The 54844-nt window shown below is 42.8% G+C and overlaps 3 protein-coding genes across 3 annotated transcripts; all 3 read left to right on the forward strand.

Annotated features, from left to right (window-relative positions):
* Positions 1 to 6036: 6036 nt before the first annotated feature.
* Positions 6037 to 15916, forward strand: LOC120052705 (myc-associated zinc finger protein-like). Its single transcript, XM_038999771.1, has 7 exons — positions 6037 to 6814; positions 7281 to 7431; positions 11148 to 11512; positions 11675 to 11937; positions 13582 to 13645; positions 14291 to 14462; positions 14659 to 15916. Exons 1-7 carry the CDS (start codon positions 6782 to 6784, stop codon positions 14982 to 14984), a joined length of 1374 nt encoding a protein of 457 aa, XP_038855699.1. The 5' UTR covers positions 6037 to 6781; the 3' UTR covers positions 14985 to 15916.
* Positions 15917 to 16171: 255 nt separating this feature from the next.
* Positions 16172 to 36986, forward strand: LOC120052706 (serine/threonine-protein kinase NLK2-like). The gene is made up of 11 exons (XM_038999772.1): positions 16172 to 17694; positions 17877 to 18006; positions 18522 to 18577; positions 18893 to 18999; positions 19249 to 19334; positions 20599 to 20808; positions 27270 to 27371; positions 33478 to 33564; positions 33747 to 33945; positions 34064 to 34157; positions 34275 to 36986. Exons 1-11 carry the CDS (start codon positions 17384 to 17386, stop codon positions 34321 to 34323), a joined length of 1431 nt encoding a protein of 476 aa, XP_038855700.1. The 5' UTR covers positions 16172 to 17383; the 3' UTR covers positions 34324 to 36986.
* A 1294-nt stretch (positions 36987 to 38280) lies between these two features.
* Positions 38281 to 51766, forward strand: LOC120052142 (ceramide synthase-like). The gene is made up of 7 exons (XM_038998981.1): positions 38281 to 38460; positions 40175 to 40763; positions 41005 to 41088; positions 46069 to 46294; positions 46684 to 46779; positions 47142 to 47251; positions 51493 to 51766. Exons 2-7 carry the CDS (start codon positions 40639 to 40641, stop codon positions 51764 to 51766), a joined length of 915 nt encoding a protein of 304 aa, XP_038854909.1. The 5' UTR covers positions 38281 to 38460; positions 40175 to 40638.
* The last annotated feature ends 3078 nt before the right edge of the window (positions 51767 to 54844 follow it).

Below are 54844 nucleotides of genomic sequence, written 5' to 3' on the forward strand. Positions count from 1 at the left end.
TGATTCCTGCTTACAAGCAAAAATTAAAGCAGGAAGCACCAGTGACTTGGTCAATAAAAAAGTGATCAGATGAAGTAAATGCTAAACTACAGGACTGTTTTGCTAGCACAGACTGGAATATGTTCCAGTATTCTTTGGATGGCATTGAGGAGTATACCACATCAGTCACTGGCTTCATCAATAAGTGCATAGATGTCGTCGTCCCCACAGTGACTGTAAGTACATACCCCAACCAGAAGCCATGGATTACAGGCAACATCCGCACTGAGCTAAAGGGTAGAGCTGCCGCTTTCAAGGAGGGGGACTCTAACCCGGAAGCTTATAAGAAATCCTGCTATGCCCTCCGACAAACCATCAAACAAGCAAAGAGTCAATACAGGCATAAGATCAAATCGTACCACACCGGCTCCGACGCTCGTTGGATGTGGTAGGGCTTGCAAACTATTATAGACTACAAAGGGAAGCACAGCCGAGAGCTGCCCAGTGACACGAGCCTACCAGACGAGCTAAATAACTTCTATGCTCACTTTGAGGCAAGTAACACTGAAACATGCATGAGAGCATCAGCTGTTCCAGACAACTGTGTGATCACGCTCACTGCAGCCGATGTGAGCAAGACCTTTAAACAGGGCAACATTCACAAGGCCTCAGAGCCAGACGGATTACCAGGTCGGGTACTGTGAGCATGTGCTGACCAACTGGCAAGTGTCTTCACTGACATTTTCAACCTCTCCCTGTCCGAGTCTGTAATACCAACATGTTTCAAGCAGACCACCATAGTCCCTGTGCCCAAGAAAGCGAAGGTAACCTGCCTAAATGACTACCGACCCGTAGCACTCACATCTGTAGCCATGAAGTGCTTTGAAAGGCTGGTCATGGCTCACATCAACACCATTATCCCAGTAACCCTAGACCCACTCCAATTTGCATACCACCCCAACAGATTCACAGATGATGCAATCTCTATTGCACTCCACACCTGGACAAAGGGAACACCTATGTGAGAATGCTAGTCATTGACTACAGCTTAGCGTTCAACACCATAGTGCCCTCAAAGCTCATCACTAAGCTAAGGACCCTGGACCTAAACACCTCCCTCTGCAACTGGATCCTGGACTTCTTGACGGGCTCGCCCCCTTGTTCACTCATGACTGCACGGCCAGGCACGACTCCAACATCATCATTGTTTGCCGATGACACAACAATGGTAGGCCTGATCAACGACAAGACAGCCTATAGGGAGGAGGTCAGAGATCTGACCGTGTGGTGCAAGGACAACAACCTCTCCCTCAACGTGACAAAGGAGATGATTGTGGACTACAGGAAAAGGAGAACCGAGCATGCCCCCATTCTCATCAACGGGCTGTAGTGGAGCAGGTTGAAAGCTTCAAGCTCCTTGGTGTCCACATCACCAACAAACTAACATAGTCCAAGCACACCAACACAGTCGTGAAGAGGGCATGACACAACCTATTCCTCCTCAGGAGACTGGAAAGATTTGGCATGGGTCCTCAGATCCTCAAAAGGTTCTACAGCTGCACCATCGAGAGCATCCTGACGGGTTGCATCACTGCCTGGTATGGCAAATGCTCGGCCTCCGACCGCAAGGCACTACAGAAGGTAGTGCGTACGGCCCAGTACATCACCGGGGCCAAGCTTCCTGCCATCCAGGACCTTTATACCAGGCAGTGTCAGAGGAAGGCCCTAAACATTGGCAAAGACTCCAGCCATCATAGTCATAGACTGTTCTCTCTGCTACCGCGTGGCAAGCGGTACCGGAGCGCCAAGTCTAGGTCCAAGATGCTTCTAAATAGCTTCTACCCCCAAGCCATAAGACTCCTGAACATCCAATCAAATGACTACCCAGACTATTTGCATTGCCCCCCCCCCCCCTTCTACGCTGCTGCTACTCTCTGTTATTATCTATACATAGTCACTTTAATAATTCTACCTACATGTACATATTTCCTCGGCTAACCGGTGCCCCTGCACATTGACTCTGTACCGGTACCCCCTGTATATTGCCTCGCAATTGTTATTTTCTTACTTTCTTTTAGGTATTTTCTTAACTGCATTGTTGGTTAAGGGCTTGTAAGTAAGCATACACCTGTTTTGGGGAAATGTAATAAATAAAATTTGATAGCAGATGGCGTGCAGGTCTTAACTGCTCTCGTGTGCTCCATTGAGAGAAGCCAGGCTAACTACATTTATAAAAGAGAACAAGAAAAGTGCAGAGAGGTAGACTAGAGTGTGTATCGAAGACCTGAAGCAGGAAATCACTGAGCTACAGAGGAGACGCGCTGAACTGTAACAGTTCACACTGGGGACCACCTCCCACAGAACGTGCCATCCCTGCGCCCCCCCCACACTCACCCAGGTCCAGGACTGGTCTGAGATCACATGGCAGGTGTGGAATATCAAGAAGCTGGTTAAACAGCAAGATCATTACACAGGTGCACCAGATGTCTCAAATTTTGAGGGAGCGTGCAATTGGCATGCCAACTGCAGGAATGTCCACCTGAGCTGTTGCCAGAGAAATGCAATGTTAATTTCTCTCTCCAATGTTGTTTTAGAGAATTTGGCAGTACGTCCAACTGGCCTCATAACCGCAGAACACATGTATGGCGTTGTGTACAGAGTGCCCCATAGTGGCGGCGGGGTTATGGTATGGAGACGTTTAAACTATGGAAAAAGAACACAATTACAATTTAACTGCACAGAGATACCGTGACGAGATCCTGAGATCCATTGTCATGCCATTCATCCACCGCCATCAGTTCATGTTTCAGCATGATAATGCACGGCCCCATGTCGCAAGGATCTGTACACAATTCCTGGAATCTGAAATCGTCTCAGTGCTTTCACGGCCCGCATACTCACCAGACATGTTACCAATTGAGCATGTTTGGGATGCTCTGGGTCGACGTGCACGACAGCATGTTCCAGTTCCCGCCAATATCCAGCAAATTCGCACAGCAGAACAGCCTCAATTCGTCGGGGCATGGACTCTACAAAGTGACGAAAGCGTTCCACAGGGCTGCTGGTCCATGTTGACTCCAATGCTTCCCACTGTTGTGTCAAGTTGGCTGGATGTCCTTCAGATGGTGGACCCTTTATTCACACGGGAAACTGTTGAGTGTGAAAAACCTAGCAGAGTTGCAGGTTTTGACACAAACCGGTGCACCTGGCACCTACTACCATACCCTGTTCAAAGGAACTTAAATATTTTCTCTTGCCCATTATTCACCCTCTGAATGGCACACATACACAATCCATGTCTCAATTGTCTCAAGGCTTAAAAATCCTTATATAACCTCTCCTGCCCTTCCTCTACACTGATTGAACTGGATTTAACAAGTGACATTTATAAGGTATCATAGCTTTCACCTGGTCAGTCTATGTCATGGAAAGAACAGTGTTCATATTGTTTTGTACACTCAGTGTACTTATCACAGAACCACCAAGAAATGAAGAGCGACACCAAGGCTGTCTTTTGGGGCTTTTATGTAGCTCTGCAATGATATGAAAAGACAGGACAGGAGCACATCAGTCTCCAATGCACAAGTTGTTCTTTCTCGCTCAGTGTTTTCAGGGACTGAGAAGAAGGGGGCTACGAAATACATTCAATGAAATAAAAACAGAAGATGGTATCTTCCAGCTACTGTAGCAGCCTCCTAAACATCAATAAGCAGTACTAGTAGCGCAACAAATGAAAATATAAACCGAAAGTTAAGTTCCTGGAGATCATAGGGATCTGATTCCACCTTCTGTCTGAACTGGGCTTGGGCCACTGACCATTAACCTGGATGTGTTCTGTTCTGCCTTGTGTACTGTTCCAGTAATTTAAAGTTTAATGGAATAACCATTGTAACTCTCCTACAATAGTCAAATTCGCAGCAGCATTCTTTTACAGACAGAGATGCAGATAGATTTTACTCCTATCTCTGGAGCATTAGCCAGCCTCAATGTGGTGCATTCTAGCCTTAACAATCTATTGAAAACAAAAACATTTTTGTTATTTTGATGTACAGTTGAAGTTGGAAGTTTACATACACTTAGGTTGGAGTCATTAACTCGTTTTTCAACCACTCCACAAATTTCTTGTTAACAAACTATAGTTTTGGCAAGTCGGTTAGGACATCTACTTTGTGCATGACAAGTAATTTTTCCAAAAATAGTTTACAGACAGATAATTTCACTTATAATTCACTGTATCACAATTCCAGTGGGTCAGAAGTTTACATACACTAAGTTGACTGTGCCTTTAAACAGCTTAGAAAATTCCAGAAAATTATGTAATGGCTTTAGAAGCTTCTGATACGCTAATCATTTGAGTCAATTGGAGGTGTACCTGTGGATGTATTTCAAGGCCTACCTTCAAACTCAGTGCCTCTTAGCTTGACATCATGGGAAAATCAAATGAAATCAGCCAAGACCTCAGAAAAAGAATTGTAGACCTCCACAAGTCTGGTTCATCCTTGGGAGCAATTTCCAAACGCCTGAAGGTACCACGTTCATCTGTACAAAAAATAGTATGCAAGTATAAACACCATGGGATCACGTAGCCGTCATACCGCTCAGGAAGGAGACGCGTTCTGTCTCCTAGAGATTAATGTACTTTGGTGTGAAAAGTGCAAATCAATCCCAGAACAACAGCAAAGGACCTTGTGAAGATGCTGGAGGAAACGTGTACAAAATTATCTATATCCACAGTAAAACGAGTCCTATATCGACATAACCTGGAAGGCCGCTCAGCAAGGAAGAAGCCACTGCTCCAAAACCACCATAAAAAAGCCAGACTACGGTTTGCAGCTGCACATGGGGACAAAGATCGTACTTTTTGGAGAAATGTCCTCTAGTCTGATGAAACAAAAATAGAACTGTTTGGCCATCATGACCATCGTTATGTTTGGAGGAAAAAGGGGAAGGCTTGCAAGCCGAAGAACACCATCCCAACCATGAAGCACGGGGGTGGCAGCATCATGTTGTGGGGGTGCTTTGCTGCAGGAGGGACTGGTGCACTTCACAAAATAGATGGCATGAGGTAGGAAAATTATGTGGATATATTGAAGCAACATCTCAAGACATCAGTCAGGAAGTTAAAGCTTGGTCGCGAATGGGTCTTCCAAATTGACAATGACCCCAAGTATACTTCCAACGTTGTGGCAAAATGGCTTAAGGACAACAAAGTCAAGGTATTGGAGTGGCCATCACAAAGCCCTGACCTTAATCCTATAGAAAATGTATGGGCAGAACTGAAAAAGTGTGTGTGAGCATGGAGGCCTACAAACCTGACTTAGTTACACCAGCTCTATCAGGAGGAATGGACCAAAATTCACCCAATTTAATGTGGGACGCTTGTGGAAGGCTAACTTTTGAAACGTTTGACTCAAGTTAAACAATTTAAAGACAATGCTACCAAATACTAATTGAGTGTATGTAAACTTCTGACCCACTGGGAATGTGATGAAAGAAAGAAAGAAAAGTTGAAATAAATCATTCTCTCTACTATTATTCTGACATTTCACATTCTTAAAATACAGTGGTGATCCTAACTGACCTAAGACGGGGACTTTTTACTGGGATTAAATGTCAGGAATTGTGAAACTGAGTTTAAATGTATTTGGCTAAGGTGTATGTAAACTTATGACTTCAAATGTATATATTCCTATTGCTATGAAGCTGTTGCACCTGCAGCGTGTATATTTACCTTTAAGATGCGTGTGATCTTGTTTTATTGCTCTCATACGTTTCTCTTGATGTCAGGTAGTTGCGTATTCTCAATATTATCTCACTATAAGGATGTTGTGATATGTAAGTTTGGAGTTGGGCAATTCTATTGCATTACTAGCTGTTGATAAAATAGTTATTTCTGTCGGCCGAACTGACGGAGGCAAGAAGGCGGATGCATGGGTCTATTGAAAACAGCGCACGCCACGGAGAGACGAGAACCGAGAGGAGGGTGCATAGGCTACACAAAATACTTCCCCTTTAAACAGGGGACGCGGCGGCGGGGGATAGATAGAGAGGGGAGAGGGAAGAGATTTAAAAAAATAAATAAAAGGAAGACAGACAGCGAGGGTGGGAGGGAGAGAGAAATAGAAAAAAAGAAAGATGTCATCCTCTCGTTTGAAAAGCCGAGGCGAAGCTTGGATTGCGGCCGATCAGGGACTCTCTAGCTAGGGACACGATTTTACGCAACACCGAGGCTTTGGAATCCACCACCGCTTTGGCCTCTCGGAGCTATCGAAATAAATGACTCTTCCTCCACGCATTTACAAACAACTGCGGACTTATTATTACTTTTGATATATTTTTCCTTATTTTCAATAACCAAATTTATGCATCGATTTGAGAATATAATTTTTCCTTGGGCTATAATATAAATATACAATGTAAATGCATAATTAAAAGCATGCATCAACCATTTTGTCGCATTTTAGTCATGTTGCATCCTTTCGTCCCACACCATATAACAACATTTTAGTCTAACATCATTACTGTCATATAATATTGTCATATAGCTGACAGCCTTTCAAAATTGATCATTCATCTTCAATAATTTATTTTATTGAATGCACCGCGATTTAAACTTTCACACAGAAATATTCACCTTTTGATATTTGAAACTGCAGAGAGGAACTAGGTAGGCTATTACAGCAGGTGGAGTGATTCATCAGTTGGCCCCAGCCTATGGTTGGTTGGCCCCAAGTCTCAGGGGGATATATAGTTCTAGTTTTGACACCTGGAATAAAAGTATCTGACATCATAGTGCTTCAAAATGGATTCTTCTTGGAGTAATTTTCTGTTTCAGGTAAGTTTGAGTGTGTGTGTCAGAGAAATAAAGATACACATTCTGTTTAGTGTCTCACTCATCAGAGTGCTATGGCTGCAGAGGTGAATGCACTTGGGATCCTGGGATCATACACATGCTTATTATGTTTGTGATGTCAAATAAGTCTTAAACTGACAGCTTGTGAACTGTACCCCTTACAGATTTGTTGTAGTACTGCTTATGAGGGCAAGAGTAAGAGCTTGTGTGTGTGGTGACTGGTCAAAGGGGGCATGATCCCCCATTGATGTGTATTTCAGGTAGCCTAGTGGTTAGCGCATTGGGCCAGTAACCGAGGCACTGTTCCCCGGGCGTGGAAGATGTGGATGTTGATTCAGAGGGGTTAAATGCAGAAGACACATTTCAGTTGAATGCATTCAGTTGTACAACTGACTAGGTATCCCACTTTCAAGTCCTCAGCAGCTAATTATTGCTCTCATTTCCCCAGACTCCTCTCTCACAGACCCAGTCTGAGACAGCCCTCCAATCAGAGCTGCTTCCGGACATGACTGGCTCTGCCCAGAGCCCCCCTACAGAGCACATAGCCCCTCCCCCATCCACAGTGGACACAGCCGCCCTGAATGAAGAGCCTTTACCTGGTGAGAATGCAGGTTTTGTGTCCCAAAAGGCACCCTATTCCTTATATAGTACACTACCAAAGTGGTACACTGTGTATGGAATAGGGTGGGGGGTGCCATTTGAGACACAGGCAGGATCAGGTACAATTTACTCAATTGATCAATTCTACACAGTCTACAATAATATTAGAATAATAATATATGCCATTTATGAGACACTTTTAACCAAAGCGACACACATACAATTTTGTATGCGTGGTCCCAGCGGAAATCAAATCCTGGCATTGCAAGCTACATGCTCTACTGCCTGAGCCACAGAGGACCACTATGTTTATTCAATATTATTCCAATTCAATAAACACATATGGAATCCCCAATAAACAACTAGATAGGAGGGGGGTGGAGGGGCATTGAGAGGTTTTCTTGTTGTCAAGAGTCACATCTGCTGCAGACTCAGCGGATGCACCTTGATGTCCTCTCTTTACATATCAAAGCTGAAAACACACACACACAATCTGATATATCTCTTCAGCCCCACCCTGAACCATGGGATTTCTTACCTCAGGAAACAATGTCCTTTTCACACTCCCTGTGTCTGTTGCATATGTTTGACAGACAGAGAGGGAGAGAGGGGTGGAGAAAGAGAGGGAGCGAGAAGGACTAAAGAGAGAGGTTGTGAGAGAGATAAAAAGATAAAGAAATAATGAGTGGATTGTCTACATCTGTGATGGTGAGAGCAGTGCAACAATGCTAGATTATAGTTTCTGCCCAGCACGCACATAATGTTCTGAGAACCATATATTTTTTGTCCTGTGGTTGTTTTGCATGTAACCTTCCTACAGCTTTCTGGGAATGGTGCAGGATAGTTGCTTGGCTTTGGAACATTCTCAGCACTTTAAGGAACCTGAAAATTTTCTTGGTATTTCATTACTTTAACCAGGGGCACAACTTTGGTTTTAGAAGTGTGTGGGGGGGGGCATAACCTGGTGGGTGGTCTGGGGGTCCTCCCTCATATTTTTCGGGGGCATCTAAAGTTAATTTCCTGCATTTCTACACAATCCAATATGACCCATTTATTATTGGTTTTGGGTGTGTTATGCCAAGGCCAGAGTGACAACCCAATGGACGGTCGACCCCCAGGGCCAGGACTGAGCTGTCCAGCAGCAAAAAATTGCCCAAATAGGTATCTCCCCTGACGTGGGCATGTTTTCAATACAGTCTCATTTTGTCATACTGTATTCCATATACGGCATGCAGACCTTATGAAAGTTGCCCGGTATACCATTAATATTGGAATAAATCTAGTGATACATAACTTGACATTTCTGCCATGCATTGTGACATCGTGGATAACCAACCTTCCAATGAATAGCAATGACATGCAGGTGTTTGTACACATGCATATGAACACACTCTCATTCAAATGCACACATGGACACACACACATGTAAATAGATTATTTAATAAATAGTGCCATACATGCACTCAAACATATTTAGTTGGCTTTGCTGTTATGATTTTTGTGGTCCTTGATTTCTTTTGTTTCTTGCATTGTTATTTTCTGTTTTCCTTTGTCTTTCTCTTTTGTTCATTTTGTTGGTTGTAAGTGCAAGGGGGACTTGGGGGTGGGGAGTGTTATAATATTTTCTCGGGGGACTGTTGGGGGGGTCTCGGATGGTTGAGGGGCAGCTCTTGGGGAACTGAGGGGGGGGATCTTGGAGGGCTGGTGGCCTGGCGGTTGGGAGCTTTGGCCGGTTGCAGATGGATCACTGGTTCGGGTTCCCGTTTTTGACCTTGTGGGAGATCTGTCGACGTGCCCTTGAGCAGGGTGTTGACCCTGGTTGCTTCTGTGTGTCGCTCTGGATGGGAGTCTGTTAGATGACTAATGTGATGTAGTTGTTGAGCGGCTTCACTGCATGTTTTAAGTATTCAATAAAGAAAAAATGTAATTTTTATTAATGGCAATGCATTTCTTAGATGCTTAGTTACAGTTTAATTTGATAACAGTCTCCAGTATCAACATTTACAAGCAAACAAAAACTGATAGAAGGGAGAATCTGTAGACATGCTGAGATAAAATACATACTCTGCCAGAATTCAGCCAGCCTTCACAAGACCATAACATATGCAAATATGTCCCCTTTTGTGTTTTACACATCCAGCAGAGGAATGACATTTCTGAGTGCATGTTATTCAGTTACACTGGCATCTAGTGTTCTATGGATGGTCTTAAACTGCAATAATTTATGTCTAAGATTATATGAACATGACTGGGCATTCAAACATATCTGTATCCATTCATCATCATCAATATCTTCTACCGGGTCTTCCTCACATTTTTGTTTTACATTCTTTGTGTCATCAGGAAAAGCCTCAGTTTGACAAACCTCCAAAGTTGATTTCCAGATTGCCTTAAAATAGTTTCAATCTTTGAAGTATCTGGCTTGTCCAGTGTTTGCTGCACAGAGAGAATAAAGTGTTGTATCTGCTCAAATTCACCTCAGCTCCGTCACAGACTGGTCTTCCCTGGCTGCCTGACCCTGCTGAGACCCGTCACCATCTGATCCTCCTAAGATGAGGCATGACAAAGAATTACCTTGGTGTACATTTATACATTGATTCTCTTCTTGGATAATATAATGGTTCAATAATTGAAATGACCATTATTCCCAGATCCCAGACTGTAACCTTAATCTTAAACTGCTGTCCTGTAGCTACTGTAGGTCTACCCATCAACTCAAGATGGAACTTTGTATCATTCACTGATGTTAATATATTGCAAAATTCACCTGAGCTCTGGAGACTGGTCTTTCCTGGCAGTCTGACCCTACTGGGACAGCTATCACCATCTGATCCTGCTATGACATGATGATCATAGTGTTGTGTACTGACGGTGCACCATGACAGTGAAGCCTGTAGAGCTGTTTATTACTGTGTCCGTTTTAAAAGTAGGGAATTAGCTAGGGAAACTGACAAATCAATAACATTACATTGCTATACTGACTCTAATAAAAACTCCCGTTCCACAAAGAAAACAGAATTATCAGTCTTCAATCATTTGGCCGCTGGTTTCATAGTTTGACTCGGGTCTAATGTGAATGAGGCAAAAATAATACCTATTTTTGGCCACCTCTCTCTCTGATGGTACAGCAACTGGCGAAAGCTAGCTAAGTTCATTTAATTCTGTTGAAATGGGACAAAAAGGCTACAAAACATTTCAAATCAAATTTTATTTGTCACATGCGCCGAATACAGTGAAATGCTTACTTACAAGCCCTTAACCAACAATGCAGTTTTAAGTAAAATACCTAAAAAAAGAAATAAAAGTAACAAATATTTAAAGAGCAGCAGTAAAATAACAATAGCGAGGCTATATACAGGGGGTACCGGTACAGAGTTAATGTGCGGGGGCACCGCGTCAGTCGAGGTAATTGAGGTAATATGTACATGTAGGTAGAGTTATTAAAGTGACTATGCATAGATAATAAAAGGGGGGCAATGCAAATAGTCTGGGTAGCCATTAGATGTTCAGGAGTCTTATGGCTTGGGGGTAGAAGTTGTTTAGAAGCCTCTTGGACCTAGCTTACTTATTCAGTATGTGGGGCCCATGTAGGAATCCAACCCACAAACTCTACCCTTAGTTCCCTTTCAGGAGTTACCTTCTCTCACACTTCTGTTTTTTCCTCTTTCTCTTTCACCTCTCTCTTTCTCTCTCTCTTTCTCCCTCTCTCCTTTAGAGAAGGCCGTCTCCAAGCCTGGCCGGCCGACACACATCTGCAACACATGTAACAAGCAGTTTAAAAACAACTACAACCTCCGGCGCCATCAGTCGGTGCACACTGGCATCAAAATGAAGGACAGAGCAGCCAGAGAGAGGGAGGATGGGAGCAAGGGAAGAGGAGAACGGCAAACAATCCCTCTCTCCCTCCTCCACCTTTCTCTGCCCTCTCATCCTCCTCCCGCAGAATCCCTCCCCCAACCCTCCCCACTTGGAAACAAGGGGGGCCAACCTGTTGCGGTGTCCATCGCCCCAGCTACCGTCACCATGGCTGCGCCCCAGGTGCTCCAAGCTGCAGTTGTGGTTGCCGGGACAATGGTACAGGTTGGTTGGTGCCTGTTTTGTCATAATTATTGAAGAATAATTTGTTGCACCCTTTGCCTTTCTCTCTTTCCTCGTCTACTTTATTGTGCAATGTAACCAGAGTAGCTACACTGACCCCACAGCCAGCACTAGCCAACTGTCCCTTTCTTCTCTCAAACCTAGAACCAGAATCTGGGGCCTCAACCCAACCCCAACCCCAACCAGGTGAGGAAGAACCATGCGTGTGAGGCCTGTGGGAAGGCCTTCCGAGACGTGTACCACCTGAACCGCCACCGGCTTTCCCACTCGGACGAAAAGCCCTACCACTGCCCTATCTGCCAGCAGCGCTTCAAGAGGAAAGACCGCATGAGCTACCATGTACGCTCACACCAAGGAGGGGTGGAGAAACCTTATGTCTGCCCCCACTGCGCCAAGGGATTCTCACGGTGAGAAGGGGTATGACTGGGTGGTGCGGGGGGGGGGGGGGGGGGGGGGGGGGGGTCAATTGTGAGATAAGTATACACACATACACATACAGTACCAGTCAAAAGTTTGGACACACCTACTCATTCCAGGGTTGTTCTTTATTTTTACTATTTTCTACATTGTAGAATAATAGTGAAGACATCAAAACTATGAAATAACACATGAAATCATGTAGTAACCAAAAAAAGTGTAACTTTTAACAAGTGTGCCTTGTTAAAAGTTCATTTGTGGAATTTCTTTCCTCAATGTGTTTGAGCCAGTCAATTGTTTTGTTACAAGGTAGGGGTGTATAACAGAAGATGGCACTATTTGGTAAAAGACAAAGTCCATATTATGGCAAGAAATGACAATCCATCATTACTTTAAGACATGAAGGTCAGCCAATCTGGAAAATTTCAAGGACCATGAAAGTTTCTTCAAGTGCAGTCGCAAAAACCATCAAGCACTATGATGAAACTGGCTCTCATGAGGACCGCCACAGGAAAGGAAGACCCAGAGTTACTTCTGCTGCAGAGAGGATAAGTTCATTAAAGTTACCAGCCTCGGAAATTGCAGCCCAAAAAAATGCTTCACAGAGTTCAAGTAACAGACATCTCAACATCAACTGTTCAGAGGAGACTGCGTGAATCAGGCTTTCGTGGTCAAATTGCTGCAAAGAAACCACTACTAAAGGACACCAATAAGAAACAAGAGCAATAGACATTAGACCAGTGGAAATCTGTCCTTTGATCTGATGAGTCCAAATTTTAGATTTTTGGTTCCAAGCGCCGTGTCTTTGTGAGACGCAGAGTAGGTGAATGGGTGATCTTCACGCAATGCGTGAAGCATGGAGGAGGAGGTGTGATGGTGTGGGGATGCTTTGCTGGTGACACTGTCTGTAATTTATTTGAATTAAAGGCAGACTTAACCAGCATGGCTACCACAGCATTCTGCAGCGATACGCCATCCCATCTGGTTTGTGCTTAGTGGCACTATCATTTGTTTTTCAATAGGACAATGACCCAACACACCTCCAGGCTGTGTAAGGTTTATTTGACCAAGAAGGAGAGTGATGGAGTGCTGCATCATATGACCTGGTCTCCACAATCACACGACCTCAATGGTTTGGGATGAGTTGGACCGCAGAGTCAAGGAAAAGCAGCCAACAAATGCTCAGCATATGTGGGAACTTCTTCAAGACTGTTGGAAGAGCATTCCAGGTGAAGCTGGTTGAGAAAATGCCAAGAGTGTACAAAGCTGTCATCAAGGCAAAGGGTGGCTACTTTGAAGAATCTAAAATCTAAAATATACATAGATTTGTTAAACACTTTTTTTGGTTACTACATGATTCCATATGTGTTCATAGTTTGATGTCTTCACTATTATTCTACAATGTAGAAAACAGTAAAAATAAAGAAAAACCCTTGAATTAGTAGGTGTGTCCAAACTTTTGACTGGTACTGTATATGTACATGCACATTTTTGTGAAATTAGTCTGGAGTTCTAATAGAATTCAGTTCTAACTGACGTCTGTAGTGCAAAGGTAGCTCCATCGACGAGAAATTACTGATAAGACACAGATAAGACACACGTGGGGTCTTAATCCCTTCTCCTGTCTGTTCCAGACCCGACCACCTCAACAGTCACGTCAGACAGGTGCACTCCACTGAGAGACCCTTCAAGTGCCCGGTAATCCTCTTTTTTCTAACTCACTTTAACTCTTTCACTCTCTCTTTTTCTACTCTCTGCATGTATTTTTGACCCCCACGATTAATCTTTCTCGGTCCATTTGTCTGTTAGTAAGTCACACGCGATATCTCAGATGGGTCTTGCCATAAAAAGATCAGTAATTTACAAAATTACACTGAATGGCCAGATGGTGGCGCTATAACCAGCGATTCAAACGCTAACTTTGAAAGGTCACGCCCCTCAACCCGTGTGACCTAAAGTCATGAAATTTGGTACATAGGTCCCTCCTCACAAGGAACAAATTTTACTCAGGGACCCATTTTACACTATTTTGGATTTTGTGAAAAACACTTAACTCCTCTGGCACCGAATGACCTATCTGCGCGAAACTGCATAATCCGTGGGCGACGACATTTTAACTCTTGCCTTGTTCTTTCTCGCTATTTTCAACCCTGTTTCCTGTCGTATGTCCCTTGATTCTCTGTATACACTGTATGAATTGTTTTATAGGCAATTTAATGACATTGACCTGCCTAGCTTCTAAAATATAATGGCAAAGAAACATTTCCAAATGTCCAAGATACACCAATGGTTTTGTGTGTGTGTGTGTGTGTGTGTGCGGGCGCGCGCACGCGCGCTACACAGACCTGCACGTCTGCCTTCGCCACGAGGGACCGTCTCCGTGCCCACCTGATTCGCCATGAGGAGAAGGTGCCGTGCCACATCTGTGGCAAGCTCCTCTCTGCCGCCTACATCACCGATCACATGAGGGTCCACAACCAATCACAGCACCATGCCTGCCACCTGTGCAACCGCAGTGAGTGGACTTCCATGTTATTTTTTTTTATGTGTGAAAGGAGAGGAGAATACCTGTGTAACAGAGGTGGTTACACAGTTATCCCTCTCTCATTCTTCATGTCCTTATCTTTTGTTCGTCATCTTTTGTTCCTCACCTTTTCTTATTTCTCAATGCTCTCCCTCCTGCTCTCTTCCTCCCTCTCGTCTCCCTCCAGGCTTCACCACCCTCACCTACCTGCGTGTCCACGCTCAGAAACACCACGGCCAGGAGTGGAAGGAGAGCGGCGGGACACGGGGCATGTTCGGCGGGGCCGGTGCCGGCGGGGTGCTGCTGTGCCAACTGTGTGGGGTGCAGTGCAAGACACCCACCCAGCTCCAGGGCCACATGGGCACCCACGCCGTCACCCAGGTCCAGGGCGCCCCCAGCAGTAGCCTCGCGGGGACCGGTACCATGGATGTGGCCGTGTCTCTGTCAGGCAGCTCAACCGTGAGCCTGCTGGTCACTGACTGCTCCAGCATCGCCCCCCAGCCTCTCAGCTAGCAGCCAGGCCCATTGGAGGGAAGGGGGAGAGGGGATTGGAGGTAGAGGAGTTTCGTGGAGACTGCAGTCAGGAGAGAGGAGTGGATGTGGCTCTGGGGTGAAGTTTCCCCTAAGTACAGATGTAGGATCAGCTTCCCCTCCCCAATCCTAACCTTAACCATTAGTGGGGAAACTGGAAAAACGGACCCAGGATCAGCATATAGGGGCATTTACCCTACAGTGGATGTCTATGTATGTTATGAAGGCCAAAGTATGCTGCAAACCAGGTCCCCTTTGTATTTGATCCTATTTTAAATGTTGCTGTTGTTTACGCAACAGTCACTTTCTCAACTGCCATTGGTGGACACGAGAGAGGGGAGGAAAGGAGAGACCATGGAATCCCCGTTTTTTTTTTTTCAATTAAATCCTACTGAACGAAATATAAAGTTTTCCGGTCCAATATGCCACTTTTCCATTCACACAGAACACAAACTCCCATAACAATGTTTGGGATTTTACAAATACATCGCCATTTATTTTCCTTGGAAATATTGATTATACAGTATATGATCACCCAGACGCAGTATGAGCTGTGGTCCTACATTGGCTTTTAGCTTTTTCAAATGAACTGTCTCCAAGAAAGGACTGTTGCCTTTTCATCAGAAATATGTCATCACCATGTAACTTTACCCTATGACTGATAGACAGGTGGCATCAAATGGGTATTTATTTGTATATTTGTCCACTGAATGCTCGTCTTTCTTTGCTTTCTATGATCTTGTTATTATTCTGGATGCTCTGATTTTTTTATTCTCTCAAAGTTGCATTGGTCTGAAAAGTATTTGTACTTTTGTGACACGTTTTTGTGAGACTGTATTCTTGACTGTTCATCTGTTGGTGTAGAATCTCCTCTGTTAACGTCACTGTATTAAAGCCGTAGTATGTATAACCTATATGCACTTTATCTGTGAACATGTACAGCATCTGATATCAGAGATGCAGTAGAATAGAACATTTGTATTTCTCTGAATGGAGAAAAATTTAATTATTATTGAACTATTAATATTTATTTTTTATCTCTATAAAATATAGTTATGATAATCTGAATAGTGATTATATGAGCCGTTGATCTATTGTCCATGGCATTGTTTACACCAGTGTTCTAACCCTCCCCCACAGTTTCTCCTCCTTTGCTATCCATCCCCCAACTCACTCACTATCCCACTCTTTCAGACAGCTGATTTCCAAGAAAGAAAGGGATAATTCGGAAGACATGTTTAGCAGATGATATAGAGAAGAGCGATGGAATATATCACATAGCCGCTGGTTTAATCTCTCTTTGCACTTTTCATTTTTAGCATTGGGTATGATATGGCTAGCTTGTTAGCAATTTAGCTAGCTGACAACCCTGGCTAACGCAGCAAACCTGACTTTCGTTGTGTAAAATCAAATAGGATTTCCTCGCGCTGCGAACAACGTTTGCTGGTTTGTTTTTCGTTCGTTTTCCTGGAATCGTTTCGTCTACTGAAAGTGTTTTTGCTCAAAGCAAATATATAGGTCACGATAGTCTACTAGCTAAATACCGGCTATCTATAAGGGGCATGGAACAGCTGGTTAGCAATCGGGCTGATGCCAGCTAGCTAACGTTCTACGAATCTTAATTTCATTGACCGACATCTGAAGTGGATGAAATGGGCGTTTGCTACCTCTATTTAGCTACCTCTGCAACACAGTGCAACTGGTTAGCTATATAATAAGCTAGTGTAATTACTCAGCTAACTATATGCAAACACAGGTGTGTCTACATTAAGGTTTAGCTAGCTAGTTCGTTAACTTCAACCAGACAAAGGTAGCTACAGTATCTAGCTGAGCCCGGGCAATAAACTAATGTAGCGCGAGCTGGTAGCCAGGTAATGTAACATAGCATTGTTAGGTAAGGGGAGACTTCTTTCTCGTCGTAAAATTAGGCCACAAAACAAAGTACAAATGTATTGACAGTGACAGGCATTGTTTTCTCCAACCAGACTTGCATTGATTATGTGATCACTGTCCAATTAGATCGTGTTTGTGTCTATATAACGTTAGCTCAGGAACACGCACTGCTAATTATACTTTAGTTTTTTTGTCGTGACCTACCTACCTCACTGAAGCCAATACTGGTGATTCCACGACGAGTCTAATAGCAAGCTAAACAGCACTGCTCCTGTTATTATATAGCTGGCAAGATAGCTGCCAACCATATCAGACATTGTTTACATTCTCCGTTGCATGTTCTACAAGCAAGAAACAGTCACAATCATGCCTGCATAGAACATTGAAGTGAAGCTCTGGATCATGTATATGTAATGTATGCAACGCTCAAAGTGAGTACAGTATTAGACATAGCTCCCAAATGAATTCTGATAGGGGTTTGAAATAGAATGGCATTCCATGGTACAGGCCGGCAGCAGACAGTATGTGGTAACCTGTTCCCCGGATCTGAGTTAGGCCATAAGTATTTTTGCGTCAACACCTCAACTGGAGCCACTTCCACGGGCCTCAGTGCAACACCGAGTCTAACTGGACCCACTGCCCCGGCGGGGACGCCACAACATCCAACATCTCTTGGGGGAAGCACCGGCGGCGGGGCCGCTGTACCACAGCCTCATAGTAGTCCTGCCAGTGAAGTACCAAGCCCTGCTGAGATGGAGCCTGATCGACCTATCGGTTATGGCGCATTTGGTGTGGTCTGGTAAGTTGTGCAATTTCAAATAAGAATTAAGACTGATTTCCATGTGAGTTTTTGCATGGTGTTGTTCCTTTCCAAAAAAAGGGTGTGTATCTGACAAGGGAATAAGGTAGACATACTGTGCACGTGCCCTCCCCATTGGTGACCAGTGCTAACATATGCCTCTCTTCATATTGCTCCTGCAGGTCAGTGACAGACCCTCGTGACGGGCGTAAGGTAGCCCTGAAAAAGATGCCCAATGTCTTCCAGAACCTAGTCTCCTGTAAGAGGGTCTTCAGAGAGCTGAGGATGCTCTGCTTCTTCAAACACGACAACGTAAGAATGGATAGCAATACATCTATACACAGGACTGCACAACACGCATAGGCTGCATCCTAAAGTGCACCCTATTTCCTATACTCTGGTATAAAAAAAAAAGTGTACTTACTATAGGAAAAAGGTGCCATTTGAGACATTTTCATACAGTATTGCATCCATAACATAAGACATAGCGATGGATCTTCACACTGCTCATTGATATGTTTCCATACAGAGGCTATCATTACAAATATCACTGTGAAGTTAGAGGTTTGTTATAGTTTAGACACTTAAGGACAAGAAGTGCCATAACAAACGTTGGCTGTGAACGGTAGATCACTTGCTGAGTGTTGATGAATGGTGGCGATGTACAATCGTCAGAAAATGAACACGAAATGATGGCCAATGTTCTGTGGTCAGAGGCGATAGGATGGCCACTCACTGCTTTTAACCGTTCGTCTGTCTGTTTTGTCCTTTAGATCGCTAATCATTAAAACAACGAGAAGGGTGATGATGATGATGTGTGTTTACAGGTGTTGTCAGCGCTGGATATTCTGCAGCCTCCACAGATCGACTGCTTCGAGGAAATGTATCCTTCACACGCACATTCATGTGCGCACACACACTTGCACACATGACTGTTATGTGTCAGCCATTGTTCACTCCTGCACTTTCTCTCTCTATTATCATGTCCTCCTTTCAAAACAGTCTGAATCTACATAGTACAATCTAAATCAAGATAAACCTCAACAGAGATGATACCATTAGTGATAGTCTTGTGTTATGATAGATAGATACATTTAACTTTAATATAGATAGATGGAGTATTACGCTTTCTTCGTTGTGGTCCATCCACATCCTATAGGCGTCTGTTTCCTTGACCGTGGGCCATGCCTGACTGTAGCTACGTGATCACTGAGCTGATGCAGAGTGACCTCCACAAAGTCATCGTGTCTCCCCAGCCCCTCACCACCGACCACATCAAGGTGTTCCTCTACCAGATTCTCAGAGGTGAGTGGGATGGGGGGAGGAGTAGGGAAAGGGGCAAAGTTGAAGGTTGACTCCTGAGCCCAAAAACAACCCATTTGTGAGTTTGCCTCCTAGCCTTTCTGGGTTTGCAGGTTTAAAGGAGCCAGCTTGTTTCATGTGATGGAGCCATATTGATGGATTCATGTTGTCATTGACTGCAAACACTGAAGGGGAATTGGCTCGGGGCTGTATTTGAACCGTTATGAGTAACAGGGATTCTCCTTCTCTCAGGGCTGAAGTACCTGCATTCTGCTGGCATCCTGCACAGGGACATCAAACCTGGGAACCTGTTAGTCAACAGCAACTGCCTGCTCAAGGTAACTGTGTGTGTGTACACGTTTGTTTTGGCGTGTGTCCGCATGTATGAATGTGTGAATCTGTGTGTGAACTTCCTCAAAAGACATGACAAGAAAGCATTATGCTGGCCAAGAAAAAAATAACTTAGTAGAGGTCAATATGGGCTGAAGAATTTCATCTATACACCTTTTGACAAACATACACATGTATTATGCTGTAATTACACTGGTCAACCTACACTGATTATACCAAACATTACAAACACCTTCCTAATATTGAGTTGCACCCCCCCCACACCTTTTGCCCCCAGAACAGCCTCAATTCGTTGGGGCATGGAATCTACAAGGTGTCGAAAGCGTTCCACAGGGATGCTTGACCATGTTGACTCCAGTGCTTCCCACAGTTGTGTCAAGTTGGCTGGATGTCCTTTGGGTGGTCGACCATTCTTGATACACATGGGAAACTGTTGTTAGGTTCTAAATGAACCTATTAAAACTCATGGACGATTAGTAAAGCTTAGACCAAGTTTATTCATCCATTGGGTCATACAGCTGCATAAGACAAAAACATATTTCCACCAGTGGTAGTATATATACCCTAATTTGGATGGAGTCTCCTCCTTCTCTCTAAACATTACATCTTTATTGCTAGGCAGGAAGTTAAGTGTTACGGGCATTAAACTGTTCCTTCTCCTTTAATGTGACCTGACCTCGACCCCCTTCCTCAGTAATCCACAGCTCTCCACCCAGTCTTTCCTCCACTCAGTACATTCCAAGCTTAATTGCATCCACCATATACATTCCTCCTACAGATAACCATTAACTTCTAGTGTAGACCCTAGACTATGGCACCCCTCATGTCTCTAGTATAACTGATGATTAACAATATTTAAAGTTTAGAAATCCGAACCCATCACTGTTGAGTGTGAAAAACCCAGCATCGTTGCAGTTCTTGACACAGTGAAACTGGTGCACCTGGCCCCTACTACCATACTCTGTTCAAAGGCACTTAAATCTTTTGTCTTGCCCATTTTTCAGCCTCTGAATGGTACACATACACAATCCATGTCACAACTGTCTCAAGGCTTAAAAATGCCTGCATCTACACTGATTGAAGTGGATTTAACAAGTGACATCAAAAAGGTAGCTTTCACCTGGTCAGTCTGTCATGGAAAGAGCAGTTGTTAATGTTTTGTATACTCAGTGTTATTATCATGTAACTAAATTCCCCCTCTTCCACTCACCTCTTTCTTTCTTTCTCTTCCCTCTCCTCTCTCTCTCTCAGATCTGTGACTTTGGGCTCGCACGTGTGGAGGAGCCGGACCCGTCTCGTCACATGACCCAGGAGGTGGTGACTCAGTACTACCGGGCTCCTGAGGTGCTGATGGGCAGCCGCCATTACGGCTCTGCCATAGACGTCTGGTCGGTAGGCTGCATCTTCGCTGAACTACTGGGTCGACGCATCCTGTTCCAGGCCCAGAGCCCCATACAACAGGTAGAGGGTAGGGCTGTTGCGGTGACCGTATTACCGTCACACCAGCGGTCACAAGTCACGAAGGCAGTCAAATTCCACGGTCACGGTAATTAGGCTTCTCCATACTCTGATGCTGCTGATGGTCATTAGTAGCCTACCAAACTGCCTGGTACTCAATTGTCCCTCTAATCACTCTGACATCAATGCAAATGTAATCAAAAATCGAATTAAACATTTCATGAGAGCCCATGAGCTCATGTTGCGTAACATTTCTATAGGCTATGCAGTTGCGCAATAAAACAGGGTGATGGTCTCTATTAAAAAGAGGAGGATCCCATCAGCTTTCTATAGGCTAGGCCTACTATATTTATTTCTCAACTTCCCTAATATTAAGCACATTGGTTATCTTTGCAACAGGAATATAGCCTGGCTGGCATGAAAATGAACCACGGGAAAAGCGTCCTCCATTTGCTATTTAAGTGCATAGATGACATGTATTTTTTCCCCTGCCCCTGTTTCGATACAGGTGCATGATAACGGTCCATCCTAAATCAAAACAAATTTCACACATACAGTACCAGTCAACAGGTTGCACACACCTACTGTGATAGAACATTTTCATATTCACCTGATTTGTTTGATATTAATAGTTAATGATTATATACATAACTAATAGTAAGACATTTCTCTCTCTTCATTCTGAGTGAACTGAGAGGAGTCTTTTGAAGCTTGGTCTGGCAACTGATTAAGTGATGGCTAGGTAAAAACCTACAGCTGGCATTCCATAGATAAGATGTGGTGGGTGTAACAGAGATAAAGAGAGCCTGGAGGAATAGAACAAAACCCTCATTGTCTCATCATCCTGGCATCTGGGAAACTTAGCCTGGAGGTTTATAACAACAACCCCCATGCAGATGACCACAGGATGAACCCAAAGTAGCTTATGGTGCCCCCACTCTGCATGGGAGGTGTTGGAACCAGCCTGACTAAGCATTTTTTAGCTCCGATATAAGATCTGTTTTTTTCATTATTAGTTAAGCACTCGGCACACACTTCGGAGTGTGGGGTCGTCGGTTTCATTATTGCAATAATTAATTGATATTAAATAAAGATGGTTGTTTGGGGAAATGACCAAGTCTCTCAGTACTGAATTTCCACTACAATTTTGGCGACGACAACGATGGGGATCTGCAACTTCACATGTTGACCGCTCCTACTCATTCAAGTTTTTTTTTAAATAGTATTTTTACTATTTTCTACATTGTAGAATAATAGTGAAGACATCAACTATGAAATAACACATGGAATCATGTAGTATCCCAAAAAGTGTTAAACAAATCAAAATATATTTTCTATTTTAGATTCTTCAAAGTAGCCACCTTTTGCCTTGATGACAGCTTTGTACACTCTTGGCATTCTCTCAACCAGCTTCATGAGGAATGCTTTTCCAACAGTCTTGAAGGAGTTTCCACATATGCTGAGTACTTGTTGGCTGCTTTTCCTTCACTCTGCGGTCCAACTCATCCCAAACCATCTCAATTGGGTTGAGATCGGGTGATTGTGGAGGCCAGGTCATCTGATGCAGCATCATCACTCTCCTTGGTCAAATAGCCCTTACACAGCCTGCAGGTGTGTTTTGGGTCATTGTCCAGTTGGAAAACAAATGATAGTCCCACTAAGCGCAAACCAGATGGGATTGTGTATTGCTGCAGAATGCTGTGGTAGCCTTGCTGGTTAAGTGTGCCTTGAATTCTAAATAAATAAATCACTAACTACAGGTAGAAAGTGCCGTTTTGTCTCACCAGTGGTAAGCTCTGAGAACAGAGTTGCAAGAAAGATAGCATTGTCAATTCCATCCGCAAGAGCAAGGGTTTCTCCAGCAAGTGTGCTTCGGACAACCCTTCTGATCCTTTTTGACTGCCAACAGATAGGTGAGAATCTTCCTCCTTCACCCATTAACACGATTAGATGTCCACCTTGTGTGACTCCATCTGTAAGGTTCCCTAGCGAAGCATCACTGAAGACAACTAGTTTCAAAGAGTCATCTTTTCCAACATGCTGAAACTTTAAAGTCACTTGTTGTGATTTCAGTTTACGAACAACTTTGTTCGCCTCATGAATGGTTTGTACAGTGGCGTGTTTTGTGTTAGATGCCAAGTTGCAACCATCAAACATTACATCAGGTCTACTCTGTCTAGCAACCCATAAAAGTTGTCCTATCTTTGACCTCAATTGATCAGCTTCAATTCCACATAGAGGGGAATTCCTTTGTACGGCTCTTGAAGAATCCAGGTGAATGGGTTGAAGATTCTTGATATTGCTCTCCTGTTGCATCAGTATTTTTCCATCAACTGTAATAAACTCTATGCCAACATAACAAAAATTATCATGCTCCTCACAGCCGACCGAGAAAACAGCTTTGAGGTGTGGAATCACAGTTGAAGCAAAGGTCTGTGAGCCAGCCCAGATAAAGTCATCAACATGACAGGCAAGTACTCCAGTCACATTGCAGTCTTGATCAAGCCAATAGAAGACTGCAGGATCCACTTGTGACATTTTTCCACCTGTATTCAGCATTGTTGCCTTGACTTTGTTGTACCAGTAGAGTGATGCATCTGCCAGTCCATACACACACTTTTTTGGTTTCCACAGTGTTCCTTCGCTTTTAGCTTCAGGCAGAGGTTGGATGTGAATGTCCCTTGACAGCTCTGTTCCCTGCAAAAATGCAGATTTGATGTCTGTGGAATTAAGTTTCCATTTTTTTCTGGCAGATCACTGACATCAGCAATCTGAGTGACTGAGGCGCATGTCGGTTGGGAGTTCTTTAGCAGCCAGCTCCTCAAAACCTCTAGCCACTAGACGTGCTTTAGGCACTATTCAGGTTAAGGGTTCTTTAAGGGTACACACCCACCTTGTTGAGACGCATTTTTGGCCAATGTCTTTGACTTCCTCAAACACTAAATTTTTCCTCCAATTACTGAGCTCATCTAGCTTAGCTGAGTCAAATGACACGTCCTTTGTTTCAAGTACATCATCATTTTGAATGTCATTCTGTTTTTCTCAATTTTCCATTGGTTCAATTCTAATATTATCTACAAGTGACAGGTCAGCTAACCCTGTTGTACCAGAAAGTGTAGCTGGTTCAGAGTACTGCAAGTTGTACCAGTTCTGGTGTTTTCCTTTGGCTTTTCCTGCTCGTCCAATGACGGTTGCTCTATGTGGAATACCACTTTCTCTGTCCAGGTATTTAACAGTTTGTCCAGTTTTCAGATTGGAACAACCATGTTCTCTTAACACATGTGGCTGTTGTTGAATGTTTTCCTCATTTGAACCCTCAACAGTATTACCTGTGGCATGGTTGAAGGTCTCTGCTCCATTTCCTGTGTCAGTTTCAGTGTCCATATCATTGGATGCGACATCTGGTAGGTTTGTGTCTGTTACTGTGTCCTTTTTGTCATTTTCATTAGGAGACTGATTCTCAGCAACAGCCCCTATATCTTGTTGATTATTTACTTTCCGCAATCTTGAGTGATGCACCCTGACAATGATGCCTCCGTGCCTCACAAATATCACCACACCATCTTGACCAATGACTACTCCTGGTCCTTTCCACTCTTGACAGTCAACTCGTTTATAGTACACTTTGTTTCCAGTTTCGTACTTTTCATCATCATTATTCCCTGAACTGCTGAGTAACGTCTGAAGTCTGTCAACTGTAGCATGTCCAAACTGTTTGTGAAGCTTTAACAATACTTTGTGTTTTTCTTTTGTGTTCATGTTCTCTGTGACAGTCAGAATCTCCATGTGCTCTGTGTCAGTCAGAATCTCATTTTTGCATGGACTCTGTGATGTCTTTGTCTAAAATGTTTACACAATAGTGGCCTGAGGTAGTAAGTTCAAGAGTCACTGGTTGTTTAAACATCACTGCCTTGTCATTTTTTATGTCTAGTACAGCCTCTGCCTTCTTGAGGGAAGCTTTGCTTAAGGGGATATCTGTAGGGACCACCTCTGTTTCAATGTGACACTTTGTCTGACCAATTTTTGCTGGTATCTTAACTCTCTTGGTAGAATGGACAATTCTCCCATCTCCAAATTTGAAAGCTCTGTTGCTTGGTGTGTCAATCATATTTTGTACTATTTTCATACTTAGTTCACTGACATAGCTATCAAGCCATTTTGCACGACACACTGTCCGTGTACATGCAGTATCAATCACAGCAGATCCTAAGGATTCAACTATAAAAATCTCAGTATCAGAAGCAGATTCATTTGAAAACAGTGTAATGTTACACTGCTCTATCTCTGTGTTTACATTTCCTCTGTTAGTTTAACTTGTTCATTTTTATGAGGACAGTCTTTAACCCAATGGTAAGTGCTTTGACAAATAGCACATTTTGATCTCCTTCCATATTTGTCCAGTGGATTTGTGCCGGGAAATGGCGCCCTCTTCTGGTTGTCTTGAGAACGTGACTTGTTGGCGCCTTTTCTCTGCTGCTCAGTGTAATATGCTGCGTCACTCACTTGCAGTCCATCTGTTATTGGCGCGACAGACGTCTTTTCACCTAAAATTATTTTTAGTGCCGACTTCATTGATGCAAAAGTCAGCACAGTACAAGCAGTCAAATCCAACTGTTTCTCTCTACCATCTAGACAGACAGTATCTAGCAACTTGAAAGCTAACACTGCATCTGGGAGAACCATGTCGTATTTGCGCATCCTATTGTACCTCTGTTCGAAATCAATGATGTATTCCGTCATTGCAACCAAAATATCTCCCGTAACACTGTCAAAGTTTGAATATGCCTCGTAGGCATGGTCTTTCTCTTCTTTAAGAAATACAGAATCCAGTGCTCTGATCAAATTCACCATACCGTCATCCTTGTTCAAATCCTCAACGGATATTTCCAGTGCTGTATCTCTCGCTCTTCCCTCGAGCGATAATACCACTGCAAGTGCTTGCTTTTTCACGTCCAGATTAGTAACCCGTGTCCAGATTCCAAGTTCATTTTTCCAACTTTCGTACGACCTCTTCTCGTCGAAGCGAGGTGGCACATTGTAGTTATTAACCATCCTCTGCTACCAATGTTAACTCGAAATGACACAACGACAAGGTTCCAGTTTAACAAAGTTTACTATACTAAATGAACACACTACAAGGTAGCCATTCCCCTCCAGGCTAGGTCCATCAACTACAAGACTCCCTGCGCAGGCACACTCTTGACTGAGTGATAGCCCCGTAATAACAGAAATATAGGGATACTTAAAACATGAACTTAACAAAGGACTTGCGCAGTTGGGTCCCCAATGTGTCTGTCTTCACTTGTAGCCTGTGATGGAGAGCCATGTAAGTGAGTTGCTTCGGAGCAAGCAGCACTCAGGGAGAAGGGCACAACGAAGCACTCTGGGCCAAGGACACATCGGCAACTGGACGCAAAAGGCATGGATTTTTTTTAGGGTGCATTACGGCCACACAAAGGGGATGCCGCTATGAAATTCGAGGCATTATTAAGTACTTGTAAAATTGTGAATGAGAGACTGATGAAGTGTTTATAGCCTGCGCAAAAAAAAGCAGAGCTCATTCCTTTCAAGTTACTTTAAAAAAATCACCATTAGTCGCATCATGCAAACTTATAATGTATTAAAAATCTAAATATATAGCCCAACGTTTGTAGAACAACTAAAGTTACATTAATAACTCTAATTAAACATATAGGAGTACTTATTTCTTTGTTAACCACTCAACACAGAATAGCCGCATGTGCTCATTCCCTCAAATCGTTTGGAGAAAATATACTTTCTATTTTATTCAGCTATGTTCAATTGTATTCTTCATAATATAAAATAATGCCATGAAATTCTGAGTAAATCTTGTCTGCTAAATGAGCTAGTGTAGCCCACAGCCATTTGGCATAGCCAGATCAGGACCCAACATAAGGACAACTCAGAGTATGCTATTCTGTTCTTCTGAAATAGACTACATTGTCTTCATATCATGCTTCTTTAGACCTGTCTAAAATAAATAATTGATTTATTGTCAAGTTGTAGGCTATATTACATGGATTTACTATACTTTTTAAAATCTAGATGTTCCAAAGGTCTGCATCAGTGGCTTGTAGGCTATGTGTGGAAGCCAGGAGATGCTAAATGTGTTTGTTAATTAACGGTCAATTACCGTGAGAACGACAGTTATTTGCGTGACAATCACCGGCTGACGAAATGTTGTGCCCGCCACAGCTCTAGTAGAGGGACCCTATTCAACGGGTTGGGAGGGAGGAAAGAGGGAAAGCCATCTGAAGGTGTAATCTGTCTGGGCAATGATTTTAACTTTTATCTAACAATTAATAATCAAATGTATCGAATTTTTGGCACTTGTGGATGGTCGTTTTTTATTTATTTAGGTTTGTTGTCAAATTAAATCTCCTCTGTCTCTCCCACCCTCACACTCTATATTCTCACTCTCTCTCTCTCCCTCTACCCCTCAGTTGGATCTGATCACTGATCTGCTGGGTACCCCTCCTCTCTCTGCCATGGCATCTGCCTGTGAGGGGGCCAGAGCTCACATCCTGAGAGGACCTCACAAACCGGTACTTCCTCCTCACTGAACCTATGAACTACTCACTAACTGATCTGACCTTCCTTTGTATTACTATGAGACACATGTGGTCAAATATTGTCCCCCTTGCACTTTACAAACGTAAATACCTTACTTCAAACTAGGGTTGTTACAGTGACCGTTTTACCACCACACCTGCGGTCACGAGTCATGACCGCAATCAAATTCCATGTGACCGTTTAGTCACGGTAACTAGGCTTCTCCAAAACTGCGCTCTGATGCCACTGATGGTCATTAGTATCCTACCAAACTTGCTAACTGACAGTCACTAATGGCCTGGTACTTATTGTCCCTCTAATCACTCTGACATCAATGCAAATGTAATCGAAAATCAAATTGAACACTTCATGAGAGCCCATGAACATTTCTGTAGGCTATGCATTTGTGAGAAAATAGAGTTTTGGTCTCTATTAAAACGAGGGAGGGAGGATCCCATCCGATTTCTGTAGGCTAGGCCTACTATTTATTTCTCAACTTTCCTAATATTAAGCACATTGCTTCACTTTACAACAGGAGTAGCCTACCTGGCTGGTATGAAAATGAACCGCAGGAAAAGTGTCCTCCATTTGCTATTTGTGTATATGATGACATGTATTATTGATTTTTTTCTGCCCCTGTTCCGACAGATGGATGATAATCATAGGCGCACACCATGTAGCCTAGTCCATAGGCCTATATTTTTTTGATAAGGTTTGTATCACAATTAAAGTGGCCAAATCATTCCAAACGTATCCTATAGCCTAGGCATAGGACCCCTGGAACATGGTTGGAGAGCACATAGTTTACAGAGCCCAGTGAAACGTGTTCTTATAAGCCCAGCCATTGCGCCATCGCGTGTGTAAACAGAGTTTTGACTGGCCACTATTTAAAAAAGGATCCCAGCTTTCTTGTGCTGCTATATTTCTTATTCACTTCTTAAAATTAAGCACATTAATCCGCTTTACAAGCAGTGTAGCCTACCAGGCATACATCGACAGTGCGTGAGTTAAGTTTAGGGAAGATCATTTTCCCCATAAAAATGCACCTTTATAAAAAAAACATTACATGCATAATCACATATGCTGACTTATGTAAGAGCCTACTTTTTGTAGTGTGATAAATAGGTTGGATAGTCATAATATAACTCAATCAGTGTTAGCAAAAAATAACGTTCAATGCATGGCTGAGTGCGTATAACCTAGAGTAGGTCTAGTCTATAAGCTATATCAGATATGTTTCTACTTTCTTTGCCTTTTTTCCCTGCGATTGTATTTTTAAATTGCGATATGCCTGGCTTGGTCTCCGCACTTTTCACAGGCCGTCGCAACTCAACAATGAATCTGCCCAAATTGCGCACGCTGCCTTTCCTTCCGACTGTAGGCAATGTGATTTTATAACTATCCACAACTTATTTTTTTTAACGAAGCTAATGATCTTCCGTGGCCAAATCATGCTTTAGTATTCTATTTTGAATTATTTTATTTATTTCTCTATATCATTTTGGCAATTTAATTAAATTTACTTTCGGAAAGCTTCCCCTAGCCTAATGGACGCGCCGTATAATGCTTGCATATTAAAAAAACGTAACCTCCATTTGCTATTCGAGTGCAGACTACATATTACATTTTTTTTTTTTTTGTGGGCCTTTCTAAATAAAAATAATTCCACACATACACTATATATGCAAAAATATGTGGACACCCTTTCAAATGAGTGGATTTGGCTATTTCAGCCACCTGTTGCTGATTGGTGTCTAAAATCAAGCACACAGCCATGCAATCTCCATAGATAAACATTGGCAATAGAAGGCCTTACTGAAGTGTTCAGTGACTTTCAACGTGGCACCTTCAGGATGCCACCTTTCCAACTAGTCAGTTCGTAAAATGTCTGCCCTACTAGAGCTGCCTCAGTCAACTGTAAATGCTGTTATTGTAAAGTGGAAATGTCTAGGAGCAACAACGGCTCAGCCGCGAAGTGGTTGGCTACACAAGCTCACAGAAGGGGACTGCCTAGTGCTGAAGCGCGTAAAAATCATCTGTCCTCGGTTGCAACACTCACTACCAAGTTCCAAACTCTGGAAGCAACGTCAGCATAATAACTGTTCTTCGGGAGCTTAATGAAATGGGTTTCCATGGCCAAGCAGCCACAAGCCTAAAATCACCAATGCCAACCATCGGCTGGAGTGACTGCCATTGGACTCTGGAACAGTGGAAATGCGTACTCTGGAGTGATGAATCACGCTTCACCATCTGGCAGTCGGACGGACGAATCTAACGCTACAGCATACAATGACATTCTTGACGATTCTGTGCTTCCAACTTTGTGGCAACAGTTTGGGGAAGGCCCTTTCCTGTTTCAGCATGACAATGCCCCCATGCACAAAGCGAGGTCCATACAGAAATTGTTTGTTGAGATCAGTGTGGAAGAACTTCAACCCCATCGAACACCTTTGGGATGAATTGGAACGCTGACTGCGAGCCAGGCCTAATCATCCAACATCTGTGCCCGACCTCACTAATGCTCTTGTGGCTGAATGGAAGCAAGTCCCCCCAGCAATGTTACAACATCTAGTGGAATGCCTTCCCAGAAGAGTTGAGGCTGTTATAGCAGCAAAGGGGGGACCAACTCAATATTAATGCCCATGGTTCTGGAATGAGATGTTTGACGAACAGGTGTCCACATACTTTTGGTCTTGTAGTGTATATTGCCATATGTAAAGACCAGATTTAAATTAAGAATAGTCTGATGGTTACTTCCGGCGCCGACAGAGATAGCCGCTTCGCGTTCCTAGGAAACTATGCAGTATTTTGTTTTTTTTATGTGTTATTTCTTACATTGTTACCCCAGGAAATCTTAGGTTTTTTTACATACAGTCGGGAGGAACTATTGGATATAAGAGCAACGTCAACTCACCAACATTACAACCAGGAATACGACTTTCCCGAAGCGGATCCTCTGTTTGGTCCACCACCCAGGACAATGGATCGGATCCCAGCCGGTGACCCAAAACAACAGAGCCGCAGAAGGGGCAGACGGAGCGGTCTTCTGGTCAGGCTCCGTAGCATACTACTCGCCAATGTCCAGTCTCTTGACAACAAGGTAGACGAAATCCGAGCAAGAGTTGCCTTCCAGAGAGACATCAGAGATTGTAATGTTCTTTGTTTCACGGAAACATGGCTCACTCTGGATACGTCATCAGAGTCGGTACAGCCACCTGGCATCTTCACGCATCGCGCCGACAGAAACAAACATCTCTCTGGTAAGAAGAAGGGCGGGGGTGTATGCCTGATGTTTTGCTCCCAGACAAACTAAACAACTTCTTTGCTTGCTTTGAGGACAATACAGTGCCACTGACACGGCCCGCTACCAAAACCTGCGGACTCTCCTTCACTGCAGCCGATGTGAGTAAAACATTTAAACGTGTTAACCCTTGCAGGGCTGCCGGCCCAGACGGCATCCCCAGCCGTGTCCTCAGAGCATGCGTAGACCAGCTGGCTGGTGTGTTTACGGACATATTCAATTAGTCCTTATCCCAGTCTGCTGTTCCCACATGCTTCAAGAGGGCCACCATTGTTCCTGTTCCCAAGAAAGCGAAGGCAACTGAGCTAAATGACTATCACCCCGTAGGACTGACTTCCGTCATCATGAAGTGCTTTGAGGGACTAGTCAAGGACCATATCACCTCCACCCTACCTGACACCCTAGACCCACTCCAATTTGCTTACCGCCCCAATAGGTCCACAGACGTCGCAATCACACTGCACACTGCCCTAACCCATCTGGACAAGAGGAATACCTATGTAAGAATGCTGTTCATTGACTACAGCTCAGCATTTAACACCATAACACCACTCCAAGCTCGTCATTAAGCTCGAGACCCTGGGTCTCGACCCCGCCCTGTGCAACTGGGTCCTGGACTTCCTGACGGGCCGCCCCCAGGTGGTGAGGGTAGGTAACATCTCCACCCCGCTGATCCTCAACACTGGGGCCCCACAAGGGTGCGTTCTCAGCTCTCTCCTGTACTCCCTGTTCACCCATGACTGCGTGGCCATGCACGCCTCCAACTCAATCATAAAGTTTGCAGGCGACACTACAGTGGTAGGCTTGATTACCAACAACGACGAGACGGCCTACAGGGAGGAGGTGAGGGTCCTCGGAGTGTGATGTCAGGAAAATAACCTCACACTCAATGTCAACAAAACAAAGGAGATGATCGTGGACTTCAGAAAACAGCAGGGGGAGCAGCCCCCTATCCACATCGACGGGACAGTAGTGGAGAAGGTGGAAAGTTTTAAGTTCCTCGGCGTACACATCACGGACAAACTGAAATGGTCCACCCACACAGACAGCGTGGTGAAGAAGGCGCAGCAGCGCCTCTTCAACCTCAGGAGGCTGAAGAAATTTGGTTTGTCACCAAAAACATTCACAAACTTTTACAGATGCACAATCGAGAGCATCCTGTCGGGCTGTATCACCGCCTGGTACGGCAACTGCTCCACCCACAACAGTAAGGCTCTCCAGAGGGTAGGGAGGTCTGCACAACGCATCACCAGGGGCAAACTACCTGCCCTCCAGGACACCTACACCACCCGATGTCACAGGAAGGCCATAAAGATCATCAAGGACAACAACCACCTGAGCCACTGCCTGTTCACCCCGCTATCATCCAGAAGGCGAGGTCAGTACAGGTGCATCAAAGCGGGGACCAAGAGACTGAAAAACAGCTTCTATCTCAAGGCTATCAGACTGTTAAACAGCCATCACTAACATTGAGTGGCTGCTGCCAACATACTGACTCATCTCTAGCCACTTTAATAATAAAAAATGTATGTAATAAATGTATCACTAGCCACTTTATATAATGTTTACATACCCTACATTACTCATCTCATATGTATATACTGTACTCTATACCATCTACTGCATCTTGCCTATGCCGTTCGGCCATCGCTCATTCATATATTTTTATGTACATATTCTTATTCATTACTTTACGCTTGTGTGTATAAGGTAGTTGTTGTGAAATTGTTAGGTTAGATTACTTGTTAGATATTGCTGCATGGTCGGAACTAGAAGCACAAGCATTTCGCTACACTCGCATTAACATCTGCTAACCATGTGTAAGTGACAAATACAATTTGATTTCATTTGCTTGTCAAATTGTGAATGAGAGAATGATGAAGTATGTGGAGCCTGCACAAGGAGAAGAGCTCATGTCTTTCATGTGACTTTTTTCAAATCATTTGTCGCATCATGCAGTCTTAGGCTATATGTTTTGATTTTTAATACATTCTAAGTTTGTATCACAACTAACGTTGCATAAATAACTCCAAATTAAACATATTGGAGCCCCTGTTTCTTTGTTAAACGCTCAACACTGAATAGCTGCATGTGTCACTCCTTCGGAAATCGTTTGGTGGAAAATATGCTTTCTATTTTATTCAGCTATGTTCAATTGTATTCTTCATACTATAAAAGAATGCCACAGAATTCTAAGCAAATCGTGTTTGCTAAATGAATTAGTGTAGCCCACAGCCATATGCCATAGCAAGATCAGGGCTTAACATAAGGACAACTCAAAATATGCTATTCTGTTTTTCCGATATAGGCTACATTTTCTTCATGTTTCTTTAGACCTGTCTAAAATAAATAATGGATTTATTGTGATGGTGTATGCTATATAAAATTAATTTCTTATACTTTTTATACTTGGATTGTAGGCTATGCATGGAAGATGGACACAGTATTTTGGCACCCTTGCACAATTCTCTATTTCTTTAAAAAAAAAAAAAATTGGGGTGTATTAACATAAACACAAACAAACACTTTTGGCATCTCCTGCCAAACGTGTTTGTGTTTATGTTAAAACCCCCCCAAAAAATATTTTGGGAGAAATAGGGTGCCAAAATATTACTGCTCATGGCCCAGTTTCCCAAAAGCGTCTTGGAAGACTAAGTTAATTGGTGAACTTAGCCTTAAGATGCTTTTGGGAAACAGGGCCCAGATATTATCTAATCTATACCCTACCCACAATCCTTATCTAAAACCAGGTGCAGCAGTTCATGATGTAAAATCTCTCGCCCCCCCTTCCCCCTCAGCCGTCGCTCTCTGTGTTATATATGCTGTCGGACGGGGCGACTCACGAGGCCGTGCACCTGTTGTGTCGTATGCTGGTGTTTGATCCGGTGAGTAGAGACAGAAGTCTATTGTCACACAATTGGCTACCTCTTTTATAGGGAAGTTTAAGCAACAAGAGATGAAAATGTAGCTAGCTACCTCTGAGAAGGAAAACGCATAGCTAGCTACAGTAAGGGAGAAAATACAAGATTAGCGAGGGACCAACTTTCTCTCCATGTGTGTGACTCAGGCCAAACGGATCTCGGGCAGCGACGCCCTCTCCCACCCCTACCTGGACGAGGGCCGTCTGCGCTACCACACGTGCATGTGTCAGTGCTGCTACTCGGTGCCCAGCGGGCGTGTGTACACGCGTGACTTTGAACCGCCCGCCGACCGGAACTTCAGTCACAGCTATGATAACAGCCTGCTCTCTGTCTGGCAGGGCAAAGGTAGGAGCTATCTGGTGCTTTTCCCTCTACTCTTTCTCTTCAATTCTCTTCTCTTTGAATTTTGGCCTGTTGCGACCTCGTTCTCGCAATCTCTCCCCTCTCTCTCTCGCTCTATCAGAGCTCATCCATCGCTTCATAACAGAGCACCAGCAGGGGAAACGAGTGCCGCTGTGCATCAACCCCCAGAGTGCCGCCTTCAAGACCTTCATCAGGTGAGGAACACCAAGGGAGGGATGAACACAACTAATATACATGCAGCTTAAAATACTATTTTGCCTTGCACTATCTACATCTCTATCTTTCTTTGTCTATCTTTCTTGATAACTCAGGTCTACCGCGTGGCATTCCTCCAAAGTCTCCAGGAAGGAGGAGAGATGAAGGGGAGTATCGTTCATGTACAAGAAGAATCATGGGAAATTCAGTTTGATAAAATGAACAAGACTTGCTTTGGTCAATATAATAGAGATAGGTTTGGGTTTCTCTGGATGGAGGGGAGGTGTGAATGAAACAGTACGCCAGCCTCTCAGAGAGAAGAACAGTGTCTGTCAGAGGAAATGCTCACTTGTACTAAAGACTACATTTCCCTTCAATGACAACTAACGTTCCCAACTATGAAAACTACTATTGACACTGGTGAAGACTTGACTACACCAACGCTATAGGCATTTCCCCAATGCTGAAAACTAAAATGTGCTGCTGAATTTTAAAAAAGGAATAAAGAAGAAAAGTGGTAGAAGAGGGAAATTATTGGAAACATTTATTACTAGAAGAGTTGAAGTTTTGTTGTGTTATGTTGTGCTCCAATGTGGTTGAAGGTGGAGACAAAGGAATAGCTGTTTAATTAATTTATGTTGAATAATTGTTCTACTCTGTTAATTTTGAAGTCATTCCAGCCTCGTGCAATATGATGAAAAGCGTCTAAGCAACGTGCTCCTGGCGATACCATACTCTTACCTGTGCTCTGTGACTTAGTCATGTTAATGTCACATTGATGACCCTACCTTTATCATTGATTCCATTGATTTGGTTTGATAGTTTCATTGGGCCCATTCTCAATATCTTCAGTAAACTGATGCTACAATGCAACCTCTGGCCTTGAGGTTCATTCCGTGCTACTTGTGAATCTTCCCTCCCAATCTGCCCTTGTCCATAAGATCAAAACATTTCCAAGACAACTTGACCTGGTTCTATGATTGGGTGGGGCCATGACTTCTGAGGCAGATGGAGCCTCGCCCATGTTTTTAAAATCATATTATTTTATATTTTAATTTGTGTTTTTTTAGCTTCTCTGTGAGTGGCGGTTCGAGCTTGAGCACATGTACTGAGTAGTCAGCCCTTTCAGTGTGTGTGTGTGTGTGTGTGTGTAGAGTTTAAGGGAAAGTGCAGTTTTCTGCTTCAATGATTTCATTACCTCAAAAACAGTTGGAGTCAAAAAGGGAACCCAGAGAGAGTCTACTGGGTAAAGTGTACATAGACCCAACTCAACTACTACGCACTGTAACGTGATGTCATTCCTTTGTACTAAATCACTGTCCTGACAGGAAGAACAGCTTGTTGAAATGTATTGGTGAAATGCTGCTGTATTTTGTTTTTCCTTCATTGGTTGTTGGTTTATTTCCAGTTGAGTTCACGGCTCAGGTGTTCCATTGCAAAGACTGTGGACCCGACCACACAAATACACACAGATATTATTCACCAATAACAGTGTGCCTCAACTTTTTTTTTTCTCCACAAAGAGGAACCGCAAATCTCTGTGCACTGAAGCTCTGACTGGAGCTAGTACTAACTAAAATGAGGCTCCTGAAGAAGCTGCACTGTGCTAGTTGGCATTGCCGTCATGGCAGTGGTCAGGCCCTTGTCCCGCCACCTGATGGTGCTTTTGGAAGTGTAGGCTAAGGGGTTGATGGGGATTGCCAGAATGTTTCACTTAAACCTGCATGTCTGTATTTATGATATATAAAAAAAAAAGGAAGAGGCTTTTGGATTTGAAGGCTGTGCAATGGGAGTTGTCGCCATGGACATGCCTTCCTTGTGGTGATGTTAATTAATTCGATTTTAGGAAATATGATTCATATTTTTATCTTTTGTGATGTGATACATTTAAAAAGTTATTTTTTGGTTTCACAACTTTGCTATTGTCTTTAGTAGAGAGCCCAAGCAGGCTGAGTTTTAGAAGAGCTCACCAGGGTCCGTCTCTTTCCCTCACACCCTCCTTTCTTCTCTCTATCCCCCTCACACTGTCCTCTCGTCTCTGTTCGCCTTTTATAGCACGGTCATATTCATTAGGCACCAAAAAAATAAAACAGACTAAAACTGGGAGGGACTACTTGAACTTGTCCAAATAAGCCACTTGTTGCTAAATGTTTTTCTACAGTGTGCACTAAGGAGTATGACCCAGCTATGCTTAATGTAGAAGCCAATAAGGACATCCCGTTCCTCACTGGAGGAGCCGCCTCTGGCAGTTCAATAGCTTAAAGCAGCTTCTTATCCTCCCCTTCTTTCCTTCATCGGCGCTGATAGGAGAAGAGAAGAATGGTTAGAGCAATGTAGTAGAGAGAAGCACCATTAGGGATTTGCTTTCAGATGTCCAGTTCTCTTCAGATCTATGATCCATCCCAAATGACACCCTATTCCCTTTGTAGTGCACTATTGAGGGTCTGGTCAAAAGTAGTGCAGTATATAGGGAATAGGGTGCCATTTGGGACGCATCTACGGAAGGAAAAGGAAGCAAGTCTATATCCTTTGTTCATGAGCTCAATAGGCACTGGAGAGAAGACTACACCTGGGAATGTTGATGTTAGAAATGTTTCTGGTGATAAGAAAGGAAAAAAAGTGATACTTGTGTTTTTTGATTATTCTGAATATGAAACCGATGTTGAATACTGCTGTTTTGAAAATGTTAAAATTCTGTTGGTTGGTTTGTTTTTTTGTCATGTTTTAGGAAACGTTTTGGACTTGTGCTCCCAACAAATACTTGAATTTCTTAAGAAAACGACTAGAGTAAAGTAGTGAATGAATAAATGCATAGTCACTGGATAATATTCCTGTGTGGTGTCCAATTTGTAAGTCGCTCTGGATAAGAGCGTCTGCTAAATGACTTAAATGTAAATGTGTCTGTCCGCTTATCAATGGGGAGGGGGCTCAAAGGGCAAAGTTACATTGTACTGTATCAGGTTGTTGACTTAAGGGCTGCTGCCTCAAATTACAAGTAATTTTTTGCACCATACAATGTTTTATGTTTTGGTTGTATACTTTTTCTTGTGTTCAGAAAGTTTTATGTTCTCTTTCTATATGGCAATATTTCAACATGTCTGATAACTATGGTTATTATGCCTATTGCATTATATCCTATATATGTTACTGAGATATAATCCGTTTATACATTTGACAAGTGTCTATCTTTCAGTAAAGTGTTACCCAATTTATCACACATTGTACAGGTTATCACGTTGACCTGCAGAGGTTGTAGACATTAGATTGCTTCTATATGTTCTATCCATGTGCTAAACATCTTAATTTACAAGATCAAAAATGTTTAGAGAGCTGTAGGCCTATAGACCTAATTAACCACTGTAGGCTGGGTAGTTTAGCGGACCCCACTGTTTGTGGAACTTTTACAGTCTTATCTGACTTTGAGCATAGATACGTTCATTCTCAAAATAGTCAAATTAATAATTCAACCAACGGATTGTCAGCTTGCAGTTTAATGTCTTGTAAAACTAAGGAGTTTTTCCTAGCCAGCTTTATCTGAAAATGACTTCTGGTTTGGCTATTAAAGTCCGTTGCCCTTGAAAATAAAAATACTTTATCCAGGGACAGCAGTGGGCTGTCACAGCACGGCTAGTCCTAGGAGTCATAGCCTATGGGGCTACCTCATAGCCTACCATACCCGGGAGCAAGGGGGAGGAGATAGAGGTGACAGCGAACTGGCTATGTAGCCGGCTTAATGGCTACACTTTATCCACAGCGGGACTGTATCATGCATACACTAGGATTTTTTTTCTAGACTAATGTTTGCTGAAATTTGTTCTACACCAACGGATCCAGTGCGACAGGTCATAAAATAATATGCAGCTGAAGACTTCAGTGAATGTATCCGGCAAGCAATAAGGTCGGTCGATATGGCTTAACTGTTCAGATATCAGTAGACTAGTACGGCGGCCAAACGCGAGAAGAGCTGTGCCCTCGCAATATAAATCAAAACACTCGAGAGAGCCATCGACTTCAAAAGCATTTTGCCGCTCAGAAATAAAATTACTGAAGCAACGATCCGAAGGCAGTACGTCGGGGAGGGAGTCATATTCTGATTCGGACCAAGACAGGACCCACACATCAATTTGTCTTGCTTGACGCACGTTCTGATTTCTTGCAGATATCCAGAACACGGAATAAGGCAACAAAACACAATAATGTGGAACAATTCTCGACGTGTAGGCTACAACCAGGACCCAACACACTGATTTCCCCTTGTTCCGACCGACCGGGCCGCAGAACGGGACGCCGCACCACCCAAATGTAAATTTAGCCTATCCATCCCTTTTTTTGTACTCTCCCTTTATTACCCCAACACCTAACTCTTCTTCGTTCTCACCATCCTGCTCCGAGGTTAGGCAAGAAACTCAATATGTCTGTAATAAATGTTGTCTGTCGCAAACAGTCACGCTTTAGTTTATACAGGCCTGAATAATCTGTCACCTTTAGCAAGCATGCATTGTAAAAACTGAAAACAGGCTAGACAATGTATCCCTTGCGTGTGTGTTCATACTAGGCAAACCGCGTGCCACACTACCTGTTACAAGCTTCAATCACTCTTGTGCATGAAACGACTCCAGGTAAAAATGTATTGAATGAAAATATAGCGAGCTCACAGTCACACTCAAATAGTTACATTGATTTGTCCAGCTTGTAGTCTACACTGGACTACATTAGGCAACAGTAGCTAGCAATCAAACATATGACAATGGTTAGCCTATGCAGATTTGGAGCCGTTCCAAGACGTGCACAAGTCTGCCATTTTCAGAATAATGTGTTGAGTTGACTTAATGGGTCGTGATAACTGCTATTTAGTGCAACACAGACTTGTCCCGTTTATTTTTTAATAGAGGAGGACCGTGTTTACTTAGGTTACTTACTCGCATTGCGTATTTTGATAATTGAGTCTGAGCCACGTTGTTGCACGGGCTTGCCAGCTAGGGTATGAATGAAATGAGCCTGTGTTTTCCACCAAGTTAGCGATATAGCAACGTCAAGATATGCTTGGCATCATAGGGGACGGGGTTATGGAGGGGACTAGTTATTTTTAAATGATCCCACCCTGTAAATTGCCTATGTACTGCTGTGCTGACCCCAAAAAAATCAGCTAGCCAAGATACATCTGAAAGTATTTATATTATGTCCAGGTAGGCCTTTATCCCTTCAATCAAAACCACGTGCAGGTGCATGTGTTTGTTGGTTATGGGATGAACCTGTTGTTGTATTGTGATGGTGCATCACCTAACTGCTATTGTCCAACAGCCTAGGATGGAACAATTAGGTCCCGCCCCAACAACATCCTCCTCCACCCCACCCATCATACCCTTCATCATATCCCATCTGTACTGTAGGTACTCCCCTTTGTCAACTGTCACCCCATCTCCCCCTCTCTCTGTCTCACTAATTCCCTCTCTCCCAGCTGTACTCTGTCTAAATCTCCTGCTTTTCTAATCCCTTTCTAAATCTATTTTCAGCCACCTTTCTCTCTCCACCTATTCATCCTGTCTCTCCAGTCCCACTGAGTACATGCATTTACCTAGAGAGCAATGACAGTGGAAAACCTAAATTAATTCATTCCCCACCGGAGTCATGTAGCACAACTGGTACAGCCAGCGATACATGACGCCTACAGTGTAGTCAATGGATTTGTCAGCATTTGTGAGATTAGAGTGTGGTGTAGGGCTGTCTACACACAAGGTAATTTCCACTTGAGTGGATACGATTTTGTTTGTTTTAAAAGGCTCATGTTTTAAAAGGCTGCACGATGACACTGAATAAATGTGACATTCGTAGAAACTATATGCCAACAGCTGAACAGTTTTATGTGCATATAACTCATTTGTTGTACATTTTACTGAACTCTTAATCAAGGTGTGTGAAATAGATTTGATTGATATTTTTTTCCCTCTCTTTGTCCCCCCCCCATCTTCTGTTTGTTCTCTCTCTTGTCTCCCTGTCTGTCTTTGTGTGTGTGTAGACCCAGAAGCCACCAGGCCTCTGCTGGTTATGAGCAGGGGGTTGGGAGGGAGGTGTGGGGAGTTAACAAACACACCACCCACAGCTTTATCGTAGCCCTCTCTTTCCTGATTTTCATTCCCCATATATCCCCAAAACTAGCCTACTAATAACAAATACAGCATTTGACTACATACTGCATTAGCATAACACTAGCATAACATTACTACTAGCATAACATAACTAGGATAGCATTACTAAAATTCTGTACTCGTGTTCTATTGACAGTACTTACACGCTGCCACGCATTATAATGATATACCTATCAATGCCTTCAAACATCTAGCAGCAAATGATCATTGGAAACTGCTACCATAGCTTTGAGAGTACCCTGCATAGATCAGTCATTCAACCTTTCCCACTTGTCAAGTGGTTTGAGGGCAGTGGTGAGGTACCTGTTGAGACACACACACACACTCAGGGACCATGCTGAGCATCCTGGCTGCTGGCTCCATCTTCTTCCCGGGCCTGTTCCTGCTGTCTAAGAGATGCCTGAAACACACCCCAGGCCTGGCCTTGAGCGAGGGAGACGCCACCATAGTGTCTGCCAGGTACACACACACTTACAAGTCAGATACACACACACACACACACACACACAAGTCAGATGAGTCAATGTGAGGACTATGCAGACCTATCGTACCTTTATCTTATGCTATTATGCTTTGCTTGACATTTTATACTATTCTGCTATGGTTTACATTGATGAATGTCAATACTTTTTTTCTATGGAGTTATGGGTATAAATATGTAAATTGAAACCCCACTCTCTGCCCTCTCTCTCCCCACTAGGCTGGTGTCATCCATCCAGGCCATCATGGCTTCCTCAGCTGGCTACATCATCGCATCCTCCTGTGAGGATATCATCGAGGATCAGTAATTACAAAATAATGATAATGCAGTAGTAGTTGCTGTAAAGTTTTGTGTTCCAGGTGTGTGTGTGTGTGTGTGTATGTTTGCAGGCACCTGCACAGATAGGCTCTATCTGTACAGAGCACATTCCTCTTTGCCCTTCCAGTCTCTAAAGTGCCCTGTGTTTTGGGTATACAGTTTTTGTCATTGTTGTTCTGAACCCACTGCCCGCAAGTCGTCGTTAAATATGTGTAATTTAATTAGCCATTAAGATGTGGATATCAATTGCTTTCATGTAACTAAATAATCAGTCATAATTGCTCAACAAGTCATTAACTGCAGTTAAATGTTTTTTTTTTGGTTTGAGCACATGCCCCCAAAAAAGTCTGTGCATGGCCCTGTGTGTGTGTGACTGTGTGTGTCGAAAGAGGTGTGACGTCTAAAAAATATTTGGGTCCTTAACTACACAGCAAATTTTCCAGCGTTAAATTAACACTAGCTAGGTTTCCATCCAATTGGTGACAGATTTTCATGCGAATATTCTAAAATCTGCATAAAGAAAATCTGCATATTTTCCCACCAGATGTGGGTTCCCACTAAAGGGCCTTGTTGCAGATAAAAGTCAGTGTGTGATGACATAGTGCACACAATGTGCTTTTTCACTTAAGTTTTCATGTACCGAATAAAAGTCTAAAGTTAAATGTTTTTCCATCGTATTTTAAACTCTACGGATAGGTTTGTCACAAACTACTCTGGTCTTGACACGTGCTCTCTAGCCAACAGCTTGCAGATAGTGTGGGTAGGCATGATGAGATTATTATTGATAATAAATATAATAAATATTTTTATTTGTCAAACGGTGTCATGTCACCAGAATAAGACCCACAATATTTATTGGAAAGGAGCATCAAAATCACCATGCACTTTCACCACCCTGTGAAGTTAATTGTAATTTATTTCATCTGAAGCTTAATTAACTGCATGGTTTCCCAAGTCATAGTGGGAGGACCGCACACCATATCATCTCGTGACTCCAAGTTTACTTTGATATGATGGTTATTATATAAATATTTGCGCATAAAGGCGTTTCCACCACTATTTCTCACGTAATTAATTTTACCAACACAAAAAAATCACACCATGTCCAACGAACAAATGATCTGTTGGCATTTATAAAATTGTACCTAAACTACATATTTCCATCACAGCTCTTGTGATTTTTTAGTTTATACGGTATGACTTAACTCGCCAAAACAACTAATTGAAAGCCACACCCCAGTGCGTCTTGCTTTTTCAAGTAAATTGTAGAGTCACCACCCTTGACTGTATTTGTTGGTGACAGAGACATGGTTGTTGAATTCGTTTATTTTCAGCCCTGTGGACTTCACCAAATGACTTCCTACTGTAGGCAAATGTTATCATTAAAATTAAGCTCTTTAGGGCAATACATTTAATATATCATAAGGCCTTAGTTTGATAGCCAAGTTTTACCCTACCACAGTGGTGTTAAGAAACCTCCTAGTTTACGGGCCACATCAGGCCCGCAAGTCACATTCTGCTGGCTTGCAAAGTGATGTATGATTCCTATTGGAATTCAGCCAGTTAGGACATCCAACAGTTGGAATTTTTATTCACCTGCATCTGCATTCAGAATGACTGTTAGGGTTAGTAACATTTGTGAGGAGACTACCTAAAGCAGGGGTTCCCAAACTTTTTTGGTCCGTGACCCCATTTTGATATAAAAAATGTTTCGTAACCCCACCAAGTAAAAAAGTGACGTAATCAACAAAGAATGTTTTTACTTTTTTAATTGGCGCTATGACAGCCTGTCATACATTGTTTTAGACTGATTTGTAATACTATTTCAGTCAGAAGTATGATTTGAAATACATCAGAAAGGATTTGGGATGTTCAGGATTTAGGAAAACAACAGGCAATAATTGTGTATGTTTTTCTGTGTAGAAAAGAACCACAATTGATCATGTTATTTTTTCACCCGTCTGATTTACTGCCTGGTCCTGTCCACTCTGTTCTGAGGGAAACAGAAGACACGTGTGTTTCTGAAAGTCTTATGTTTTCAGGGGTCATAATATTTTGTGGCTTCTAATGTTTAAAAGTTAGAGCAACATTTCTTGGAAGAAAACGGAAACTTACAACCGCATTTAGTGGCTACCGGAGGTCACTCACGTAACCTCGATTCTATTAACCAAGCGCAATTTTTCCCCCAGAGTTTCTTTCGCGGCCTAAACCATTTTGAACTGGAACAACCATTTCGGTAAGTGGTGCAATAAATCTGATTGGATTAGTTTAGAAGAATGTATGTTATTTATCTTTGTGTAGCATGAGATTAATCAGTCAACGTACATGCAAAAATACAGATATTAAAAACAATCCTAAGAAGGTTTACCTGGTAGTAGAGCATGCTGGGAAATCTGATAATGATGGGCGTGGTTTTGATGGGAATGTTTTACTCTCCACAGAGTAAAACTGACACAATCACACTCTCACACGCAACACTTGTTATTAACCCCCACATTGGGGTTATTTTACACCACTGAGTGTTAATTTCACTCTTACAGAGTTAATTTAACTCCTGAATCAACACTAGAAATGTGACATTGAAAAATCAACACAAGTTAACACTGGCCAATTTGCTGTGTATGTTTAACTTTCGATCCAAATAAAGTATTCAAGTATGTGTGCGTAATAATCTGTCATTCTCTCCCTGCTCACCTTGTCCCTGTTAACCTCTCTAGGGTATGTGGGACGGTAGCGTCCCACCTCGTCAACAGCCAGTGAAACTGCAGGGCGCCAAATTCAAAACAACAGAAATCCCATAATTTAAATTCCTCAAACATACAAGTATTTTACACCATTTGAAAGATACACTTGTTGTAAATCCAGCCAAAGTGTCCGATTTCAAAACGGTTTTACTACGAAAGCACACCAAACGATTGTTAGGTGTGAGCCAAGTCACAGAAAAAGACAGACATTTTTCCAGCTAAAGAGAGGAGTAACAAAAAGCAGAAAGAGATAAAATTAATCACTAACCTTTGATGATCTTCATCAGATTACACTCATAGGACTTCATGTTACCCAATACATGTATGTTTTATTCGGTAAAGTTCATATTTATATCCAAAAATCTGAGTTTAGGCGGGACGCTACTGTCTCACTTGGCAAAAAGCCAGAGAAAATGCAGAGCGCCAAATTCAAATTAATTACTATGAAAATTAATATAAAAATCAAACTTTCATTAAATCACACATGAAAGATACCAAATTAAAGCTACACTGGTTGTGAATTCAGCCAACATGTCAGAATTCAAATAGGCTTTTCGGTGAAAGCAAACTATGCTATTATCTGAGGATAGCACAATAGTTAACAAAGACAAAGAAGCATATTTCAACCCTTCAGGCGCGACACAAAACGCAGAAATAAAAATATAATTCATGCCTTACCTTTGACGAGCTTCTGTTGTTGGTACTCCAATATGTCCCATAAACATCACAAATGGTCCTTTTGTTCGATTAATTCCGTCGATATATGTCCAAAATGTCAATTTATTTGGCGCGTTTGATCCAGAAAAACACCGGTTCCAACTTACTCAAACGTGACTACAAAATATCTCAAAGGTTACCTGTAAACTTTGCCAAAAAATTTCAAACTACTTTTGTAATACAACTTTAGGTATTTTTTAACGTTAATAATCGATAAAATTGAAGACGGGATGATCTGTGTTCAATACAGGATTAAAACCAACTATAGCTAGCTTTCTGGTCACGCGCTTCTATCTAACAGGACAATTCAAGTGACTCTCGTTCAAGATGGCCGTACTTCTTCATTACACAAAGGAATAACCTCAACCAATTTCTCAAGACTGTTGACATCCAGTGGAAGCGGTAGGAACTGCAAGCAGGTCCCTTAGAAATCTGGTTTCCCAATGAAAACACATTGAAAAGAGAGTGACCTCAAGAGAAAAAAAAATCTGAATGGTTTGTCCAATGGGTTTCACCTGCTACATAAGTTCTGTTATACTCACAGACATGATTCAAAAAGTTTTAGAAACTTCAGAGTGTTTTCTATCCAAATCTACTAATAATATGCATATCTTATCTTCTGGGGATGAGTAGCTGGCAGTTTAATTTGGGCATGCGTTTCATCCAAAATTCCGAATGCTGCCCCCTACCCTAGAGAAATTAAACTAATTAGTATTTCAACCCAATTAACCTCTATTTGTCCCAAAGCCAGCAGCACTATTTTAGTATCTGTAATGCAGTCACACAGAAGCCATAAACCTAGACTGCAGCATGCTGCTATGGAACTGTAGTAGTAACTACTCAAACATGTCTCCACTGGTTTTACAACTGCATCTTTGTTAACAGTGGACTACATAAAACTATATGAAATGCACACTTAAAGTGGGAGGTTTGTTTTGGGTTGAAGGAAGAGAGGAGGAGAGGAAGAATGGAAGATACTTTACACTAGTGAGATGCTGTGAGTCAGACACTGTTGTCCTAAGATAACTCGCAATGTGACACAGCTGCACCTCTTCCCCCTCGTCTTTCCATCAATTAGGAGGCGGGGGGAGAAAAAGGGAGAGGAAAAAAGGAGAGGGGGGAGAGATAATGCCAGTCACCGACTCCCTTGCCCTCATTTGCCAGTCAAAGTCGGGAGGCGCTCGTGTGAGTGCCGGCTCATTTGAATACCAAATCACAAACCTGTCCAAATCACGCACGTGCCATAGAGCAGTGCATCCTGGCCAGTCACTTAACTCCCTGACGTCTAGGCTAGAGCCTCACATATAGGATGCATCGCACTGAAATAGGCAATAGCGTATTTACATGGTAGTCACATAGGCAGCTACAATGTACATGTCGGCACACATTGTTACATAGAACTTCAACTATTACACCTTCTCTCTCTCCTTTCTCACTTTCTGTCTCTCTTCTCTTCTCACTTCTGTCTCTCTCCCCCCCCCCTTCTTGCACCACACCTCTCCAGACACTGGCTTACCAGTACCTACATCCTGTTTGCGGTGCCCTACTTTGCGTACGACATCTACGCCATGTTCCTGTGCTACTGGCACAAGCTACAGGTTAAAGGGCACGAGGAGGAGGGCGGCAGGCCAAAGCCAATGGGCTCGGCAGTGGCCAGCTACCTGCGCAGAGAGTTCCTGATGGTGCTGCACCATGTCGTCATGGTGACCATCTGCTTCCCCGTCTCCGTGGTAACTATCGCTGTAACTAGGGTGGCTCTAGCGGACTATTTTATTAGTCTACCGTGCCACGGTCTGTCTTATGTCTAAAGGGGGGGGGGAGCAAATGATAAACATGAACACACACACTAACCCTTTAAGTCTTGACAGAAAATAGATGATCTGATGGTGATTTGGTTTCTGATCCCTAAAATTGTCCCTAACCGGCTGCCATCTGCAGACTAGACTCTCCTGCTCCAATCCCCATCTGCCTCCTGTTGCTACTGGCAGCCAATGTTAACATCCCTTCTATGGACATGTGCTTTTAAGGGGAGATAAGGTGTGCGTGTTTGAGCTTTTCTTTCAATGGTCTGTCTATATACTTTATCAGCCATATCATGGCCCTCCATCTCTTCTCTCAGTTCTGGAGGCAGGGAAAGGGGGATTACTTCCAGGGTGTCATGTTTATGGCTGAACTCAGCACTCCGTCCGTCTGCCTGGGGAAAATCCTCATCCAGGTAATACTCACTCACTCCTCTCCTCCTCCTCCTCTCTTTTAACCCCTCTTCTCCCTCTTTCTTTTGTCCTTTTGCTCTCTCGTTCTCGATCTTTCGTTCCCTTTCCTCCTGCTTTCTCTCTCTACACCTCTTCTTCCTTCTACCTTTCTTCCTCAGTCTCTTACTCCCCTTGCAGCAGTCTAAGAATGTTAGTCTTTCTGATTCTGAAGTGCTCACTTACTAGCTTTCATGTTAACATTCTTGTCTCCTGTGATTTTGGGTTAACATTTACCCAAGCTCTCTTTCTCGGTCCTTCACCCTGCTCTTGTTTTTCCCCTCCCTTGCTCCTGCCCTCTCTCTCTCTCTCTCTTTGTCCCCTTCAGTACAAGAAGCAGCACACTCTTCTTCATAAAGTGAATGGCGCTCTCATGCTGGTCACTTTCTTCATCTGTCGAGTTCTGCTCTTCCCCTACCTCTACTACGCCTACAGCAGGTAACATACTGAACACTGTCTGTCTGTCTCTGTCTGTCTGTGTGCTTGTCTGTTTGTCCCCAACTTCATCTATGCATTTTTTTTTATCTCACGTTCTTAAGATCTACGATGGTAGGTTACAAGTTTAAGTTTGTAGGATTCTGGCCTAGCTATTTAGCTAGCAGATAAAATCATTCATAAAAAAGCAATATTCTTTCTCGTTGTTTGATTGAAAATATCTTGCTTGCTTGTATGTAGCTACTCAGCACCATGTCACTATTTTTTTGTTGTTATCTAGTTCTAGTTATCAACCCTGATTTCACATGTGGAAAATCACACGTGAAATCATGTAAAAACATGTGTTTTTGGAACATGAGTCGTTATGTTTCACACAGTGCTTTTAACATAGTGTTTTCAACTTACATATTTGACACTTTGACATACTCTGACTGTACAAAACATTAGGAACACCTTCCTAATATTAAGTTGCCCCCCCTTTTGTCCTCAGAACAGACTAAATTTGTTGAGGCATGGACTCTACAAGGTGTCAAGCGTTCTACAGGGATGCTGGTCCATGTTGACTCCAATGCTTCCCACAGTTGTCAAGTTGGCTGGATGTCCTTTGGGTGGTGGACCATTCTTGATACACACGGAAAAATGTTATGCGTGAAAAATCCAGCAGCACTGCAGTTCGTGACACACTCAAACCGGTGTGCTTGGTACCTAATATCATACCCCGTTCAAAGGCACTTAAATATTTATTCTTGCCCATTCACCCTCTGAATGGCACACACTGGTTGTGGCGGCATCGGACGGGCCAGTTCTATGTCTCAATTGTCTCAAAGCTTAAAAATCCTTCTTTAACCTGTCTCCTCCCCTTCATCTACAGTAAGTGAAGTGGATTGAACAAGTGACATCAATAAGAGATCATAGCTTTCACCTGGATTTCCCTGGTCAGTCTGTCATGGAAAGAGCAGGTGTTCCTACTGTTTTGTACACCCGGTGTACAGGACTACATTGTGTGTGTTTATTGATACAGTAATTATTATTAAACGTGTCTTAACCTGGGATTTGAACTCGCAACCTCTTGGTTCACAGCATTCCGATCTTTCTGCTACGTCATTACGTCAGTGTCAATAACTGATTTCACCTGTATTTCTACACTTTGGACATCAAAGGGAATCTCAGCTTTGTTAAAAATGCACTCAAGAAAAACTATTATATGTATCATAGTTATTCAGGAATAACATTAAAATTGAATAATATGCCCCACCAACATTAGACAACTATACAGAAAATACTCAAAATACTGATATAAGTAAATTAAATCAATGATGAGAGAATAGCCAGATTAAATGATAACTAAAATAGCAGTGCAGATGGCACTCTAGCTAAGTGCAGAGATGTTAGCATGAAGGATCGGGAGACAGACGCAGAAATGCGTAATAGTTTTTTTAATGAATCACAAATTACGACGCAACGATCACAGGAACGCAGTGCGGGTCGATCAGGACCCAATGCAGCTGCCGAAGTTGTGTTGTCGTCAGACGGGCCTTTTGCCGCTGCCGAAGTTGCGGTGGCGTCGGACCAGTAGCAGTGGCGTCAGACGGACTGGTTGTGGCGGCGTCGGACGGGCCAGTTGCAGCTGCCGAAGTTGCGGCGGCACAGGACGGACCAGTCGCAGCGTCGTCGGACGGGCCATTCCCGCTGTCTCCCTTAATGGTAGATTATTCTGTCACGTTGGTATGAAAAGATTCGGGAGACAGGCACAGGATTGCGTAATAAGGTTTTTTATTAAGCCCAAATTACGGCGTGCCGTGTAAAGGCACAGGGACGAAGACCAAACACGTAACAAAACACAGGGTAGAAACCCAAAACAAAAGAGCGAGGAGTACCTAGAATAAATTACACACTCGCACAATGATTAACACACGGGACGAGACCCGTAATCATCTGCGCAATCCACAAGGGCACGAAATCCCAAAACACACTTCACAAGTACTCACACGCACCAACGGACATTGTAACAATAATCGAGTGCCCAATGGAACCAAAGGGCACATATATACAAATACAATCAGTGGGAATAGGGGCCAGGTGTGCGTAATGAAAGTTCCCGGAGGGATCCGTGACAGATGTACTTTATTATAGGTAATTAATGGGTAGAGAAGTGCAGATTGGCACAACAGATAAATCAGCGTACCTCAACTCCAGAGGTTGTGAGTTTAAATCCTAGGTGGGGTCATATTTTAGCTGAACAGCGTACCACTTACTTTAAAACCACTAGGGCTGTCCCCGACTAAAAAAATCTTGGTCGACCAAGAGTTGCCTGTTCGTTCGACCAAGCGATTTGACTAAATTTTTAATTGTGTGTTCTTCCATATATAGATGCATTTTATGTGTTTTAATCAAATCAACTATATTCACTGAGCTTGTCTGATGCTTTAAGCACACTATTTGATGAATCATTTTGTTATTAATTATTTGGAGCGAGTCCGACCAGCAATTGATTTGATTTTGCCGGGCTCAGACTTGCTGTGCTGTGTTTAAAAATAAATAAATAAATAAAAAGATAGCGAGTGACTGTGACTAGCACCCGTTGTCTCTCTCCTCCCTGATGCAGAGACCACCACAGTGTTTATCACGTTGTCCGTGTTGCTGAAGCTGCAACATAATTACAGCCATTTCTGACTGAAAGGTTCTGTTACTGAATTCCATAATTTGATTAGGAAAAACATTCCCTATTACCTCAAACCTTTCTCTCTTTACGTGACACATGTATGCACGTGACCAATAGGGCCTGACCTATAGCATACCATAATCACATCAATAAATTGGTTATAGCAAACTCCAAACATAATTAAGTTGGGGTTTCCTCACTTTTCTTAGACAATTAAGGCAAGGTTAGTTTTCTGCTACTGCTTCCACCGCATTATTCTCAACGGGGCAGCAGGTAGCCTAGTGGTTAGAGTGTTGGACTAGTAACCGAAAGGTTGCAAGATCGAATCCACGAGCTGACAAGGTAAACATCTGTCGTTCTGCCCATGAACAATGACGGCCTAGGAACCCACTGTTCCTAGGCCGTCATTGAAAATAAGAAAAAATAAGAATTAGTTCTTAACTGACTTGCCTAGTTAAATATAGGTGAAATAAAATAAATAAATAAAATATTGTTCTAAACACCAATATGCTGGTTAACTTTGCTATTATGCACATATCAAGATGGTCTAGGAAAAGACGCCAATTCAACAGAGCACTGATGTGTTTCAGAACCGCGGATAGCGACCACTATCCAACGCGGGAGGAAGCGCATTTGTTATAAAATAGTATCATTTTTATTAGAGTTGCACCATTTGTTCTTATGTAATATAACCATATACAATTTCAGTAGCACATGTCAGAGTGATGGACTCGAAGGCCTCCACAATGGATTAGTCCACTCAGACAGGCGCGAATCAGACAGGTGTCTTGTACACCATGATATAAATATAATTTTTGCTACTGCTCGACTAAAGAGATCTCGGTAGACCAACAGCCTATCGACCAAACAATCGACCAGTCGACTAAATGGGGTCAGCCCTAAAAACCACCATACCATTTCATTACTTTACTTATAATGGTTTGGGACAATCTGGGACCATCACGTGACGTCCTGACGACTGGTAAAACAAATGCCTTATAAACACCTTAACATGGTTCCTTACGGAAAAACAACTTGAATTTCACGTGATCTTATGTAAAGTTAATGTGACAACATGTAAAGGAACATGTGATAACATGAAACTACGTATTTTACAACATGTGAAAACATGATCTTGTGAAACATGGGGATACAAATATGAAACTACATGTGACAGACAACATGTCAGCACATGTGAAATCATGATCTCATGTGAAGTTTTCCAAAAACATGTTTGCAAATGATTTCACATGTGAATTGATCCAAAAACACGTTTTCACATGTTGCTTCACATGTTATAACATCAACTTAACATAAAAGAACGTGATCACAACGTGAAATTCTTGTTTTTTCCATAAGGGAAGCATTCTTCCTTGATTATTTGTATTAAATCAGATTGTTCAGTTTAAAGTCATTAGCCATAAACCAAAATCCTTGACAATAGCTAGCTTGAGACAAGGTGTCTTGTTTTAGAAGTTTGCGCTAAGTAAGTTTAAAAAATCTGGGTAAGCTTGTTAGCTAGCAACATTAAGCAAACATTAACCCTCATTTCCCCCCTACGCCTCACATCCTCGTGTTGCAGGTATGCCTCCATCCCCCTCTACACAGTGCCCCTTGTGGCTCCCTGGCAGTGCAACGTGGGGGCCTTCTGCCTCATGGCCCCACAGGTCTACTGGTTCACCCTCATCTGCAGGGGCGCCTTCCGCCTCTTCACCGGGGCCTCGCGCTCCCGGCCCCCGGCCACCCTCAACAAGCCTGATGGCTGCTGCCCCGGCCAGGGAGCCCCTTTACCTCCCCCGGCCAACGGCTACAGTCCCGTCCCCCACCAGGCAGACAGAGAGACCGACACACACTGAGAAAGAGAAGAAAGAGGGAGGGAGAGATGGAGAGGAAGAGGGATCACTGTGGGGACAGGGCCAGCCAGACCAGGCCGGGAAGACTGAGGTCTGTCAAGGGAATCTATTGTACTGAATTGCAATGACATTGTAACCTAGGAGAGAGAAGAGAGGGAGAGAGAAATTGTTTCTCATCCTCTACCACTCTCCCCCTCCCTCTAGTGCCCCTTCAGAGTTACATGGACCTCCGGATGAAGAGAGAGACAGACTGAAAGAGGAGAGGGTAAAGAAAGAATGAAATGAATAAGGGAGAGAGGTAGAAGCATAGACAGGAGAAAGACTTGTGAAATGGCAAGTATTTCAATATTACGTGTCTGTACACACTGATTTCAAACTGAATGGGGACAAATGAATGGATTGAAAAGCAAAAGGATGATAGGGTGAGAACACATTGAAGATCAATAGTGATAGAGGGAGGCAGAGAAGAATAGACTAATTAAGCATGAGCGATAGAGCTCATTTGACTGAGTTAAAGGGATAGATAAAAAGTTTTCTTCTCTTGAAAGAGAAATGCAACTGCTGTTCTACATTAGGGAAGGATACAAAATGAATATATCATAATGTATAGAAATATGTAGTAAATTATTATTTGGTGATCATTTGATTTTGGTGACTGCAAAAAGGGGGATGAAGACAATACCACTATTTCAACTTGTGATCCTGGTACTGTATTATTTGTCCATCAAGATGATCCACTCAGGATCGATTGAGTGGGTCTTGTCTTGGGAAAGGACAGAGGAACACGCACCGGCGCCTCTGGTATTGCTTCGTTCTGCCTTCTCTCCACTCTGAAATTCTCTCTCGCTCCCTTTTCTCCTGTTAGAAAACTAATGTGGGAGGAGAGGAAGGGGGTTTACCCCAAAATGTGACAAGTTTATAATAGTAGATGAGTAAATGTCATTTTAGGTTTTTATATTGCTCTCATTCAAAGCATTTATTTATTTATTAATGTTGATGGACTTCTTAGTATTGGTAGACATTTTTATTCCTCCCGCCCTCTTGTACTCACTCCCCACTTCAATCAAAAGAGGAGAGAACGAGAGATGAAATGTTGGAGAGATTAATAGAGGGAGAGAGAGAAGGGGGGGAGTAGTAGACTCAAATGGGACAATGATGCAGCTGTGCTGTCCCAGTCACCCACCCAAGTTGAGTAACGCTGGCAGGCAGTCTTCAGTACACAACTGGGTGGGTCTGTGCAGCTTACCAGATCTTTACAATGCTTGGAGAGGTGTTTAATGTCTCAGAAACCCCATCGACATAATATAATGATCAGGAACACTGCTATCATCACCATGGCTGTTGTGGAATTAGGTCTCCTGCAGGCTAAACAGGGTAACCACATTTTAGAATCTACAGGCGTTCTACAGGCGTTCTACAGGTGTTCTAGAGTCTGCTGATGTAAGGGATTCCTAGATGATCTAGGAAGGATTTTGACAGAGTAAGTTGTTGCAGTGTGTTCAACCGTAAGGGGGGAATTTAAAATAGATTGCACTGGCAACTGTTGTACTCTCTTTATGCATTGAGGAATTTGTGCGATAGTGCCTGAAGAAGAAACATATTGACAATGCACTGAGAGAAGGGACTGTGAGGTTGGATTGGGTGGTGGTGGGGGGGTAGTAATTTCCAAATTTTTCAACCGCTATTTAGTTTTAGTTTTGTGTGTGTTTGTTTTACTTGTGATTTTAATTATGTTTTTGGTGTCGTTTACTCATGTTGACACAGTGTGCAATCGCACTAATGTAGCTATCTACTGTATCTAAGGTTGCGTCATAAATGCCATTTGGGACGAAGCCTAAGTCAAGAGGGTTGAAATGTGGTCCTTGAAACTCAATCCCACCTTGAACACTTGACCACTGCCTTGGGTTGTAACTTGGAGCCTTTGGTTGTGACTCTACTAGCCTGGTCTCCGATCTCTAGCGGTTCATAGAAGAAAAGAGAACACATAGAGGGACTACTTTATAATATGCTGGACTATACTTATTGCATCAAGTGAACACATAGAGGGACTACTTTATAATATGCTGGACTATACTTATTGCATCAAGTGAACACAGAGGGACTACTTTATAATATGCTGGACTATACTTATTGCATCAGGCTGTCTTCTGCTGAATAGCTGCATGATAGGAATGAGAGAATGGCTTTTTGACCATTGGCCGATATTAACCTGGGAACACTGTAACACTTAACTTAGTTACTATTTACAATGGTCAGTTATGGTACTATTTAAAATGGCTTATTGAGGATTTGTTAATCCCCGCACCCAGAACCGAATCATCTGCTCGATTTTTTTGTTTTGTTTTGTTATGATAGATTTTTTTTTTCATTCTTGCTTTATAACTGATTTAAAGGCACTGATTAAAGGTACATTGATTGGGAAATTGTATGATCAACATTATTTTCCATGCCAAAAAGTAGACCTAAGCGTCCGACAAGGGATATCAACTGTAGAGTTGATCGTACAAATCAAATGTCATTCCTAAAAAATAAATTATGTTCACAAATGTCAGTTCACATGCGCCCAATACAACAGGTATTACAGTGAAATGCTTACTTACAAGCCCTTAAACAACAATGCCGTTTTAATAAAAATAAGAAATAAAAGTAACATCATTAAAGAGCAGCAGTAAAATAACAGTAATATACAGGGGATACCTGTACAGTATCAATGTGCGGGGGCACCGGTTAGTCGAGGTAATTGAGGTAATATATACATCTAGGTAGATGTAAGATTAGGGGGTCTATTCAATCTGCATCACGAAAGTTCAGCTTTTCAGCGTGATTGAAATTTAAAAGGCAATGTTCCCGCTTTATCAGAGACTGCATTGACGGTAAACGCTGCATGTCGACTCAATCTGAAATTGCCTACACATTTCTATAGCGGAATCTGTAACGCTTCAGCTTTACAGATTGAATAGAGCCCTATGATTTATTTTTATGCGTATTCAACACCAGAGCAATTTTTTTCTGTTCCTCATCTGTCAGAGGTCACTGAAACTGCCACTAAATATAATTTGTACTCGATTACAAAGTTTAGTT

Source organism: Salvelinus namaycush, chromosome 8, assembly GCF_016432855.1.
Source record: "Salvelinus namaycush isolate Seneca chromosome 8, SaNama_1.0, whole genome shotgun sequence".
Lineage (NCBI taxonomy): Eukaryota > Metazoa > Chordata > Actinopteri > Salmoniformes > Salmonidae > Salvelinus > Salvelinus namaycush.

Bases quoted from the DNA above. Each gene is read 5' to 3' on its own strand.
- LOC120052705 (XM_038999771.1), top strand. From the start codon at position 6,782: ATGGATTCTTCTTGGAGTAATTTTCTGTTTCAG. The intron at 7,432-11,147 runs GTGAGAATGCAG...TCTCTCCTTTAG, and splicing joins GAATGAAGAGCCTTTACCTG to AGAAGGCCGTCTCCAAGCCT. The intron at 14,463-14,658 runs GTGAGTGGACTT...GTCTCCCTCCAG, and splicing joins CTGCCACCTGTGCAACCGCA to GCTTCACCACCCTCACCTAC.
- LOC120052142 (XM_038998981.1), top strand. From the start codon at position 40,639: ATGCTGAGCATCCTGGCTGCTGGCTCCATCTTCTTCCCGGGCCTGTTC. The intron at 41,089-46,068 runs GTAATTACAAAA...ACACCTCTCCAG, and splicing joins GAGGATATCATCGAGGATCA to ACACTGGCTTACCAGTACCT. The intron at 46,780-47,141 runs GTAATACTCACT...TGTCCCCTTCAG, and splicing joins TGGGGAAAATCCTCATCCAG to TACAAGAAGCAGCACACTCT.
- LOC120052706 (XM_038999772.1), top strand. From the start codon at position 17,384: ATGGCATTCCATGGTACAGGCCGGCAGCAGACAGTATGTGGTAACCTG. The intron at 27,372-33,477 runs GTACTTCCTCCT...CTTCCCCCTCAG, and splicing joins TGAGAGGACCTCACAAACCG to CCGTCGCTCTCTGTGTTATA. The intron at 34,158-34,274 runs GTGAGGAACACC...TTGATAACTCAG, and splicing joins GCCTTCAAGACCTTCATCAG to GTCTACCGCGTGGCATTCCT.